We start from the raw sequence: 72,089 nt of genomic DNA, 5'->3' as shown, positions 1-72,089 counted from the left end.
ATTACATCACCAGAAGTCCTAATTTAAGGGGTCATTTCTCCCAAAAACAGGAGGGTAAGGTACGGCTTGGGGGGAAAGTGTCGGGGCTGCGGGGGCCGTGTGGTGGTGGGGAGGGAAGGGCAGCTGCTCCCGGAAACCTCCTACTCGGGGCTGGGACGGGTCGGCCCGCTGAAACGGCTGGTGGTCGGGGCTCCTCTTTCATGCTCCGCCGGGGAAGCGAGAGGTGGTCCTCCGCGAGGACGACGGCTGCTTCCAGGTTGGCGGGGCGATGGCACTGGACCCAATTCGCCGTCGAAGATGGCAGGCCGGCAATTAACTTCTCCAGCGCCACCTGCCCGACGACTTCCTCAGCGGAGCGCACCCCCGGCTGGAGCCAGCGGCTCGCTGCATCCAGGAGCCGCTGCGCGTAGGAGAAGGGCCGGTCAGCGTCCTCGAAGGGGAGGGCCCGGAACCGGCGGCGATGTCCCTCTGGCGTGCTGCCAAGCCGGTCCAGTATGGCCTTCCTCAGATGCCGGTACACATGCCGAGAGGCTGCTGGCAGGCTGTGGGCGGCTAGCTGCGCACCCCCAGATAGCAGAGGCAATAGCCGCGCTGCCCACTCCTCCTCCGGCCACCTGCACGCCACCGCTGTGCCCTCAAAGATGTCCAGGTATGCCTCCGGATCATCCTCTGCCGTCAACTTCTGGAGGGCAATTGACGGCGGTCGGGCCGGGTTGGTCGCGGGATCGGCCTCCCGAGCGGTCGGACGCTGCAGCAGCTCCCGTAGGAGAGCCCGGTCCTCGCGCTGGCTCGAGGCGATCCCGAGCAGAGCCTCGCTCTGCTGTCGCTGTAATGCTGTGGTGGTCTCCTGCATGTGAGCGAGACGTTGGAGGGCCTGCCCCAGCGGGGTTTCTCCTTCCGCCATGATGTCCCTGTTCAGGCGCCACTGTGAGCCTCTCCGCTCACACAGGGTTCAAATATGGACGGAAAGAGCAGGTTTGTGTAACACAGGCGTTTATTAGCTCCAAACAAAAGTATCCACGGGTCTCCAACGTTGCCCACGTGGCAACCTTCACAGGTCCTTTTGCCACCTTCCAAGATCCCGCCTACTGCAAAACAGACCAGAACCAGGTTACGACATGCTTTTATTCCGGCACTGATTACCTGATTCCGATCAGCTGTCTGGCCTCCGGCCGAGCCACTCCCTTCACTCCAGCAGCCGGCGCCCTAACCCCACCCCGCTGCCACATGTGCACTGTCCTTTAAATACATAAACAAACAAAAAAACGAGACAGAAGTTTTCAAAACCATTTATGGTCTCCGGTACTTCCAGTCCAACGCCTAATGAATGCGTTAGAAAATCGGGCCTTCAAAATAAAAAATATTTCCAACTTTTTTTTTTCTTCACTTACACATCTGCGACCCACTTTTGGGTCACAACCCACCAGTTGAGAACCACTCGTCTAGATCCTTTAATATTGCTTGGCAAATCTCATCCATACCTGGCGCTGTGATATTGGGATATGGTTAAAGCTTCCCTAGGAAAAAGTGGCCGCCATAATCAAATAAGATGATGTCAATGCCGGGAATTACGAAAACAACAAGTTGCATGGAAGTGATGAAGACTGAGATGAAGATGACTGCAGAAAACAATGTAGAGCTTAGGGATTTCAGTCTTAGCTAGAGAGAAAGTAATAGTAGGGGCAGGACAGATGAGAAGAGATATATCAGCTGCATAACGGAGAGCTTTGCCAGAACACAGCAGCTTCTCAACACGTCTCTCTGCAGATGGAGACTTCCCAAATGGATGAACTCTGCTTTCCACAACTCTTCAACAGATCCTGCAGGAAGCCTACGCCAGCTCAGGCAGATGTCCTGCTCGCTTACATCCTGCTGTCCTTCACCGCTCTGATCACTGCAGCTCTCAACCTGCTGGTCATCATCTCTATCTCCCACTTCAGGCACAGACAAACTTTCAGCTTAAGCTTGTATATGTTCATGACTTTTAGTGCTGTTTGTTGTTACAAGCTATCATTGATAATTGTATTTATGGTGAAATTCTTCCTTTCCAGGCAGCTCCACACCCCCACTAACCTCCTCATCCTCTCCCTGGCTGTCTCAGACTTCCTTGTGGGCCTCATTTTGATGCCTGTTGATATCCTTTTAACAGAGGCTTGCTGGTACTTGGGTGACCTGATCTGTGCTCTGTATTGTATTATTAATTTTATCATTACCTCTTCTACGGTTGGAAACATGGTGCTCATATCCATTGATCGTTATTTTGCTATTTGTGACCCTCTACATTACACCACCAGAGTAACTCTGAACAGAACACAAATCTGCATCTGTCTGTGTTGGATTTGCTCTGTTATCTATAATTGTCTAATTTTAAAGGACTTTCTGAGACAACCTGATTCACATAATTCTTGCCATGGACAGTGTGTAGTTGTCCTTAACAATATCACAGGAGCTGTTGACTTAGTTGTTACCTTTATTTCCCCCATTACTGTTATCATAGTTCTGTATATGAGAGTGTTTGTGGTGGCTGTGTCTCAGGCTCGAGCCGTGAGATCTCATGTTATCGCTGTCACTATGCAACGTTCAGTTGGTGCAACTGTTAAGAAATCTGAGATGAAAGCAGCCAGGACTCTTGGTGTTGTTGTCCTTGTGTTTCTAATATGTTTTTTTCCATATTACACTCCATCCCTTATAGGTGAGGATATTGAAACTAATAGTTCAAACTCAATTGTAATCTGGTTGCTGTATTTTAACTCCTGTCTGAACCCATTGATTTATGCCTCGTTATACCCCTGGTTTAGAAAATCTATCAAGCTCATTGTTACCCTTAAGATACTTAAGTCTTACTCGTGTGATTCTAAAATACTGTAATGATGGGCTGGGGTTGAGATATATTCTAAAAACCTCTGTTCAGATGGACATATTGTTGCTATTGTTGCTGAGTCAGAATGCAATGTGTAATGGCTGAAGAAAGATTAGACATTATTTAATGTAGTAAAACATATGTAACTAAAAGATATTAAATAATTGAATACAAAATAAAACTTGAAAATATTACATTGTGTGGAAGAAGTAGTATTTGTTGAACTGTTTTGACTTCAGTTTGACCAGTATTCTGGTAATGATATGTTCAATTGTTAATTTAGTAGACAACATGCAGAACAGACTGATTGAGTATGTCGTTGGCAGAAGGTGAGTGTGCAACTTCAAACTAAAAGACAGAGCTGTCGCGTGTGTGTGTGTGTGTGTGTGCGTGTGTGTGTGTGTGTGTGTGTGTGTGTGTGTGTGTGTGTGTGTGTGTGTGTGTGTGTGTGTGTGTGTGTGTGTGTGTGTGTGAGAAAAAGGAGAGAAGGTTTTACTGACACATAACAGATTTGGTTCTCCAACATACTGACGATACAATATAACAAGAACAAAAATAAATCTTGTTGAGTGCTCACACATGTTTATTTTACCATTGCTCATGAAAATGTACATGTACTGTCTGTTGCAATAATGAGGGATTCAAATGTAGAAAAACATTCATAATATTTAGGCTGACAATAAGAATTAAAGCTTCAAGCAGCGATGATCGGGACCTCGCTAGGGCTGCTCGATTAAGGCAAAAATCATTATCACGATTATTTTGGTCAATATTGATATCACGATTATTAAATACGATTATTCATTGACTTTGAAAACATCCTTTTATTGAACTTTTAAAAATAAATTAATAGTAATTTGAACAGTATCTTGTTAACAGTTGATTACCCTGAACTTTAAGTATAATTCAACTGAAAAACCAATACAAATATAAATAAAATAAATTATACATTTATATCTACATTTAAATCAATAATATCAAATGAATAAATACCAATAAAGAAAATCAACAAATATTTTGGGGGGCACTTCCACAACCTACTGAACATAATAAATATAATAAATACAAATGTATTAGATTATTTGCAAAGTATTCATCTGAAGCCACATCTTTTTCAACTTCTCCACGGCCTTTGTCATAAAGGGCAGGCCAGGGTTCAAGCGGGAGCCAATGGGAGCTGAGCTCCCGTGAGGAGGGTCTGAGCTCCCATGAACGCAGGGAAATCATACATCTGTTGGGGTCGCTAATACATTACCAACAACCATTAGTTTAATCACAAATAATGCATGTGTCAATGTAACGAGTATTATTTACGCTAACGAGGTAAATAGGCTAAAATAAAAACATGTTTTTCAAAAGAACTACAAATCGTATTCTCTCTTGAATGACAATATGCTGCACTTCACCTCCAAGGAGCACAATCAATTACTGGCAATCTATGCCTGAGCGTGCTGCGCGAGCAGAGATGATGTGTTATGGGGTGTGCGTATAGTTGAACCTTTCCATATTTAAGTTTGTAGCAAGTAGAGGACTGCTGCTGCTGTGTGTGTGTGTGTGTGTGTGTGTGTGTATGTGTATGTGTGTGTGTGTGTGTGTGTGTGTGTGTGTGTGTGTGTGTGTGTGTGTGTGTGTGTGTGTGTGTGTGTGTGTGTGTGTGTGTGTGTGTTAGTTAGTTTTAAAGACCCCCATGAAGCTCAGATTATAACTCGAACCCTGGGGCAAGCAGTGCAGATCTGGTGAAATGAGGCCGAGATGGCATCGCGTAACGCTTGTCCATAGTGTTTTCTTTTTTTACATTTATATTTTATTAGACATTTTCAAAGACAAAAACATACGGACAAGGACATGGCTCACAAACATCCCAAACAGAACAGGACAATAACATGAAGGGTGGGGGGTAGGGGGATTACAGTGTCAGTTACATTTGGCTTTGTATTTATACATGATTTGCTTCATAATATAGATATACTTCATTGTTTCCTCATTATTATTATTATTATTATTATTATTATAAAACAAAAACATTTATAATAGATAAATAAATAAATAGATAAATAGTCAAATAAATAAATATATATATATATATGCACACACAAATACACATTTTTTCCTTTTCTGATTAATTCACCTATTCATTCATTAAGCATTTAATTTCACTTCCTTCATTATTATTACCATTATGTATCTGTTTCTCCATAGCTTATTTCTCTTTATTTATATTTGTTTATTAATATTACTATAATTATTATATGTATTATTGCCAGCCGAGACGGTTTGAGTCCAGGAAAGCCCTTATCTCATCCCAGAGCCTGTTTTCTGGCTTAACCAAATATAACAGGGAGAAAGCAGCTTCTTCCATACTGAAGATGTTTAGGAAGTCCTCCAGCCATCTATTTAAATTGAAACAGTTGGGCTTTCTGACTTTCCAGTTCATAAGAACGAGGCGTTTAGTTGAAAGGCATGCTAGGGCTATACTGTACGTTTACTTGAAAATGTTGATGTTATGCCATTGAGCGGGATCCCAGCAGGCATGTAGTTGGAGTTAAGAGTATCTCTATGTTCAGGATCTCAGCAAGTGTATCTCCAACTACGTCCCAAAGAGATTTTACAGCCGGACAGGACCAAAGACAATGTAAAAGGGTACCCACTTCCGCACAACCATGCATGCTAGCATAGGCCCAAGAGTGTTTGATCCATATTTTTGAGTCTACAGGGTGTGATGTATGCTCTGTGAAGGATTTGTATCTGTATTACTCTAAACCGGACACACTTGGAGATTGATGTTGAGTTCGACCAGATTCTGTCCCACTCAACTGGGGTAAGGGTGATGCCTATGTCCTGCTCCCATCTTTTCTGTGTCTGCAGATTAGTATTGGCGGTGGATGTGAGGAGAAGTTTATATACCTGAAATCATTCCTTTCTCATTTGCAAGTCTTTTTAGGTTCATATCAAGGTGTTCATGAAAACCTATCTTTATACTTTTTGATGTTACATTTTTAATATTTGATTGTAATTGCATAAAGGAGAGGAAGAGGGATTGATTAAAATTAAAATTGTCCAACAACACTAAACGGTAATATGATATTCTTTTTTTACTATTTGCCCAATGTGTTGTATGTCATGTGCTGCATATGTATATTTTAGTGTTATTTCTGTTATGCTACGCACAAAATTCTTTATTATTCCGCCGGGTTATTTTGCACCTCTTCTTCTCCCACATTCCACATTGAAGAAACTCAGTTCAAACATCAAAACATTCAGCTCGGTCGGGAATCGATGGCTATTACTTTTCTCATTCATAACTTTCATAATTCCAGAGATACATCCCATCATTCTTCACATTTTTTACATGGAAGTCAATGGAGAAACTCTTCAGACGTGAACAATCTTCATGAAACTTCAACTGCTCCTTCATACTTTCACTCAGAAACCTCATTCCAACTTTAAAATGTTACACATCTTTCTGACATTATTCATGTAACACAGCTTTTAAATCTGATTCGTACTTTTAGAGATATTAAACATTGTTCAGACCTTGGTAAAGATGCCTTCTTCAGATTTTAGAATGCGTGATGTCACAGCTAGAGTGGAGGACAGATTTCATTTTGCCTTCATATTTTCTTTTAAACCTGCTATAATTCCCAAACCCTACATTCCTGAGACATAATTTTTCATGAGAAACGTAGGAAAACATCTCGTAGCTTGAAAAATAAAAAAAATTAAGCAAAAAAATTAAACAAAATGCCTCTTGAGGGCATGAAGTGATAAAAACTTTCAACATGTCTCAATTAAACCCCATTGTAAGTTCAGCCTCATCTTTCCCCACCACAGCAGCCGCACACCTTTAGGCCAAAAAGGCCACATTATTAACCCGAAAGTACACAAAGTGCACTTCAGATGCTCAAGTTCCTTGACATGCTTCACGTTTTGAAATGTCACCGATATCTAGTACGGTTCTTCAACAAAACGTTCACATGTAAGAGGTTTATCTCTCATTCAGAACAATGAAAATGCTTTCCTCTCACTAATCACCATGGAAACCTTCGATCTCTGGACAGGTCGTTAGCTCAAATATAAACACCTGTGTCATGGAACACGATGATGTCATAACTCCAACTGACATGCTCAGAGCAGCAGATTTCAGATAATGGTTAACAAAGCTCCACGTCAATGATGGGGTGTCACCAGGGCCGCCGTAATGCACGGGCTGACCTGGGCTGAAGCCCAGGGGCTAACGGAGATCGGGGGCCTATCATGAGCCAATACAAAAAAAAAATAATTCAAATTTTTATTTTTTTATTTCGGATGTTTTTTTAAAATATTAAATAAACAAAGTCTTGGCTTTCAGAATATGAAACTTTTATTTCCAAAATCACACGATAAATACATTGTTGAAGCTTGTAAAGGGAAGAAGACAGCTCTCCCTCGCCACTCTGCTGTTCTGCTGTTCCCCTCCCTCCGCTGAAATTATGAATGTAAGGCATATAGTAATCATAGATAACACGGCAGGGTCCGTTACAGTTTGTTTTCATCTGGTTTCAAATAAACAAAGTCTTGGCTTTCAGAATATTAAACTTGTTTCGGCAAATTCAGATGATAAATACAACTTTGAAGCTTGTCAAGGCATAATTACAAGCGGAGAACGGAGTAACTTGACGTCACAGCAGGCATAACAACAGCCGGTGTTTCTCGTGAGTGTTTTCCCCGGGAAACAAACACAATACACACAAACGCAAAAATACGCACGCACGCACGCACGCATGCACGCACACACACACACACACACACACACACAGGGGCGGACCTAGCACATTTGGTGCCCTAGGCGAGCTTCACCACTGTGCCCCCCCCCCCCAAAAAAATATCAAAACATCTTAACAGTTATACAGTAAAGTACTGCACCTTTATTTATTACAAGCAAGAACAAGAGCTAAGAATAAATGTAAAGTGCACACTAAAGAATTAAAATAAATAAACAACTTAGCTAACAAACAATAATAACAATAACAAACAATAAAATAACGTGCAAATTTGCTTTAAAAGAAAATTATTATATCAAAGTTTGTTAATACTCTTATCAACATATGAGTGGACAAATATGCTTTATGCTAATGTTTATTATCATTTGAACAATGGCAAATATTCTCATGAATATTAAACACAACAACCTCTGAACATTACAAATATTCGCCTAAATTCAACCTGGAACCTCTCTCATTCAATAATACAATACAAAGTGTGTGTGTGTGTGTGTGTGTGTGTGTGTGTGTGTGTGTGTGTGTGTGTGTGTGTGTGTGTGTGTGTGTGTGTGTGTGTGTGTGATGGATCGTTGGTGTTGTGGAATATTTTCCAAGGCCCATAACTTTGACCCAGTGTATCAGTTCAAACTGTCCTGACTGAGCACAGGCACCTGTAACCTTGGCTGCTGTGCTCTCAGTGTTTTGTCTCCCTGTTCCTGCCTGTTGGCGTCAGCTGATAGAGTTGTTATCATTCTATCTTGTTATGCAGCATGTTGATGATGCTCTCTGAACTAGCTAAATACATGGGTCTGGGGTAGAGTTCTTCAGAATTGACGTGGCAACTCTACCGTGAAGTCAGAACCTCTGACTCTTGGACTTGTGATGTGAATCCTCCGGCCGTTAACTCCAAATAAACCATCATGTGTTTGACATCAAAGCTACTGCTCTTCCCGTGTCTCCTTCCTGAGTCGGTTACTCCCACTGCATAGCTACACAGAAGTTTCCTCTACAGTTGGAGCTATGTGCAATCGTTGGAGCTATGTGCAACTCATATGCTCGAACGGGAGCTGCCTGGACGCTGCAATCATGTTGTGCACTATCCGTGCTGAGTGTGCTGACTTCTGACTTTTCGTGCAATGTCCCACTGTCTGGCTTCCTGCATAAAGTCAAGTGCTCGGCGCAGTTGTGGCGAAATGTCGCTTCTCTGTTTTCATTTAAACAGCTCCTTATATCCGTTAGCGCAGCTAGCTAGCACCAGATGCTAACAACAACAATGCACGTAAGGTCTCTCGCTCGCTCGGGCCACACATACACACACCCTCCCGGTCCTCCCAATAGCCAGTCGCTGCCTGCCGGTGAGCGTGGAAGTGTGGTCTGCCACAAGCGGGCGGCAGGAGCGGGGCTGTCAGCATCAGCTTGTAGACGGTATTTTAAACTCGATGCGCTCTGAAACTACGGGGCGGCCGAGGAAAAAAAATACACATGCGTTAATCGTGTTAAAATAATTAGTGGCGTTAATTACAAATTAACTTTGTCTCAATAACTATTTACATTCCACTCCCTATCATCACACAAGGTTAGCCTATTAGCTCATACTGGTTTCCATTTACAGTGCAATCCACCAACCTCATGGTTAATACTGATTACAGCCAGACCACTGAGGCGTTCTTGAGCCATGGTTGACCTCAGGTATGTTTTCAAGAGTTTTAATTTGGAAAAACTCCTCTCGGCTGAAGCTACTGTTACTGGTAGCGTTGCATTGATCCGCAGAGCAATACACAAGTTGGGATATATTTCGGTGAGCTGCTTTGTGTGTATGAATTTCAACAACTCAAGAGTTGTCATGCTCTTTGATGGCAAGTCAGGTACATTTTCCAACTCCTGAGCCAGCTCCTTCCCATCCAAATCAGATTGCGCTCCATGGCTTAAGGTGTGTGCAAGTGCCTCTGCTTGCTTCATCAGCTCTTGGTGTGGCAGGTCTGGGAAGTTGTACAGAATGCCAAACTTGTCTTGCACATGTTTAAGAGTGGTAAACCTCTCCTTTTGTGGTGACAATGCAGCATCCACCACCACGTTAAAGAAGGTTACCTCCAGATTTTGCAAGGCATCCCTCAATGGCTCATCAGGAGACTCATATAAGAAGTGCCTCTTTGTTGACTTCAGCCGCTTTTGCACAAGGACTGCGTCCACATTCATGTCTTCACACATGTCCTTGGCTGATGTTTTTGCAGCCACAAAGCCTGTGGCTCTGTTGGATTCGAGAGTTTTTTCAGTCTTTTTCAGTAGACTTACTGCTACATTCAGTTGCATTGTTTGGGACTGCAGGAGTTTGCTCACCTGCTGAATTTGACTTAACACATCATACCAGACCACTGTGCACAGTGAAAAGCGGAATGATCCCACTTCTTCTGCCAGAGACTGGGCTTCAATCCTGATGATTGGGTCTTTGGCCTGGTTTCTCACCTCAAGCAGTGCCTCTCTCACAGCTGCGGCTTCATATCGCAGAGGCTCCACAGCTTTCACTCTGCTCTCCCATCTGGTTTCTGACCACATTTTGAGTGAAAGGTTGACGTGTTTCTTGAGGATGGCCCATCTCTGTGTAGAGGCAGAAAACAGGCAGTATAGCTTCTGCACAATGCCAACAAATGATATGGCATCTTTGGAGCTTTTGGCAGCATCAGCAATGACCAAATTGAGTGTATGTGCCCCACAAGGCACAAACAAAGCTCTGGGTTCAACTGCAGTAGCCTGGCCTGTACTCCCTTGTTCTTCCCTCTCATATTCGCGCCGTTGTCATATGACTGTCCTCTGCAGTCATCAAAGGCAATCTGCAACTCCTCCAGCCTCTTCAAAATCAGGGCGGACAAACTTTTACCAGTGGACTGCTCTGCTACTAGGAATCCCATTAAGTGCTCTTTAATCTGGGGGTCTTCTTCCAGTGTCACAATTCTGATGACTACTGAGGTGTGGCTAACATCCGGGGTGCAATCTAAACTGAGGGAAAAGTACTTGCATTTCTTTATTTCTTGCACTATTGTAGATATAATCTTTCCACTGATGCATTCAATCAACTCATTCTGAATGGTTTTGCCCAAGTAGCTGTGGTGGGATGTTTGACTTTTAATCTTGTTAGTGTGGTCTTTCATCACTGGGTCAAACTGCGCCAAAAGCTCAACCTCTTTCAAAAAGTTTCCATTTGAAGGAGAGTGGAGTATTTCTGTCTTTACTCTCAATGCCATATTTCGCCCTGCCAGAGACTACAATAGCAACCAGTCGTGTCAACACTGCTCTCCACCGACTCTTCTCTGCCTCAAGGAGGGCCTGCTCTTGTTTGTCTATTGTTGTACTTTGTTTTAATCGAACTGCCAATTATTTCCATGACGCCAAATTGTTCAGGTGTTCCGGACTATTTTCATGGCTGGTCAAAGCAGCACTTGCATTTTTCCAATCCGACAGTCCTGCATTTGTTAAATGAATTTGTTTTGGAGAGAAAAGTTGACAACAAAAACAAAAAAGACTGTTCTTCTTTTTTGAATATGTCACCCAACTTCTTTTGATCCTTTCTCCATTTACTAAGGTCCTGCTGAAGTACTGGTGGTGGCAACTTCTCCCATCATCTCTCCTTGGGAAAATGAAATCAGGTGTTATCTGATATGGTCCTCTCTGAACAAACTCTGTCCTCATTGTGTCTGTGAGATGTGAAGGGCAGTCAGCAGGATCGGTTGGTAGTGGATCGTCTGTCTTTGCTGCATCTGGAGGGCATGTGAAGCACATTATCTCACCTCATATTCACACACACACACACACACACACACACACACACACACACACACACACACACACACACACACACACACACACACACACACACACACACACACACACACACACACACACACACACACACACACACACACACACACACACACACACACACACACACACACACACACACACACACACACACACACACACACACACACACACACACACACACACACACACACACACACACACACACACACACACACACACACACACACACACACACACTTCCAAAAAAGTTGGGACAGTGTGTAAAATATAAATAAAAACAGAAAGCAATTATTTGAAAGCATGAGGACAATTAGGTTTATAGCTAAACATCTTTACATTCATCAGGCACACACCTGAGAAGAGTGTATGGGTTGAATCTGTGGTGCAATCAGGATGAGATGCAGCAGGCTGGTCTGACGTTCCTTGCAGTGGTTCTGGGCCTATACATATATAGAGAACACACAAGAGCAAATATATTGGCTGGATTAGAAATGGCACAACAGTCATTTTTACATTCAATTATTTATCATCACATCAGGAACATCTATTGACATATTGTACTCACCAGAACAAACAGGCACAGTGGTCAGTGGCAGGGTGGAATCAGTGGTCATCTCATCAGGATGAGCAGCTTGCTGTTCTGACATTCCTTCATGTGGTTCTAGGTCTATAAATATAGAAAGAACACACAAGAGCAAATATATTGACTGGATTTCACATTAAATTATTTATCATCAGGAACATCTATTGACACATTGCACTCACCTGAGGAAGCCGGCACAGCTGAGCTGCATGGCTGTTCCTTGTCAACTGATGCAGCAGGTGGTCCCAGATATTTTAAAAGTGAATCTAAAATGATATAACAAAATGTGTATTATCAACATTGAATAATTTCCATTTGTTAAATGTAGCTATTATTTAGTTAGTAAGCATTTGGACAGCCTGACAGGTCTGATTCAACTAATCAAGAGCTATGCCTATCTTATTAGAACAGTTGAATCAGGTGTGTTAGTTCTGGGTTGGAACGAAAACATTCAACAGGACTGGAGTTGAGAACCACTGAGCTAGTTAGCTAACGATAGCGCACATTATGACAGGGTTGAATTTGGCAAATGTTTGACTCGGATAGTCAATGTGCTTTTTGAGGTAAACTTAACGTTAGCTAACGTTACCAACTAACTAACATTCCACCACACTGGCTAGCTCGCTACACCAAAACTAACATTGTTATTATTACTAATATTTCTATTTCATGACACAACGAAAATATACTTATGACAGTTCAGGGCTCGACATTATAAATGGCCCGGAAGCACTATTTAGACACCCCGGGCCAGCATAACGTACTTTCCACTTGCCCGCTCCGGCCACTAAAAATATTGCTTTAAAAAAAATGTGTCCTGTGGTATTGGTATTTTGACAAGCAATTTTGTTAAATTGTTTCGTTTATTAACGCTACAACATAGCGTTTCGTGAGTCGGTTGTCGTTGTTGGGTGAAAAGCAAACAGCTGTTTGCTGCGGAGCGCAGCGCGAGCAGACTCCTATGAGGGGGAACGCGCTCGTTCACTACAGACTATCGCGCCACCTAACCATTCGCCAAAATGTTTTTAATACCACCGGTAACTGGCCAAGCGCCGTGCAAAAAACTATCTTCAAATAAAAGAAAGTTACCGGAGGAGTTCAAGGAGAGTGACAGGGAGCATGAGAATAAGAGGGAGAGAACGTTTCAGCCAGCTTGATCGATGGAGTTGGCTTCTAGTGGTGCAGTGACGCATCCTAAAACCCTTTTATAATCTAATCAATAGATTTATGATTCGAAAATTATAAAAGTAGGGTAGACATGTGGAGATTATCCGGCTGAACAAAACGTGCATTTATCAAACAGGTTTGTTTTCTACAGGCCTTATTTACAGCTATTTTCCAAAACCCTGTGGAGAAATCCCATTGCTTTTTTGTCGAGGAAACCATCAGCTTACTTCCTGGTTTTAGGACGCGTCACTGCACCGCTCTATATGATGTCAATATAAACAAGGTCTATTGTCGGCTCTGTACATCAATGCCGACCTATGCTGACAAGTAAGTGAAGAGTAGAGAATATAAAGGTATTGGCTATAGGGAAATGTCCCAGCGGATAATGAAGGTTCTAATCTATTACATTACATTACTAACTCCTAATGACAGGAAGGCAGAAAGCGCATTATACAAATAATAATACTCATAATAGCAGACATTTTTTAACAATGACTACAATATCATTATTTTAATAAACCAAATATGAACAATTGAGGAAAATGAGGAAGAACTGATGATTCAAATGTTGTAGTACAAGTAGTAATGTAGTTTGTGCATACATTACTATTGCAACAAATGTGTTCATTTTCTTCATTATTAGTCGATTTTTTTTGGACGAATGCTCCGGGCCAGTGGTTACAATGGTGGGGCCAGTGATAATACAATTCCACCGGCCGGGAGGGCCAGTGTAATTTGACCCTTAATGTCTACCCTTGCAGTTTAGACTGAATGGCAATAACAAACGCTGGCTAGCTAACGTTGGCTTGGCTAACTAGCAAGATTACATGATCCATTCGCCAATATTGATAATACAATCAAAATTGCATACCTTTCACCTTGGCACGTTTCTCTTCTTCTTCATTTCTTCAGTTTTTATACTGCGCCCCGGATGGCTTTTGCCTCGTCATAGTTCTCTAACGTTAGTCTTTCTTTCCTCAACGCTCAATTTTATAAACACTTGACCGATAGCCATCAATGCACAAAGCTCTAGCATGTTCTGACTGTGAACACCTAAAGCCGAGGCTCTTACGGCCCGTCCACACAGCGGCGTGCGTTGACGCTTGCCGGCGGGCGTGTCTGACACTCGACCAACAACCAATCACATGAATCTCCCGCCCCTGACACACAAGCAGCGGTTTGATTAGCTAGAGCTTGTACTGGCATATGATTCGATTGGCTGACGCTTCTGCCGAGGCGTCAAAAGTTGAACATTGCTCAACTTTTGCAGCGAGCCACGCCAGCAACGCTCCGCGTCGCTTCCCACGATGCAGTTCGGCTAAAAGTGACGTCACCCCATTCAAAGTGAATGGGCAGAAGCGTTGGAAGGTTTGTTTTTTTGTTGCAATTTTTGGCGCCCCCCTCTGGGTGGCGCTCTAGGCAACCGCCTATATCGCCTGTAGGAAGCTCCGCCCCTGCATACAGTAACCTAAATACCAAACTAACTATCTAACGTACAAGGATTACCTTATTTTAGCAACCTCGCACAGAAGCCTTTTGGTATACAGTAGCATCCCACTGAATGTTTTACACTCTTGGATGCTACGCATAGCATCGTTAGCACAGATGGAGCTACGATTGCTCAAATGCTAACCCAACTCTAAACATTCATTAACGTTAGCTTAATAAAAACACCAGTAACATAACATAAAGTACGCAGGGTTGACTTACCGAAGAAACTGCATTCATGGACGGTCTGTTTCAACCGCAGATAAATCCTATATTTGCAGGACGAATAGTCCACCAGGAACCAACACAACAAACACTGCCGAGTTCAAGTAGTGTTCTCCTCATGAGCTGAGCCGCTGTAGCATCACGGAGCTAACGGAGCTAGGAGCAGCAGTCCCGTTGTCATGAAGGGGGAATCTAACTATATACAGAATATGTTTTTGTAGATCCAGGCTAGAAACATGTTCATTTTCTTATGTTAAGTTGGACATTTTAACAAAGGGTCTACGGGAATTGCTCCCATCTGCATCCATCGCCTACAGTTTGCAGCATTGGGCTTCACCGCACTGTCCCGGGGTTTGCCGCTTGGCTCTAATAGGCCAGAAGTCGGTTTGATTGCATTAGGGCTCGATTGCTTATCCTGTCTGAGTAGCCCGGATGAGGCTGCATCGCAATTTTTGACGTCGAATTTTACACACCGAATTTTACACACCGAATTTTTTGACATCGAATTTTAAACACCGAAATATTTGACGTCGAATTTTCTTCACTTGAATTTTTGGGATCTGAATTTGAACATTCGAATTTTTTTAACTTGAATTTTTACATTTTTATTTCACATAGATAAATTCGGAGCAAAAAAATTCAGATTCATGATTTTCAAAGTAATTATTTTCAATGCTATAAATTCAGTGTCAAATACAATTAGAATACTTCTGTCTCTTGTTTGCTTCCATATTCAGTGGTTCTCAGGTTACAGTTACATAGCAGTGAATATAAACAGACTGATTAATGTGAATATTACTGTAAACTAACCTGTGTAAAAGTTTCTCGAATAAATGTAATTTTTTTGGTGGAAGAAGCATGTATAATTTTTTTACCCTGCCCCTCAAATAATCGGAATTGAGAACCGTTAAGAACCGGAATCGAAAAGTAGAATCGGAATCGGAATCAGAATCGTGGAAATTCAAACGATACCCAACCCTACTTCTGGCAGAGCATTGTGCTTGTGCCTGTTCTGAGAGAGGTTAAAGGAATATATATTTTTTACCATTATAGGAGATTTTATCCCTTTTCCACCACAATTAAAAGATGAGAAGACCAAACCAGGCCAAGAAAGGTTCATGACCTCCATCAAAATAAAACTTAAAAATAGATTTGAAGAGTTAAAGGTAGGGTAAGAATGGAGAAACCAGCTCGAGTGCGCTAGAATTTGAAAGTATGCAACCGAAAAAAATCTGCCCCTTCCTTCAGACTTCCTTACAGAGCCCCTCCTCCAATACACATGAACGTGCACATGACCAAGTGCACGAGATAAGTTTGTGCATAGATGGAAGGCTGACAGGCAGGTAGGCGATCCAGTTATTTTAGCCGGGCCGGCAAAAATGATTGGTCATGCTTTTTACAGCGCTACCGCTTCCACAGATGCGACCCTTCCTGACCCAGAAAGCGACACAACTTCTGGTCCAGGCTCTCGTCATCTCACGCCGAGACTACTGTAACTGCCTTCTGGCTGGTCTACCTGCATGTGCCATCTGCAGCTCATCCAGAATGCAGCTGCTCATCTGGTCTTCAACCTTCCAAAGTGTTCACACACCACTCCGCTCCTCCGCTGGCTTCTGGTAACTGCTAGAATCCACTTCAAGACACTGGTACTTGCGTACCATGCTGCGAATGGATCTGGCCCTTCCTACATCCAGGACATGGTTAAACCATACACCCCAGCACGTGCACTCCGCTCTGCATCAGCCAAACAGCTCGCTGCACCCTAACTGCGAGGGGGACCCAAGTTCCCATTAGCAAAAACAAGTTGGTTTGCTATCCTGGCTCCAGGATGGTGGAATGAGCTCCCCATTGACATCAGGACAGCAGATAGCTTGCACACCTTCCGGCGCCGACTGAAAACTCATCTCTTTCAACTCCACTTCGAGAAATTGAATTACTAACAAAGCACTTATATACTAATAAAGGACTCGCTTACCTAAAGCCAGTTGAGTAGCACTTGAAATGTTTTTGCTCTATGAAACCTGATGTACTTATATGATTCTGTTTTCTTCAAGTTTGTATCTTCTTGGTCGAATGCACTTATTGTAAGTCGCTTTGAATAAAAGCGTCAGCTAAATGTAATGTAATGTAACAGATGCATTTTTTAAATGTATTTATTGTCAAAGCATTTAATATATTCATCGCTATCGGGATACTAAGAGCATTCCATGGAATATAACCCTATATTACCTACCCCACCTTTAGGTAGAGAGTAAGCTAATGGAGGTCCATGTTATATGTACATATATTTAGTTATTAAGAGTAAAAAAGGGGGTAAATTGGCAGACATTTGTAATTATTAACTGAATGTGTATCAAATAGTTTGAATTGATTGTGTAACTTGAATAATTGCATAAAACGGCTGAATAGCATCATTTGAATGCAGTTAGTTTGGAACTGACATTTTATAAACAAATGTAAACTACTAATATTAAATAAACAAATAAAATAATAACTAATTAAAAAAGCAATGAGTATGAACTAAAGGATTGTATTTGGAAACTAGAGAATGCAATTCCTGAAGAAATTGCTAGTGGGAATGTTTTATGCTGGAAAGCTGAAATGTAATGTGTAAGAAGAAAGTGAAGAATTTAGATTGAAATGATACATGAACACTGGGGGCTTGAATGTAAACAAAAATGAAGAAGAAAAGAAAGTAAAAAGGCTTGGAAAAGCAGCAGAATATTTGAACTGCAAACTTTTGAACTAACTTGATGGCGAATGATCTGTCGCCATGCCAACGGCATTTGATGACATCCCATAATACGCTTAGATGCTTTGATGGCTGCATCGTTACCAAACCTGTGAAGTTTTGGGCCGTTTGGAGCATTTTCACTGAAGTTAGTGAAGTAGGGAGGCGTGTGGTGCAGTGGGTTGTGCGTTGGTGTTCGGGTCAGGGGGTCACAGGTTCAAACCCCACTGCAGTCAGCATGTCGTTGTGTCCCTGGGCAAGAAACTTCACCCCAAATTGCTCCTGTGGGGATTGTCCACAGTATTGAGTATGTAAGTCGCTTTGGATAAAAGCGTCTAACAAGTGACATGTAATGTAATGTTATGAGGAAACCGTGTCTCATGGCGAGCATTGTGTTGCCATGGCATTTGAAGAAATCTCAAAACTGTCCCGTAGATGTCTTCACGGCTGGACTGTTAGCAAACATGTGAAGTTTGAGCACTTTTTGAACATTTTCACAAGAGTTATAGCGAGCCCAGGGGTTCCATGGAAACGGCATATGATGAAACCCCATAATGGACATAGAGCTGTTGAGGGCTGGACCATTAACCATTATCTGAAGTGTGGTGCTGTTTGACTCTTTTCATAGGCGTTACGACAACATCGTGTTTTATGGCGAGGGATGCGTTTCCATGGAAACGGCATATGGTGAGATGTCAGATTTGTCGTAGAGCTGTTGAGGCATGGAGAGGTGCTATACAGGTGAAGATTGTGGGACGACGGGACCGTGTCCATTGGAGCTACAGCGACATCGTGTTTTATGGCGAGGGATGCGTTTCCATGGAAACTGCATATGATGACACCCCATAATTGACGTAGAGCTGTTGAGGGCAGGACCATTAACCATTATCTGAAGTCTGCTGCTCTGAGCATGTCAGTTGGAGTGATGACATCATCGTGTTCCATGACACAGGTGTTTCTATTTGAGCTAACGACGTGTCCCACTCTAGCTGTGACATCACGCACTCTAAATATGAAGAAGGCCTCTTTACCAAGGTCTGAACAATGTTTAATATCTCTAAAAGTAATGCTGTGTCAGCATTCCCACTAAATAACTGGTGCATTTATATAGTGTGATGGAGAACATGTAATGTTTTGCAGCAGATAAGTATGAGTGTAATAATAAAAGCGACATGGAGTTTGAACCTTTACATTTTAATTGACATAACTTAGTAAAACAAGCTGGGCCTGAGACAAGAGTATCGAATGATTTCCAGTTACTTTAATGTTTATTTCAGGGTACATTTTTTATTTAGCTTGTTTTTTTAGCTTCATTGTTTGTTTCATGTGCGTAGTTTTTAACCATAATTTCATCATGATGATAATGGGTATCGTTAAGACTTATATGGCCCTTTTGAATCCTTAAAAAAAAATCTTAGAATGCAGGTTGGCGCTTGTTCCTCTTGCCCTCTCTGGTCTTTTCTTTCTCGTTGTTTTGTTTTCGCCTTGCCTAGACCACCTGTTTTTGTGTTTAACTGCTTAGCTTTATTTCACTCAAAGCTCACTTTGTGCTAACTGTGACAGTACGAACAGACCTCTATCACAGTTTGTCAAGGCGATAAAACACAAAGACAGAAAGTAAAGCAAGACAAGACAGAAGAAAATACATTTAACCTGTTAAGCCCTGAGCCTGTTTTTCAGGTCAAATGACATGCCCAGAACAAATTACTATATCTTCCCTTCTAAAAGGGGTAAATTAATAATCTTTTTTCTCAAAGCAATGATAAACCTGTGAGTTGGATGTAGACGAGTCAAAATCAATATAAATGTTTTTATTTTAAAGTAAATTCAGATTAAACATAGTAAAAAATTGTACATTTTGGTTTCCGTCCAAAACAAAAACCATTACTATTACATTATTAGTGAAAACCACCCTTGGATGATGGGATAGTACACTTAAATCTTTAGGAATCCAAACTGTAACATATAATAAGTACCCTGTATCAAGATTGATGCAAAACAAGTGACATTTGCCCTTTTTTAGAGAGGTTTAGAAAAGTAAACCCACCTCTGGGGTCATTTGGGTGTATTTGCCATTTCTCTGGAACCCATCTGTCGATTTTGGTGATTGACACCTCTTTTTAACCGTTAGAGCCAATAGAATCGATGGGAAGTTCCTAAATCCATCTAAATATTACCATTGGTGAATGAGAATGATGCGCAGCCAGCATGCAACCAGCATGCAGCCAGCATGCAGCCAGCATGCCCAAAACCGGAAGCTCTCTTACCATAACATTTATGTCAATAAACAGAGTTTTCATATAGAATATATGAAAACTCTGTTTATTTACATAAATATGATGATGGATTATCAGTAATCATTTCAAAGTGACACAGAGACATTGGATTAACCTTCAGCAGCGTTTATCTGCGTTTTGATGCCCTGGAACACAACTTTTGATCAGAAAACAGCAAAGGTACGAGGTATTTGCCGTTTTGGCCCCGTAAAGTGAAGATGTGTGTAGTCTTTCCTGGCTTCACAGCCATGAGTTTTGGTCGCGCAGTGATGAAACTTATACCCATGGAATCTGTGGAATCTCAGCTTTCATATGATATCTAGTTCTTACAGATTGCATGAAGTATAAAATATCTCTACCGTGAGTTCTGTGCTAAGTGCGTTAGCATTTTTCCGCTTAGTGCTAATTCAGAGGCTTGGTATTACCCCTGTGTTTCGTTCTTCACACATTCTAGATTGTCATAAAAAAATATTTGAATTGTATTAATTCTATAAATTTTTTTTAATGAACAAGGTACATATTATATAGTTGGTGTCAGTTAAATGTATAATCTACGATAAAATATTGATAAAAATGGTTTTAAGATGTCTAAAGTTACTGATAAGTCACGTGTTTCCTGCTTGGGAAACTAAATAATAAAAACAAAGTGCCTAGTATGAACACTTGTATAGCCCTTATTAGATTCATAAGGTCCTTAACCTGTTAAGCCCGATTTTCCCCGCCGGCAATTGGGCAGAACGACCGAACCAAATATGGACCCAGCTGTTTTTTCTTTTGAACTAGAGCTGTACGAGCTAAAGTGTATTCATTGTGAGTGGAGGAGAGCCTCGGCTGGAGAGGGGCCAAAGAGGCTGCCCTCAAAAAGGCACAAATGGAGGTGGCCAACAAGCCATGGTTGAGGAGCTCGTTGCCTGAATGGCTAGGACTGTTTTCGGGCAATCCCGATTGCCAGCCTCCAGCCTCGGACCCTTTCTTGGGGTCCACATGGATGATGCTATGCAACTAGCCATGTTTAGGAAAGTAAACACAGCTGTCCAATGAGGGCTACAGGATGGGATCAGTAAGCATAATAAGGAGGTTGATAAAAACAGGTACTAAAATAATACACTGTATCAAGTGCTGTGTGCTCTCTCTCGAGAGACGAGAGGAGAGGAGCAGAAGAGAGGAGAGAGAAGGAGAGAGAGAGAAGAGAGCAAGAGAGAGAGCGAGATCGACGAAGAGATCCGAGTAAGAGCTATCTAGATATCTCTCTACTCAGTCTATCTCGCTCTCTCCTATCTCTCTCTCTCTCTCTCTCTCTCTCTCTCTCTCTCTCTCTCTCTCTCTCTCTCTGTCTATCCTTCGAGCGACAGAACTATTAACAAAGCACTTATATACTAATAAAGGACTGGCTTATCTAAAGCCAGTTGAGTAGCACTTGAAATGTTTTTGCTCTCTGAAGCCTGATGTACTTATATGATTCTTTTTTCTTCAAGTTTGTATTTTGTTGGTCGAACGCACTTATTGTAAGTCGCTTTGGATAAAAGCGTCAGCTAAATGTAATGTAATGTAATGTAACATTCAACCAGCTTGCAAAGACACAAAGATATGACAGATGCCATCACATTCTACATAGCTAAAGACATGTGCCCAGTTAGCATGGTTAGCAACCAGGGGTTTAAGCAACTGGTTAACACTAAGCGTTACACGATGCCATCTCGGCTTCATTTCACCAGATCTGCACTGCTTGCCCCAGGGTTCGAGTTATAATCTGAGCTTCTTGGGGGTCTTTAAAACACACACACGCGCACACACGCGCACACACACACACACACACACACACACACACACACACACACACACACACACACACACACACACACACACACACACACAGCAGGTTCAACTACGCACACCCCATAACACATCATCTCTGCTCGCGCAGCACGCTCACAGGCATAGATTGCCAGTAATTGATTGCGCTCCTTGGAGGTGAAGTGCAGGCATATTGTCATTCAAGAGAGAATACGATTTGTAGTTCTTTTGGAAAACATGTTTTTCTTTTAGCCTATTTACCTCGTTAGCGTAAATAATACTCGTTACATTGACACATGCATTTTTTGTGATTAAACTAATGGTTGTTGGTAATGTATTAGCGACCCCAACAGATGTATGATTTCCCTGCGTTCATGGGAGCTCAGACCCTCCTCACGGGAGCTCAGCTCCCATTGGCTCCCGCTTGAACCCTGGCCTGCCCTTTATGACAAAGGCCGTGGAGAAGTTGAAAAATATGTGTTTTCAGATGAATACTTTGACAATAATCTAATACAGTTTTATTTATTATTTTCAGTAGGTTGTGGAAGTGCGATATCAATATTGACCAAAATAATCGTGATAATGATTTTTGCCTTAATCGAGCAGCCCTAGCGAGTTCCCGATCATCGCTGCTTGAAGCTTTAATTCTTATTGTCAGCCTAAATATTATGAATTTTTTTCTACATTTTAATCCCTCATTATTGCAACAGACAGTTCATGTACATTTTCATGAGCAATGGTAAAATAAACATGTGTGAGCACTCAACAAGATTTATTTTTGTTCTTGTTAAATTGTATCGTCAGTATGTTGGAGAACCAAATCTGTTATGTGTCAGTAAAACCTTCTCTCCTTTTTCTCTCTCTCTCTCTCTCTCTCTCTCTCTCTCTCTCTCACACACACAAACACGCGACAGCTCTGTCTTTTTGTTTGAAGTTGCACACTCACCTTCTGCCAACGACATACTCAATCAGTCTGTACTGCATATTGTCTACAACATTAACAATTGAACATATCATTACCAGAATACTGGTCAAACTGAAGTCAACACAGTTCAAAAAAATTCTACTTCTTCCACACAATGTAATATTTTTCAGTTTTATTTTGTATTAAATTATTTAATATCTTTTAGTTACATATGTTTTACTGCATTAAATAATGTTGAATCGTTCTTCAGCCATTACACATTGCATTCTGACTCAGCAACAATAGCAACAATATGTCCATCTGAACAGAAGTTTTTTAGAATATATCTCAACCCCAGCCCGTCATTACAGTATTTTAGAATCACACGAGTAAGACTGAAGTATCTTAAGGGTAACAATGAGCTTGATAGATTTTCTAAACCAGGGGTATAACAAGGCATAAATCAATGGGTTCAGACAGGAGTTAAAATACAGCAACCACATTACAATGGGTGAGGTTGAACTACTACTTTCAATATCCTCACCTATAAGGGATGGAGTGTAATATGGAAAAAAACATATTAGAAACACAAGGACAACAACACCAAGAGTCCTGGCTGCTTTCATCTCAGATTTCTTAACAGTTGCACCAACTGAACGTTGCATAGTGACAGCTATAACATGAGATCGCATGGCTCGAGCCTGAGACACAGCCACCATAAACACTCTCATATACAGAACTATGATAACAGTAATGGGGGAAAACAAGGTAACAACTAAGTCAACAGCTCCTGTGATATTGTTAATGACAACTACACACTCTCCATGGCAAGAATTCTGTGAATCAGGTTGTCTCAGAAAGTCCTTTAAAATGAGACAATTATAGATAACAGAGCAAATCCAACACAGACAGATGCAGATTTGTGTTCTGTTCAGAGTTACTCTGGTGGTGTAATGTAGAGGGTCACAAATAGCAAAATAACGATCAATGGATATGAGCACCATGTTTCCAACCGTAGAAGAGATAATGATAAAATTAATAATACAATACAGAGCACAGATCAGGTCACCCAAGTACCAGCAAGCCTCTGTTGAAATGATGTGGACAGGCATCAAAATGAGGCCCACAAGGAAGTCTGAGACAGCCAGGGAGAGGATGAGGAGGTTAGTGGGGGTGTGGAGCTGCCTGGAAAGGAAGAATATCACCATAAATACAATTATCAATGATAGCTTGTAACAACAAACAGCACTAAAACACAAAAAAAGACATAGACATGCATTTGTTGAGCAGTGCTTGCTTGAACTATTTTGTCACAAAACGTCAGGTTTGAATATGTTATAATTTAAAAGAGAACAACTATTATCTGAAACATTAATTAAAAGGAATGCATGGCTAAATCCTGTTACTTTTCAATTATGAACATATACAAGCTTAAGCTGAAAGTTTGTCTGTGCCTGAAGTGGGAGATAGAGATGATGACCAGCAGGTTGAGAGCTGCAGTGATCAGAGTGATGAAGGACTGCAGGAAGTAAGCGAGCAGGATATCTGACTGAGCTGGCGTAGGCTTCCTGCAGGATTTGTTGAAGAGTTGTGGAAAGCAGAGTTCATCCATTTGGGAAGTCTCCATCTGCAGAGAGACGTGTTGAGAAGCTGCTGTGTTCTGGCAAAGCTCTCCGTTATGCAGCTGATATATCTCTTCTCATCTTTCCTGCCCCTACTATTACTTTCTCTCTAGCTAAGACTGAAATCCCTAAGCTCTACTTTGTTTTCTGCAGTCATCTTCATCTCAGTCTTCATCACTTCCATGCAACTTGTTTTTATCGTAATTCCCGGACATCATCTTATTTGATTATGGCGGCCACTTTTTCCTTCTCATCAAGAGTGGTTTTACGGTGTAAAGAATCTTAAAAGATTAACATTTTTCGTGAAGTATTGAAACCAAGTGGGCCATGCTGATAAGTTACATTGTGGGAGTGGCTCCTCAGAGTTATGGTCAAAGGATCAATGAAGCCAACTTGCTTCTAGACAATGGATTAGGTTATTTAACCTTTTGGGCCTGGTTGTTCCAGGGTTATCTTGAAACAAAAATGACATAAAGGCAAGAGATTGGGAAGGCCAATGATATTGACTGTTTGTACGCCTCAAGAAAGTTCTGGCAGCCCCCAGATGACTCAGGAAAGGGACACAGTGTTTCAGAGTGTTCAGCTCAGGAGGAGAGCTGCTGATATCCTTATGCTGTCAGGCACTTTGAAGGGCTCCCAAACACATCCAAAATGTTGTCGATGGATAAGGAAAAGTTGGAAGATTATAGGGAAGCTTTAACCATATCCCAATATCACAGCACCAGGTATGGATGAGATTTGCCCAGCAATATTAAAGGCTCTAGACATTGTTCAGGTTTCTGGCAGACATGTCTCTTCAATCTTGAGTGATGGTCAAAGGCTAACTCCTCTTTATATCAAGGTATCATGTTGCTCAACATCGAGTCAACACACTGCCCCTGGCCGGCTTTTGGTTAACCTCTTAAGCCGAGGGTCCCCCCAGTGGACCCCTCCCACCGTTTTTTTTACGAGACTATGTCTCAGGGCTTCTTAACATTTATGAAACTATTAATGTTCCATACCCTTTTAACGGTGAGAAACTCAGCTAACTGAAAATGTGAACCATTTTTAGCTAAAAGAAACACAAGAGTAATACCAAGCCTTTAAATTAGCATGGAGCGAAAAAATGCTAACTAATGCTAACGGACTTTTGCACAGCACTCACGGTAGAAATGCCCTTATTACTTATCGTAACTACATAAACAAGATATCCGATTAAAGCTGAGACTCCACAGATTCCACACATGTAATATCATCACTGTACGACCCCGGATACCTGGAGCTATCAGCCAGAAAAGAGAAAGTAAACAACATCCGGTTTCAAAAATATTACAATAATTACGTCTTACCTTTTTTGATTTGTGATCAAAAGTTGTGTTCAACGGAATAAAAATGCCGCTCAAGGTTAATCCAATGTCTTTGTGTCACGTAGAAATGTTTACTGATAATCCATCATCATATTTATGGCAATATAAAGTATAAGACGTATAAAGTTTTGCCGTCCAGGCTTGTACTTTCAGATATGCTTCGTTTGCTTCTCTATTACGTCCGCAATGGTAATGTTTACGTGGATTTGGGAACTGCCCATCGATTCTATTGGTTCTGATGGTTAAGAAAAAGGTGTAAATCACCCAAATCGACCAATGGGTTCCAGAGATATGGTCCTGCCTAAAGTATAAAGAATGCCAGCCAGCGTAAGTACATTACGCAGCAGACTTTACTTATGATTTACTACGGAAGGAAGCAGGAATTGCAGGACCCAGAGCACGGAGCACAGAGCGGACAGCAGATAACGGAATTGCAGTTTTATTGCTTATAGATTATCAGAACATTTCAAAGGGGACACAGCCCCATTGGATATTAACCTATGGATTAACTACATCATTGTTTTTATCGTTTTAATGCCATTGAAGACCAGTTTAGAGTAGACCAGACAAAGAGGAAGGTAAGCTATATTAGCCTAGCGCATGTTAGTACCTAGCGCCACTTGTTTTGATGTACGTTTTTGTTGATAACCTTGCGAGTTTGCATCTTTCAGTGTTGAGGTGGGCACCGTTAGATTCTGTGTCTTTACGATCATAAACAATGTGTTGGATGTGGAGCTAGGATAAGTAATAAGGGAGCTAGGAGTGATTTTCTCGGTGCAGTAATAGGTTAGCATTTTTCGCTCAGTGCTAATTCAGAGGCTCACTGTTAGCATTGTGTGTTTTTAAAAAAAAAAATAATGAAAAAGATCAGTTAAATGAGTTTTTTCCCATTATATGGATATAAAATATTCATAGTTTATTAAATATTAAGGTTCCTTAGACGTTGTTTCTTGCAAATGACGCGATGTTGGGTCCGTGGGGCGTAAGAGGATAACAGAGTATGTTTTTTTTGTTGTTTTTTTTTTCACAACAGTTGTATTTGGATGGAATGAATACCTATAGTTATAATTCAAAGTAATAAATGATTTTTACAGTGAAAAAGTTCAAATGGAAACTGATGGTTCCCAAATTACCCAGAGGTGAGTCCGCCTGGACTTTATTTTTCACTTGTTTTGCATCAATCTTGATACAGGGTACTTATTATATGTTATAGTTTGGATTCCTAAAGCTTTTAGTCTACTAACCCATCATTCAAGGGTGGTTTTCACTATAAGTAATGTTTTTTTTTTAGGCGGACATTAGAATTTACATGTTTTTACTATGTTCCATCTGAATTTACTTTAAAATAAAAACATCTATATTGATTTTGACACTTCTACATCCAACTCACAGATGTAACCTTGCTTTGAGAGAAAAGATTATTAATTTACCCCTTTTAGAAGTGAAGATATAGTCTTTGTTGTGTTAGTGGCATTTTCGAGCCTGAAACCTGAAAAACAGGCTCAGGGCTTAAGAGGTTAACAGCCACTGCACCGCAACCTCCTCTCCTCCGGTTGTGACCGGGGAGAAGTGGGGGCCGCAGTTTACCTGGCTGGTAGGGCACACTCAGACACGCTTACCTCGTGAATAGTGTGCCTGGAAAACAGTGAGGAGGGCTCTCCCTGCCTGCCTATGGGCAGTCCCCCAGCCCTGTATGGCGCTCACTGTGCACCATGTTTCCAGGGTCCCTAAGGAGCATTGGAACACATAAGTGCACTTTGTCCAGGGGGGGGGGGGGGTCAGATACCTGCTGAACCACAGCCCCTCCCCCCTCACCAGTCCTGTGTTGCCTCAGAAAGCACAAATGATGAGAAGGAGCCAGACATGTCCAAGAGATAAAAGGGGCCTGGCGTGGACCAAGACGCCGCCGTACATATGTCCTCCACACTCACTCCGTTAAATAAGGCTGTTGACAGAGCCATACCCCGTGTAGAGTTTGCACGGACCCCCGTGGGGAAAGCTCTCCCCACCTGTCCGTAGTCATGTGAGATGCACTCGTAGAGCCATCCTGCCAGGCGTTTCTTGGACAGAGCGTTACCGGCCATGCCGCCCCCAAAGCACACAAACAGTTGTTCAGTGCGCCTAGTGGCAGCCGTGCGCTCCACATAAAAAGCTAGCGCACGCACCTGGCTGAGGAGGTGGAATTTAGCCTCCCTGCCCCCACCATGGGGTGGAAGATTAAAGCCCCCTAACTGAATAACCCTTGACCTGAACGAGCTCCTTAGACTCTTGGGAAAAAAGGAGGGGTTCGGTCTGATTGTCGCCCCGCTACGGTCACCCTGGATCAATAAGCAACTTGGGTGCACGGACAGAGCGGTCAGCTCTGACTCTCTCTTGGCCAAAGTTAAGGCAAGTAGTAACGCTGTCTTCCATGACAGCGCTTTCGGGGAGGAGAGCTCCAGAGGCTCAAATGGTTCTGTGACCAGAGCCTCGAGCACCAACGGCAGGTCCCACTGCGGGTGGAGGCGTGCACTTCTGGGCGCTGCCTCCTGACCCCCTGCGAAAACCTCGACATAAGCGGCTGACTGAAGGCTGACCTGCCGCCAAATCCCTCATGGCATGACAAGATGGCTGCTGCATAAACTGTAATTGTGGAATGAGCAAGCCCCCTGTCCACCAGTAACTGTAAGTAGGACAGAATAGAGCCCAACGTACAAGATAGGCGCTCTATTCTCCCCTCCTCACACCATCGCTGGAATCCCAGCCACTTTGGCCTGTAACAGGCTGTGGTGGATCCCGCTCTAGCTGCATGGATAGTCTGAATAACCTTGTCAGACAGTGCCCCTTGCCTCAGCCTGTCCCTCTCAGGAGCCAAGCCTGGAGAGGTTGGCCCAGAGTGGGTAACGCCCCCATTGCACCTGCCTCCTGAGACATCGCCCCCCAGAACTGAGGATTCGCCCACGGCTGGCCCACCATCATCTGTGTCACCTCTGCAAACCACGGCGCCAAGCGGCAATCTGGGGCCACTAGGATGACTGACAGACGCTCTCGTTTCACCCTCTCCAGGAGGGGGAGAATAAGGCGTACCGGTGGAAAGGCGTAGAGAAGCTTTCTTGGCCATGGCTCGTGTGCAAACAAGTCCACCCGCCGAGCCATGGAAAACCACAGGGCTGTTGCGCCGGCTGGCAAACAGGTCCACCTCCGCTCTCCCGAACTGGGCCCAGATTTGCTTCACCACCTCCGGGTGAAGCACTCACTCGCCTGGCAGGGGCCCGCCTCTTGACATGAGGTCGGCCCCCCTGTTCTCCAGTCCCGGGATGTGGAGGGCCATCAGAGATAACATAATCCCTAAGCCCATAACCACAGGTTCCCCGCTGTGGTCAACAAGGCGGCGGAGCAGACTCCGCCCTGCCTGTTGATGTACGCCACTGTGGGGCTGTTGTCGCTCCTCACTAGCACATATTTGCCCTGTATTAAGCGTTTGAAATGCTGGAGGACTAACACCACTGCCCGCAGCTCTAGAAGGTTGCTGTGCCGTGTCTCCGTTATGGACCAGCGACCCCCTATAGCTCTCCCTAGGCAGTTCCCCCCCAACCTGTCACGGATGCGTCCGTGAACACCGTGACGTAGGAGGTTACCCGCCCCAGTGGAGTTCCCCTCCGTAGGTGCTCTGGGGACCCCCAGTAACGGAGGTTGCTCACCACTGAGGGAGGGATGGTCACCAGGCGTCATTTGTGCCTCTTGGGATCTAAACGAAGGCCGACAAACCACCTCTGCAGGTGGCGCATATGCAGCAAGCCCAGTGGTACCACAAAGTTAGCAGCTGCCATGAGACCCAGAGTCTGCATAATTGTCAGCGCTGTCACCGGTACCCCCTGTCGCAGTCTGCAAACTGTACGAAGCAAGGATGCCTGTCGGCTCTCTGACAGGGTAGCGCGTAGGCTGTTTGAATCGAGCAACATCCCCAGATACCAGTGGCGAACCGTGTCTATCACAACTGGACCTTTTGTAGACACACCCGCCCCCAGCCGCCGCCGCCCCGCCCCCCCCCCCCCCCCCTCCCCCTCCGCGGCATTATAATATCCGTCTTTTCACTGAATTGTCATCTTGAAAAGGGTACTCACAACAATTCCGCAACAACTTCATCTTCACCTGTTGCACTTGTCATTTCAACGTTAAAAACAATAAAACGGCATGAATTGCTTCGTTGCATTCGTTCTAGATCCTCTGTCTCAAGCCAGTTAACTAGCGGGCCTTCTAGAATACCCTGGAACCGAGGGAAACTCTGAAAGAACACGCCCATTGGCTTCAAATCAATATATGATTGGTTGATCAAACTGTCAGTCCAAACGTATGCTCTCATTCAGTGCAACGACCAGGGTATTCTATCAAGGATGTAGAATACCTTGGTTGAAGGAGATTCTACCCAGATACCCAGAACAAGATCTGATTGGTTGCTTTCTTTTCTAACACAAAACCACTGAAATGCGTAGTGCATGGTCCGAGAAGGACAAACAAATCAACGTAACACTGTAATATTACAGATCAACAACACAGATACGATTCTCATTTATTCATTTTATATACATTTTATTACATCTTATTTATATAATTAAATCGATTTTTTTGTATGTTTTATCTGAGTGTTCCTGGGTATTCTCTGAATACCTTGAAGGCCCTGACGGTTCGCCACTGCCAGATACTGCACCTGCTGGTGAGGTATGGGGGAGCTCTTCTTCCAATTGACCGCAAAACCTAACTTGTTTAGGTGTAGGGTCAATTGGGCTGTGTGAAACATTGCACATTCCCTGGACCTGTCCTTGACTATGAGGTTGTCTAGATAAAAGAACACCCTCATGCCACGCTCGCGCATCGGCTGAAGCGTTGTGGCCACACATTTGCTGAACGTGCGTTGGGATAGGGAGTAGCCGAACGGTAGTCTGTTGTACTCGTAGGCTACACCCTGGAAAGCAAAACGTGAATACTTTCTGTGCTTTGGAGCAATGCTGACATGAAAGTAAGCGTCCTTCAGGTCGATGGTTGTGAACCAATCGCCTGGCTGCACCAGTCCCATCAAGTGTTTTACAGTTAACATATGGAATGTTCTGTGTGCAATGTGGAGATTCAGGCTGTGAAGATCCAGAATGGGCCTGAACTCTCCTGTCTTCTTGCGAACCAGGAAGTACAGGGAATAGTGCCCTTCCTCTCTGTCTTGAGAGCGCACAACAGACACTGCCTGTTTTTGCAACAGGTCCTGAATCTCTGCCGAGAGGGAACGTATCTCCCCTCGGTATGATAGATTCACCTCTTTTATGCCTGTGAACGGAGGAGGGATGCTGCAAAACTGGAGTGAATAACCCAGTCTCAGCATCCTGTCCATCCACTCCGTTAATACACAGCTGTGCTTCCATTCCCCATAACATTGCGTTAGGGGATGTGCAATCAGCTGCGGCGCCCCAGCTATAAAGCTGTGGTACTCTCTGGTGACCCGTTCCGTCGCAAAACGCCCCGTAAAGGGAAGCTCTGCCCATGGAGGGTCGACACAGAAAGGGCCGATTCTCTACAGAGGTCTTTGAAGCGCGCTCTCTGCCATGATGCATTCACCCAAACGGTGAAATGCATCAAGCGGAATTTTTACACTCGGCGTTGTGTGTGTCCTAACCCTGCTACGCCGGCCATAATGTCCCTGTACCATAGCGCGGTTTATCACTCTCACATGCGCAAGCCCACTAGCTGCTTCCTTTACTGGAGTTACAACTGGGGCAGCGAGTGGGGAATCTGTACGGTTAACATTATGTGGAAGTGTGGATTTGTGGAGAGAAATTACACTTAGACTGGGATACATGCAATCATTTTTATTTTTAAAAGATGATCGTGTCACAACAGCAGCATCATACAGGGAGGAGGCGGGATTCGCCCACGCGTCCTGGGTGGAGAAAGTGACTCTCTCCGCCGGGACGCTATCTCCCATGGCCAGTCAGCTTCTGGTGGACGGTGCACCCCACCCTGAAGCCCTTTCCCAAGCGGAGCCAGAGCGGGAGCCTGTCGGGGTCGGTCAGCCCGTCCCTGCGAGTGCCGGTATTGAGCCGGTTCTCCGGGACGAACCGCGGAGGCAGAGGGAGCAACGGGAGCCCCGGGGGCTCTATACCGGCGCCTCTCTCTCCTTCTGACCACCGCCGAGCGCTCTCCCCCCCGAGGAAGAGCCTGAGGACGAGCCAGTGGCAGCAATGCGGCTGAGCTGTGCCCTCTCTTCCTCCAAGCGACTGAAGCGATGGGTGACCGAGGTGATCGACCTGAAGAGCCCTTCTGTGGATACGGGGGCTCCAAGGAGATTATCCCGGTCTTTCTTGGACACTGCGGTCAGACCCAGCCACACGTGACGCGACGCCACTGTGGCCAGGGACATCACACGTCAAGCTGCGGTAGCCATACCGTCTGGCCCATCTACCGTCTGGCCCGAGCAGCAGTCCAAAGGCGGGTAGGCGGGGATGTCCTGCTGAGGGGTGATCAGTGAGACACCCAACACGCCAAGATTATTGGCCGCTGCTGCCATCTGCGTCCCGAGCCTGAACATCTTATCCAGATATTTCAGGATTTCACAAATTTGCACGCTCCGCCGCCATAGTCATCACCGCTGGGAAGTCCTGCCGCACAGACCTGTGCTGTGGACCCTCCTGGAGGCCGGCCACGGAAGCATCAGACAACGAGGTGGCGTCGTCGTCTTCCTCCTCGACGAACTGGGCCGCCCGGCCCGCTGGCATGGCGAACACGAAAGGCACATCGACATCCTGCTCCTGCATCTCCACCACCTCGAGGTCCCGGTCCTCCGCCTCTTCCGGCGAGACATACTGCGCCACATAGTATGGTTGAGAGGTAATACCCATAGAGTCCAGTAGAGGGCGGAGCCTGTGTGAGATATAACTTGGAGTTTCAGGCTCTGCACTTTACCTCCTCATACCTCAAAGACCGCATCTACGGGGTAACTTGGAGAAGGTCCGAGTCTGACCCTTGTCAATTAACTACAGGGGTCCCTCAGGGCTCTGTCCTTGGTCCCCTCCTCTTCTCTCTGTGCACAAACTCGCTCGGATCAGTCATTAGCCCGCATGGTTTTTCATACCACTGCTACGCGGACGACACCCAATTAATTCTGTCTTTCCCCCATTCAGAAACCCAGGTCGTCGCACGCATCTCTGCTTGTCTAGCAGACATCTCTCAGTGGATGTCTGCTCACCACCTCAAGCTCAACCTTGACAAGACTGAACTGTTTTTTCTTCCCACTCTTGACCTAACAATCAACATCGGCCCCTCTGTTGTTTCCCCGACTCAGACTGCAAGGAATCTGGGTGTGACCCTAAATAACAACCTGTCCTTCACTGCAAACATCGCTGCTACAACCCGCTATTGCAGTTACACTCTTTACAACATCAGGAGGATACGTCCCCTCTTGACCCAGAAAGCGACGCAACTTCTGGTCCAGGATCTCGCTCTCACGCCTTGACTACTGCAACTCCCTCCTGGCTGGTCTAACTGCATGTGCCATCCGCCCTCTGCAGCTCATCCAGAATGCAGCGGCTCGTCTGGTCTTCAACCTTCCTACATTTTCCCACACCACACCGCTCCTCCGCTCCCTTCACTGGCTTCCAGTAACTGCTAGAATCCACTTCAAGACACTGGTACTTGCGTGCCATGCTGTGAATGGATCTGGCCCTTCCTACATCCAGGACATGGTTAAGCCCTACACCTCAGCACGTGCACTCCGCTCTGCATTAGAGGTGCTGGAACGATCTCTCTGGGTCACATCCTGCTGCTGCTGCTGCTGCTGCTCCTCCTCCCTCCCTGTATTCACAGCACTTTTACCCAGCTTTCACACACTAATTCCTGGGTAAGAAAGCCATGTGCATCACCCTGGATTTCTGCCTGTGAGTGTGGGACCCTGCTTACAGCAGTGAGCCTGTTGCCAGCATTACAAACATATTAATCAGGCATTTTAACACTTTTTTCCCATGAAAATGATTTTTATTCACTATCATGGGGCTATATAAATCACATTGCGGGTAATTAGGAGCACAATTGTACCTTTTACTATTTAAATGTATTTGTATTATATATTTTTTGGCTATTAAAGTGACATTTCTGGGTGACTTTGTCAGTTTATTGAGCTTAGCCCACAATTCCCGGAGGTTCTTGGCCGAATTTGGGAGCTCATAGACGGCCTGCCATGCCTCCACCCGTGGAAAGCAAAAAAAAGTAAAGAAAACGGTCAATTATATCTTAAAATAATCAAAAATGAAATTAAAAAAAATTCTCGAAAAAACGGCTAAGTGCCAACGGAGGAGGGGCTGCAAAGAGCTCAAGTCTTCGGCGCTTCCGGCGGAAGCCCCGGAGACATTTGCACTACCCCGTTGTATTTTACAACGGAAAGGGGAATCGAGACCTCCCTTCCTCCGTCCAAAAAATACATTCATCTTTTCCAAGCTACCATCTGCACGAAATCGGAAACCCGGTTTTTGAGAGCACTTAGAAAAAAACGGGCTATTTCACATGATGGGGAAATCATGGAGGAATGCATCCGCTACATGAGCATTTTGGATCGGATACAATTGTTGCCTGGAGGACCCCCAATCATGGTTCTTACCAAACTTTAAGTTTTCGAACTGGTCTCTGGAGGAATTCAAGGGGAGTTGTCACGGAATAATGAGACACACACATTTTATCCATTTTCACCCCTTTCTCTGGTTCTTCCTAAAGTTAACTTAGACTTTTTCTGACTCTGGAGGAATGTAAGGGGAGTTGTCAGGGGACTCTACCCGCCTTAAGAGACACTATTTTCGGATACAATTTATCCATTTTCACCCTTTTCTCTGGTTCTTCCAAAAGTTAACTTAGACTTTTTCTGACTCTGGAGGAATGTAAGGGGAGTTGTCAGGGGACTCTACCCGCCTTAAGAGACACTATTTTTGGATACAATTTATCCATTTTCACCCTTTTCTATGGTTCTTCCAAAAGTTAACTTAGACTTTTTCTGATTCTGGAGGAATGTAAGGAGAGTTGTCAGGGGACTCTACCCGCCTTATGGAACACTATTTTGGGGTACTTTTTTCCATTTTCACCCCTTTTCTCTGGTTCTCCAAAAAGTTAAGTCAGACTTTTTTCCTGATTTCTCACTGATCGAATGGCAAACGAATGGCCATCGGAGGGCCTCCACCGGCCCGGCCTTGTGGCGGTGCTCTGGCGGTCGGTTCCTCCGAACTGCGGGTTCGACTCTGATGGCCGGGAGGGTGTGCTGCGTGGGGGTAACCCTGCGTGTCTCTTCCCTCCCGGGCCGCCCGATATGAAGCGTGACCGAGACGAACCGTCTGACTCAGGGGTCCCACCATGGGTCCCGCAGCGGGACGGAGGTTCCGGGCCGGAACGAATGGCTCATTAAATCAGTTATGGTTCCTTTGATCGCTCTAACGTTACTTGGATAACTGTGGCAATTCTAGAGCTAATGAATGCCAACGAACGCTGACCTTCGGGGTTTCCTATCTCGCATCGCATGTTTGTGGAGAACCTGGTGCTAAATCACTTGCAGACGACCTGATTCTGGGTCAGGGTTTCGTACTTAGCAGAGCAGCTCCTTGCCCTTGATCCAAGCTTTTGTCGGCTCCGACCCCGCACACACCTCAGGGTGCCCAGGGGTAGCCACGCACAGAGAGTCACCAGCAGAAGCACAGGTGTGCAGCAGCAGGAGCAGGGAGAAAAGAGAGGTGGGAAAAAGAGAGTAAAAGTGTTCCACCTTGCAGCAGCAGCGGGGAGGCGCTCTCCGTGGTGCTGAACCCCGGCCTGTCTATGTGGAATACAAAAAAAACAAAGATAAATCCCCCACCCCTTTAAGCTCTTTAAAGATCAAATGCAAAGATTTTTTTATAATTGCCAGTAAAATCGAAATCATATAGCTACAACACTATCTAAGATATTGCATTATTAAAATCGGAGATAATATGCGTCTGGCAATGCGCAATATTTATTTTGTTCAACCCCCAACACCAAGTCCGACGATTTATTTCTCAGCCGCTCGTCTCCGCAAGATGGCGTCGCGTGACGTCAGAGTGGCCAAACATATTTCCACCTGGCTTATCGCTCACAGCTGCTTCCGCCGATAGTACAACTTAGTTTCGTTATCATGTCTGATTCTGAGTAGACGATAGACTAAAAGCTTTAGGAATCCAAACTATAACATATAATAAGTACCCTCTATCAAGATTGATGCAAAACAAGTGAAATGTGACCTTTTTAGAGAGGTTTAGAAAAATAAAGTCCAGGCGACCTCTGGGTAATTTGGGAACCATCAGTTCCATTTGAACTTTTTCACTGTAAAAATCATTGTATCACTTTGAATTATCACTATAGGTATTCATTCCATCCAAAAACAACTGTTGTGAAAAAAAAATAAAACATACTCTGTTATCCTCTTAGCCCCACGGACCCGAAATCGCGTCATTTGCAGGAAACGACGTCTAAGGAACCTTAATATTTAATAAACTATGAATATTTTATATCCATATAACGGGAAAAAACTCATTGAACTGATCTTTTTCATTTATTAAAAAAAAAAAAACACAATGCTAACAGTGAGCCTTTGAATTAGCCCCGAGCGAAAAATGCTAACCTATTACTGCACCGAAAATCACTCCTAGCTCCCTTATTACTTATCCTAGCTCCACATCCAACACATTGTTTATGATCGTAAAGACACAGAATCTAACGGTGCCCACCTCAACACTGAAAGATACAAACTCGCGAGGTTATCAACAAAAACGTACATCAAAACAAGTGGCGCTAGGTACTAACATGAGCTAGGCTTACCTTCCTCTTTGTCTGGTCTACTCTAAACTGGTCTAAAATGGCATTAAAACGATAAAAACGATGATGTAGTTAATCCATAGGTTAATATCCAATGGGGCTGTGTCCCCTTTGAAATGTTCTGATAATCTATAAGCAATAAAACTGCAATTCCGTTATCTGCTGTCCGCTCTGTGCTCCGTGCGCTTTGAAATCAAATCAAAATGTCTTTACCTCAATTATTTGGCGTTTCTGCATTGCCCGGCTCTTTCGTTCTTTCGGTTGTTTTTTGTGCTCAAATATGGAGGGGACGGCTCCGGGTTTCAGCCTCCGATGTACTTTAAATGCTTCTCCACCAACAGACTTGACGATGGCAGGATCAACATCGTATGCATCAGACGCGAAGTGGTCAGAGCACAACTTGCTCCATTTTGTCGGCTGCCAGCTAACACGATTCACTAAAAAAATCCATTTTCGGCGGATGATTTTGTCTTGGGGAAATGAATGAAAAATTCTCCCAGATCCCACACCGTTCGTACATCCGAAAGTACAACTATAACCCATGTTTTGCGTGATTTCGCGGATATAATTCAGAGTTTTCTGCACCAGTCATGAGCGAAAAACACCGCTGACATGTGAACAGCGCACAAGACTGCCGAGTCGGGATATTTGGCCCAGAGACTGTTTGGCAACAATGATGTCACGCGCACGGAGTCTGCTGGGAATGACATGTCAGAAATTGAGACGGCTTTGGGTCGAGTTTTGTATCAATAAAAAGCTTTTTTTCGGGTGTATTATCTCGATTTAAATTAAATAAAAAATACAGGCAGTCTTAAAAACAACATTTCTATAAAAATGTAGCATATTTGGAAGCTTCGCATTTGACCTTTAAGCCAAACGGCACCCCAACACTTCCGTTTTTAACGTAAACTCCCCCCACTTTAACTTTCACGTAAATGAACGAAACTCGCTACGCATATATAGGGTGCGGAGACGAACAAAAAAGCCTCTTGGAGGGGTATAAAATAACGTACAGGGAGTCGGCCATTTTGAATTTGGCGTTGGAAAAACGCGATTTGATAGGCGGTCCCTCGCCATGGAACACGATGATGTCATAACTCAAACTGACATACTCAGAACGCCACCAAACTTCACATGATGGTTAACACTACAGCCCTGAACAGCTCTAGGTCAAATCTGATGTTACTTAATTTGGCGTTACTTAATTTGGCGTTACTTAATTTGGCATTACCATGGCGACGGATCCTTCGCCATAAACAACGGTGTCGCTGTAACTCCAATGGACACGGTCCCATCGTCCCCCAATCTTCACTTTTATATCACCGGTCCATGCCTCAACAGCTCTACGTGAAATCTGAAATCTCACCATATGCCATTTCGATGGAAATATGCCATCCCTCGCCAAAAAATACGATGTTGTTGTAAGTCAATGGAAAATCGTCCAAACAGCACCAGACTTCAGACTATCATTGATGGTCCGGCCCTCAACAGCTCTATGCCAATTATGGGATGTCATCATATGCCGTTGCCATGGTAACCCATCCCTCGCCAAAAAAAACCTGGTGTTGTCGTAATTCAATGGAAAATCGTTCAAACGGCACCAGACTTCAGATGATGACTAATGGTCTGGCCCTCAACAGCTCTACGCCATTTGTGGGATGTCATCATATGCCGTTGCCATGGCGACAGATCCCTCGCCATGAAACTTGGTGTTGTTGTAATTCAATGGGAAATCGTCCAAACGGCACCAGACTTCAGACTATCATTAATGGTCCGGCCCTCAACAGCTCTATGTCAATTATGGGACGTCCTCATATGCCGTTGCCATGGCAACACGTCCCTCGCCATGAAACACGGTGTTGTCCTAATTCAATGGGAAATCGTCCAAACGGCACCAGACTTCAGACTATCATTAATGGTCCGTCCCTCAACAGCTCTATGTCAATTATGGGATGTCCTCATATGCCGTTGCCATGGCAACACGTCCCTCGCCATAAAACACAATGTTGTCTTAAGTCAATGGAAAATGGTCCAAACTGCACCAGACTTCAGACTATCATTAATGGTCGGGCCCTCAAAAGCTCTACGCCAATCATGGGATGTCATCATATGTCGTTGCCATGGCGACAGATCCCTCGCCATGAAACAGGGTGTTGTCGTAATTCAATGGAAAATCGTCCAAACGGCACCAGAGTTCAGACTATCATTAATGGTCCGGCCCTGAACAGCTCTATGTCAATTAGGGTATGTCCTCATATGCCGTTGCCATGGCGACAGATCCCTCGCCATGAAACACGGTGTTGTCCTAATTCAATGGAAAATCGTCCAAACGGCACCAGACTTCAGATGATGGCTAATGGTCCGGCCCTCAACACCTCAATATGACAATAGTGAGTTTTCCTCAAAAGCTGTTGCCATGGCAACGCTTCTCTCGCCGTTAAGCACCATATTGCTATAAGTCCTGTGTGAATGGTAAAAAACTGTTCAAGCTTTACATGTGTGCTAACCATCAAGCCCTCGAGACATATATGTGTCAGTTTTGAAATTTCGTCAAATGTCGTTGCTATGGTAACAAAATGGTCGCCGTGAAACACGGTTTTCTCATAACTCCAGTTAACATGCTCCAAACGGCCCAAAACTTCACAGGTTTGATAACGATGCAGCCCTCAACACAACTAAGCATATTATGGGGTGTCATCAAATGCCGTTGCCATGGCGACATATCACCCGCCATCAAACACAACGTTTGTGTTACTGCTGTAACTCAAAGACATTGTCCGATCGGCCTGAAACTTCCCACGTTTGCCAACGGCCGAGTCCTCGAGACACCTAGACACATCGACTTATGGACAACAGCCTGCGGAGCGTCGAAGACTCGCTCAACGCTGCTTGCAGCTTTAATTATCCTCCGGGTCGGAGCAGCTCATAGTAGTTGCTTTAGATCATTTTACACCCGGAAGTAAGTATTCTTTCCGCTTCGCTTGACAAACCCCGTGATAGTCCTCAAGCTCTGTGATTGGACGTTTGAGTGTGCGCCGAGGGTTACGCCGAGCGTCGAACAACACTTTGAAATGCTAGGTAAGCAAGTGTTCGGATTCTTCATGACATGGTTGGTATAGTCATCCAGTGCTAAAAGCACCGCCTCTGGCGGTCAGTAGGGACGAAATAGTTCGATAGTTACGGCTGTAACTACGGTTCTATGAGTCCCGGATGACCGCCAGAGTTTCCGGTCACTCAGAATTCTTGTGTGCTCGCGAGAAGATTCTGGGAACCGACCCACTAGTGATGCCGGCCTATGTAGCCGTAGTCACGTGGGTCACAGGTGACTTTGTTGTTATTGGTACTCGAACTGCGCATGCGTGCGATGGACATATCCAGTGCTAAAAGCACCGCCACTGGCGGTCATCCGGGACTCATAGAACCGTAGTTACAGCCGTAACTATCGGTCTACTGTAATAGCCTCACTTTTTATAGTTTGCAAAACATTAGCTAGCACTAGTGTTTTGCAGTTGCTAGCAGTTTATTGGGATTTTATGCTAGATTAGGGTGACCAGACGTCCCCGTTTTCCGGGGACAGTCCCCGTTTGTATTGGCCTGTCCCCGGTTGAAACTGTCCCCGGAAATGTCCCCGTTTCTTAATATACGTTAAAAACACATAGCAAGGTGAAATAAAACGTTTCATGTCAGGAAACACTGGGTAAACAGACTGTGGTCAAGCCAGCCCCCACTTCGGAAAACACAGTCAAGCCAGCCCGCACGTTGTATTGCGGTGCACGAATATCCTATGCATTACGGTAGAGGCCTGTAAAAACTGCCTTGAAAATAAAAGCGTTTACTCGGTCAATAACAGATATACCTAAAAAACACACCAAACATATTCATATATACTGGAGCTTAAATTAAGAAATATGTACTATATAATGTGATCAATAATAATTTAAAACAAACTACGTATAACTACCACATTATAACTGAGTGAATGTAAAATGTAAGTATACAGTTATGAAGACATATCTGAAATTTCCACTGGGTGACTTTAAAATATATGCTGTTTAAAATCTCAAATTAGATCTATTGTCCATCTATATTTTGATTATTATTTAATGGAAACTGTCCATAATCAAAGAGTCATTCGAAGTCAATCAAAGACTTATTTCACTCCAGGGTGATAGCAGCAGGAGACCCCATCTAGTCAATCAGAGAAAATCTGGACAATCTGATGTAGAATTTGAAAATAAAATACTTTTGAAGTCTCATATATGAGCTATCGTCCTTCTGTTTGTATCCAACAGTTCAAATGTTTGAATTACATTGAACCAGAATTGTCCCCCTTTTTTCTTTAACAGTGAAGAAAATTGGATATGTTAATGATATATTGACCGCAAAACTCAAAATGTCCCCGGTTTTAATTGAAAAAATCTGGTCACCTTACGCTAGATAGATAGGCATTGTTTTGATATAATCAATTAAGCATTATTGTTAGTTAAGCATGTCAGCCTGCATCCCCACTTCTTGTCTCTCTCTAACTCATTGCAGATGGCTGCACTAAAAAAAGGGCAGAGAGGAAACCAGTTGTAAGATGTTTAAAAGTTCATTAAACATAATATATGCTTAAATGCATTTCAAAGAAGTTGTGTTGAGTTGTGTTGGAGTTTGTGTTATTCTACATTTTGACACCAAGATTTTCTGATTTGACTGCAAATGTATATCGGTTCCAAATATCGTTTATCGGTCTCCTTGATTACTAATAATCGGTATCGGTGTCGGCCTTGAAAAAGCCATATCGATCGATCCCTAGTGTGTATACCTCCACCATTAAACTGTCATATTCTGCACATTTCTTATACTATCTACATACATCTTATAAGAGAATAATATGTATAATATCAGTTAAAATAAGTGCTTAAACATACAGTAGTTAACATTGCAGGAAAGCAATATATTAGTAGCCTACTTTGTCAGGCTTAATATGTATACCCCCAAAGCTTTTTTCTTATTCAAAATAAGACCTTAACCCAAATATTTGACGGTGCTGTTTGGCTGAAGTTATGTTTCGGCGGCACAGTTTACTATTGAGACTTTTGCAACGTGCTGGTTGCTGCTGTTTGGCTCGGGGGCTCCTTGCACGGCGCCTGTGCACCGTTATGGTGTACAATACATATACCAATATACCGATTGGATCAAATTTAAAAGTCAGCCGAATTAGTGTTGATACTGCAAGGAGACGTATTGTGTTAAGAGAAATTGAAGATTGTGTTTAATTGCTGATATATTTATGATCCACGTCACATATTCAGTTTTAGCGACAGTTATTCCTGTTTGTCTAGAAGTCCTCTCATCAGGGCTCTATAAATAGAGAACTACGGGAGATATGTAATATTTAATGTAGCCGAACCGTGTTTTACAATGCCGTTATGTGATGACCTCCAAAGAGAAAAGCAAGCACACTCGGAATAAAGTATTTTATGTTTACATTTTTTTTTTCGGATTTCACATCAACAGGAAGTCCGGTTAACTATAATATCCGTGCGCAACAATACCCCAACCCATAGATCCGCGGGTGAATAATAATCACCACATTACACACATCCCTTCACATTTCAATTTAAATGTACATTAAAGTATTTCGTGAGGCCTTCTAAAATGTTTTAAAATATAATTAGGGTTGTAGTGAAGAGTTTGTAAATTATTGCGTTGCGCAATCGCACAACGGCACGTCCATTAATTCCAGAACCACACACATGGATTAACATTGATGTAATACATTAATGTAGCCTTTGTTTCTGCTAAAAGAGGTGTCGACCAGCTGGGGCAACAAGAAAATCGGCCAAATCGAGTGTGACTATTAAAAAATAAATAATTATTATATTAATAATGACAATAACAACCGACCGTCGGGGTAGCATTTGCCGGGGAGCGTTCTCATGGCGTCTATTATCAACGCTATGGGAGGTCTATGAAGGTCTATGGCCCTGCCCGTTGAAAATTGACTTCCAAGGGGTACCCTGTACGTAATAGAGTGACGGGGAGGGGCCCTGACCGTCCGTCAATATGTGACGGGTTGGGAGTGAGAACGTGTTGTCCACCTGCACTGCGAGGGGGACCCAAGTTCCCATCAGCAAAAACACGTGGGTTTGCTATCCTGGCTGGAATGAGCTCCCCATTGACATCAGGACAGAAGATAGCTTACACACCTTCCGGGGGAGACTGAAAACTCATCTCTTTCGACTCCACTTCGAGAAATAAAATTACTATCGAAGCACTTATATACTAATAAAGGATTGGCTTATCTAAAGCCAGTTGAGTAGCACTTGAAATGTTTTTGCTCTATGAAACCTGATGTACTTATATGATTCTGTTTTCTTCAAGTTTGTATCTTCTTGGTCGAAAGCACTTATTGTAAGTCGCTTTGGATTAAAGCATCAGCTAAATGTAATGTAATGCAATGTAATGCAATGTAATGATTAATGAAAGGGTGTCAGAGGCCTCGGTGTGGTGAGACAAGGAATTCCTAACTTTTCACATGGAATTCACAAATTATGGTCAATTTGTGCATCTCACAATATGTTTTTTTTCCATTCCTTTAGCTTTTACATTAACACACACACACACACACACACACACACACACACACACACACACACACACACACACACACACACACACACACACACACACACACACACACACACACACACACACACACACACACACCTTTCTACCTGACTAATGAAGCCCATTAGACTGGATTTTTGTCAGGAACTTTACACAACAAACATCAGCACATAGTTATTGCTCTCGTTAAGAATTCACACCTTCTTGTGTTCATGTCAGATGATCTCAAACTCTCATCTCAGAGGGATCCTCCCAATCAGAGGTGTAAAGGACATCCTCCATGCTCCAAAGCAAACATATGATGTAAGATCCAAACATCAACACATGATGCAAACTCTGTCAGTAGATGAAAATAGTGAACCTATCATCCCATGATGGAAGTTGCATCTTCCACTGAAAAGACAAACTTATGAATTATGCTTTTTATGCAGTTGCAATTCATTAAAAAAGTTTAAAGTGCATTAGCCCAGAGCAAATATGTAGATAACACCCCCTCTGTGTTTGTTCAAATCTGAGCTTCTTTGTGATTTGTTTTGCACCTGCGCCGGCCTCTCGTGCATGTTGGTGCGAGTCCCTTGCTGTGTCTCAATTCAAATACTTCCCTTTGAACGCTGTCTTGTTGAATAATGTAAACACTTGCGCATTGCATGAATTTCAACCAGGTAGCGTTGTCTCAAATCGCACATGGATGCTGAGCCCTACACATGATTGATGCTAGATAGCTAGCTAGGGAGCAACATTTGCTGTACCAAGTCATTACATTATATTGACTGCTCAATAAACCCAATACAATTAAAAGTGGCTTCTTTTTGACAACAGTTTAAAGGTAGTAAATAGTGAAAGAACCTGTGATATGCAGGTCAATCACAATGTTTTAAATTCTGTACATCGGAATCAATGCATAATGTAATGTGTTTGAACACTGTAACAAATCCAAATATCCAACACACAACATTGTTTACACCTCTATGAGCTTATGTCATACTTTATACATACAAATATATATATATATATATACATACAAATATATATATATATATTTAAGTAAGAATTCATCACAACTTCTGTGATTAATGCTCTATCAAGTTCGGAGTCACGAGTCACTCACAGTTGACATGAATGTAAAATACATTTTAGAGATGCACATGATAGTCAAGATGTATGTTATGGATGTAGGTATGACCTTGAGTTGTTTATGTCAAAGTGCTTCAGATGATAGAGTACTTTAGAAAAGACGGAGAAAACTGAGCACAAACAAGTAGACTAAGGAACAGTCATGCAGACAGTGAGGGGAAAACTCATTACCAGATTTCTATAAGAATAATTGTGTTAGAGGATTTGCAGTAGGCCCATTATACCTTTTAGAATACATAACAGGACTTCTATAAACCCTAATTTTTGATTTTATTGTTATAAATCTTCACTTTTTTCAAAATAGGGACTAGAAATATACTGTACATGCATGTATTTTCTGTATAGCATAGTTCTGTATCAATACACTTACTTTTATATCATGTCTAAATATAAAATATGTTTAGTTTGTAAGAAAATGTTGCAAGTTTAAAATTCATAATAAATTACAATATATATATATATATATATATATATCCAATCAAATCTATAACATCATGGTGCAACATTGCATACATAATACAGGCATAGACAGTCTCTGTCTCACCCTGCTGTTTATCTGCAGTTGTTGCAGGACTCATTTACAATAGAAATATTTGCAATTATAATAACAGCAGCATTAAAAACTCCCCTCATTACATGATGAGGCTGAAGATGAAGAACGATGGCTACCCACAGTAGCTGTCCACAGGTGAACACGGCCGAGGAGCTTTCCTCGTATACGTATGTGGTGTTCTCAGGATCTGTGTCGCTGCACTGAAACTTATAGTTTGATAGACCATTCCTTATTTTGCCAACATTTGAGAGGCATTAGTATTGATAATAGGGCTGCACGATATTGAAAAAAAAAAATCGCATTTTTCCCCCCCCCTGCGGTATATATTGTGTTTTTTTTAACCTGTTAAGCCCTAAAGTCCCGGCGGGTACTTTACTTTTTTTTCACGACACTGTGTCTCAGGGGATCTTAATATTTAAGAACCTATTAATCAGTGGCGGCTGGTGGAAAATATTTTTGGTGGGGCTGTTGATATAGTGAGTAAAAACATTTTTTTGGGGAGAAAGGACCCCTTAAATTAGGACTTCTGGTGATGTAATGGCGCGTTTCCAGTGCAGCGCGGAGCTCGCTTTAATGCTGCGTTCAGACCGGACACGATGCGAATATTCGCTTCGCTCTAAACGCTCCTATCGCATCGCTCTAGTCGCTCGAGTTTCACCGCGGCTGCCAGCTGTGTTTACTCGCATCATTCAAACAAGACGCGCTCGGGAGCTACAACTACAACAAAATGAACATATTTTACCGTGATTAAATTGTAATACACGTTTCTAAATGATGCCGACATAACAACATACTGATACCGGTTAGTAAAAACCATGAATTAATGCTTTGACAAGTCTGAAGACAGACGGCAGGCGAAAAACCTTTTAGAATGCTTGTTTTCTGAATGGAGCTTGGCTAAGCTAAAGTTTTTATGCTCCGACCGTCCACAATCACAATAACGGCCTATACAGACATAAATAAACCAGCGACTGTACTCTCCATGACACAGACAGTCTGTGGTTTGTACTTGTTTAACTTTTGTCTAGTTTCTGAACAGATCGTATCTGTCCCCGGCTGTTTGAAGAGCAAGCATGGGAAACAAAAGACAGCATTTACCTGTTTGCATCCAGCTAGCCATGCCTTTCTGGTGTACGTGAGAAGCCTCGTTGATACGTTTTGTCTTTTTCACGAGCTTGCTGCGATATATACAAATCGGGTTGGTCCGGTCCAAGGTCTTTAAGCAACAGTTTATCTCCCAAACTTCTCCTTTAGAAAGGATTGGAGATTAGCTCTTGAACGGAATTGGGCAGGGACCGAGGTCCGGCGACTCCACCTGCACACGAAGCCATTCTCATCCAACTCATCCAACACATTGGTCACTCACGAGTCTAAAAAACAACTCACGTCAACGCACGTAAGCAACGTGGGCGCCAACGTGAGCGCCCTCGTGACCAAAATATTTGACGGTGCTGTTTGGCTGAAGTTATGTTTCGGCGGCACAGTTTACTATTGAGACTTTTGCAACGTGCTGGTTGCTGCTGTTTGGCTCGGGGGCTCCTTGCACGGCGCCTGGTAATGATAAACTAATGCCACGGGCAAGGCCAGGCAGGAAACATGTGACTTATCAGTAACTTTAGACATCGTAACACAATTTTAAACGAGATTTTATTGTAGACTATACATTTTACTGATACCAATTGTATGATATTTACCTTGTTCATTAAAAATAAAAATATAAATATATATATTTTTTAAATATTTTATTTTTAAATATTTCTTTTTTAATTAAATATTTTTTTTAATATTTTTTTTTGTATGTGGGAAGAGGTGGGGCGGCGCCTCTAGCGCCCCTATGGGCCGGCTGCCACTGCTATTAATGTGTTATATCAGATTAACGGAAATAATCTCAGCTAACTGACGATACAAACCATTTTTACCAAAACAAAACACAAGTCTCATAAAAAGCATCTAAATGACCCCTGAGCGAAAAATGCTAACGCACTTTGGCACAGAACTCAAGATAAAAGTACCTTTATCACTTATCGTAGCTGCACATACAAGATATCCGATTAAAACTGAGGTTCCACAGATTATTTAGGTATATAGTATCATCACTGAGTGATCCGAACTCCGACAGGGGAAGCAAACACAGACATAACAACACGTACCTTTATGTAGCTTCTAGGGGAGATGTATCACCGTAGCTGTCAATCTGATCAAAAGACGTGTTCAATGGCATTAAAACGAGAAAAAACGCGGCTGAATCGGTTAATCCATAGGTTTTTAACTTCTCTGTATACAAAAATGATTTCATTTATAATCCATAATTTCATTTTAATGTAAAAATCGCAGAGCAAAAGTTAGCTGCTAATGGTAGCTACCAGAGTGGCTGCTGCTTCCGGTCTTGGCAATGCGGCAGTCCAGCGTAGTCTAACACACACACATTACCAAATAAGGAGTGAGAGTGACGCGTAGCCAAAACCGGAAGCTGCATACACTCTGGTGTCTACCATTAGCAGCTAACTGTTGTGCTCCGATTTTTACATAAAAATGGAATTATGGATTATAAACAATTGCTTGAAAGCCACAGATACATTATCAACCTATGGATCAACCGATTCAGGCGCGTTTTTTCTCGTTTTAATGCCATTGAACACGTCTTTTGATCAGATTGACAGCTACGGTGAGACGATCTCCCGTAAAAGCTCCGTAAAAGGTACGTGTTGTGATGTCTGTGTTTGCTTCCCCTGTTGCGAGATTGGATCGCTTACTATACTTAAATAATCTGTGGAGTCTCAGCTTTAATCGAATATATTGTATGTGCAGTTTCGGTAAGTAATAAGGGTATCTTTATTTTGAATTCTGTGCTTAAGTGCGTGAGCATTTTCTTTTTTAAATGAATAAAACCGCACGTCCCTGCGGTGTGAATATCGCGCATGTGCATATCACGGTTATCGCCATGACACGGTATATCGTTCAGCCCTAATTGATAATGTGGATCCTAGTAAATCATTTATTGCCCTGTGTTTTCCCGCCTGTCTGATTGTCTGATTATTTTCACCTGCTACTCTTGTGTTTCTGCCTGTCCTCCCCAGCTGTCATGGCCTCTGGCCCGATGTTTTGTAGGTTGAAAAGCAACTTGGTATTCTGTGGAACCATGATGACATCTTTACAGACTTTCATTCCCTTCTGGCAGAGCATTGTGCTTGTGCCTGTTCTGAGAGAGGTTAAAGGAATATTTTTGTTTTACCATTATAGGAGATTTTATCCCTTTTCCACCACAATTGAATGATGAGAAGACCAAACCAGGCCAAGAAAGGTTCATGACCTCCATCAAAATAAAACTTAAAAATAGATTTGAAGAGTTAAAGGTAGGGTAGGTAAGAATGGAGAAACCAGCTCGAGTGCGCTAGAACTTGAAAGTATGCAACCGAAAAAATCTGCCCCTTCCTTCAGACTTCCTCACAGAGCCCCTCCTCCAATACACACGAACGTGCACATGACCAATGAGGGCACGAGATAAGTTTGTGCACAGATGGAAGGCTGACAGGCAGGTAGGCCATCCAGTTACTTTAGCCGGGCCGGCAAAAATGATTGGTCGTGCTTTTTACAGCGCTACCGCTTCCACAGATGCGTCCCCTCCTGACCCAGAAAGCGACACAACTTCTGGTCCAGGCTCTCGTAATCTCACGCCTAGACTACTGCAACTCCCTCCTGGCTGGTCTTACTGCATGTGCCATCCAACCTCTGCAGCTCATCCAGAATGCAGCGGCTCGTCTGGTCTTCAACCTTCCAAAATGTTCCCACACCACTCCGCTACTCCGCTCCCTTCACTGGCTTCCAGTAACTGCTAGAATCCATTTCAAGACACGGTACTTGCGTACCATGCTGCGAATGGATCCGGCCCCTCCTACATCCAGGACATGGTTAAACTGTACACTCGCTGCACCCTCACTGCGAGGGGGACCCAAGTTCCCATCAGCAAAAACACGTTGGTTTGCTATCCTGGCTCCAAAATGGTGGAATGAGCTCCCCATTGACATCAGGACAGCAGAGAGCTTACACACCTTCCGGCGCAGACTGAAAACTCATCTCTTTTGAATTCACTTCGAGAAATAAAATGACTAACAAAGCACTTATATACTAATAAAGGACTGGCTTATCTAAAGCTAGTTGAGTAGCACTTGAAATGTTTGGCTCTATGAAACCTGATGTACTTATATGATTCTGTTTCCTTCAAGTTTGTATCTTCTTGGTCGAATGCACTTATTGTAAGTCGCTTTGGATAAAAGCGTCAGCTAAATGTAATGTAATGTAACAGATGACATTTTTTTATGTATTTATTGTCAAAGCATTTCATATATTCATTGCTATCGGGATACTAAGAGCATTCCATGGAATATAACAAAAAGAGTTTCTGAAGTGAATTACCTACCCCACCTTTAGGTAGAGAGTAAGCTAATGGAGGTCCATGTTATATGTACATATATTTAGTTATTAAGAGTAAAAAAGGGGGTAAATTGGCAGACATTTGTAATTATTAACTGAATGTGTATCAAATAGTTTGAATTGATTGTGTAACTTGAATAATTGCATAAAACAGCTGAATAGCATCATTTGAATGCAGTTAGTTTGGAACTGACATTTTATAAACAAATGTAAACTACTAATAATAAATAAACAAATAAAATAATAACTAATTAAAAAAGCAATGAGTATGAACTAAAGGATTGTATTTGGAAACTAGAGAATGCAATTCCTGAAGAAATTGCTAGTGGGAATGCTTTATGCTGGAAAGCTGAAATGTAATGTGTAAGAAGAAAGTGAAGAATTTAGATTGAAATGATACATGAACACTGGGGGCTTGAATGTAAAAATAAATGAAGAAGAAAATAAAGTAAAAAGGCTTGGAAAAGCAGCAGAATATTTTAATTGCAAACTTTTGAACTAACTTGATGGCGAATGATCTGTCGCCATGCCAACGGCATTTGATGACATCCCATCATACGCTTAGATGCTTTGATGGCTGCATCGTTACCAAACCTGTGAAGTTCTGGGCTGTTTGGAGTATTTTCACTGAAGTTAGTGAAGTAGGGAGGCGTGTGGTGCAGTGGGTTGTGCGTTGGTTTTGGGACCAGGGGGGCACAGGTTCAAACCCCACTGCAGTCAGCATGTCATTGTGTCCCTGGGCAAGACACTTCACCCCAAATTGCTCCTGTGGGGATTGTCCACAGTATTGAGTATGTAAGTCGCTTTGGATAAAAGCGTCTAACAAGTGACATGTAATGTAATGTTATGAGGAAACCGTGTCTCATGGCGAGCATTGTGTTGCCATGGCATTTGAAGAAATCTCATAACTGTCCCGTAGATGCCTTCACGGCTGGACTGTTAGCAAACATGTGAAGTTTGAGCACTTTTTGAAAATGTTCACAAGAGTTATAGCGACCCCAGGGGTTCCATGGAAACGGCATATGATGAAACCCCATAATGGACATAGAGCTGTTGAGGGCTGGACCATTAACCATTATCTGAAGTGTGGTGCTGTTTTGACCCTTTTTATAGGCGTTACGACAACATCGTGTTTTATGGCGAGGGATGCGTTTCCATGGAAACTGCATATGATGACACTTTTGACGTAGAGCTGTTGAGGGCAGGACCATTAACCATTATCTGAAGTCTGCTGCTCTGAGCATGTCAGTTGGAGTGATGACATCATCGTGTTCCATGACACAGGTGTTTCTATTTGAGCTAACGACATGTCCCACTCTAGCTGTGACATCACGCACTCTAAATATGAAGAAGGCCTCTTTACCAAGGTCTGAACAATGTTTAATATCTCTAAAAGTAATGCTGTGTCAGCATTCCCACTAAATAACTGGTGCATTTATATAGTGTGATGGAGAACATGTAATGTTTTGCAGCAGATAAGTATGAGTGTAATAATAAAAGCGACATGGAGTTTGAACCTTTACATTTTAATTGACATAACTTAGTAAAACAAGCTGGGCCTGAGACAAGAGTATCGAATGATTTCCAGTTACTTTAATGTTTATTTCAGGGTACATTTTTTTTATTTAGCTTGTTTTTTTAGCTTCATTGTTTGTTTCATGTGTGTAGTTTTTAACCATAATTTCATCATGATGATAATGGGTATCGTTAAGACTTATATGGCCCTTTTGAATCCTTAAACAAAAAAATCTTATAATGCAGGTTGGCCCTTGTTCCTCTTTCCCTCTCTGGTCTTTTCTTTCTCGTTGTTTTGTTTTCGCCTTGCCTAGACCACCTGTTTTTGTGTTTAACTGCTTAGCTTTATTTCACTAAAAGCTCACTTTGTGCTAACTGTGACAGTACGGACAGACCTCTATCACAGTTTGTCAGTTTTATATATTATGTTCAGTAGGTTGTGGAAGTGCACCCCAAAATATTTGTTGATTTTCTTTATTGGTATTTATTAATTTTATATTATTTATTTAAATGGGGATATAAATGTATAATTTATTTTATTTATATTTGTATTGGTTTTTCAGTTGAATTATACTTAAGGTTCAGGGTAATCAACTGTTAACAAGATACTGTTCAAATTACTATTTATTTTTTAAAAGTTCAATAAAAGGATGTTTTCTAAGTCAATGAATAATCGTATTTAATTATCGTGATATCAATATTGACCAAAATAATCATGATAATGACTTTTGCCTTAATCGAGCAGCCCTAGCGAGGTCCCGATCATCGCTGCTTGAAGCTTTAATTCTTATTGTCAGCCTAAATATTATGAATGTTTTTCTACATTTGAATCCCTCATTATTGCAACAGACAGTTCATGTACATTTTCATGAGCAATGGTAAAATAAACATGTGTGAGCACTCAACAAGATTTATTTTTGTTCTTGTTATATTGTATCGTCAGTATGTTGGAGAAACAAATCTGTTATGTGTCAGTAAAACCTTCTCTCCTTTTTCTCTCTCTCTCTCTCTCTCTCTCTCACACACACACACACACACACACACACACACACACACACACACACACACACACACACACACACACACACACACACACACACACACACACACGCACACACACACACGACAGCTCTGTCTTTTCGTTTGAAGTTGCACACTCACCTTCTGCCAACGACATACTCAATCAGTCTGTTCTGCATATTGTCTACTAAATTAACAATTGAACATATCATTACCAGAATACTGGTCAAACTGAAGTCAACACAGTTCAACAAATACTACTTCTTCCACACAATGTAACATTTTCAAGTTTTATTTTGTATTCAATTATTTAATATCTTTTAGTTACATATGTTTTACTGCATTAAATAATGTCTAATCGTTCTTCAGCCATTACACATTGCATTCTGACTGAGCAACAATAGCAACAATATGTCCATCTGAACAGAGGTTTTTAGAATATATCTCAACCCCAGCCCGTCATTACAGTATTTTAGAATCACAAGAGCAAGACTTAAGTATCTTAAGGGTAACAATGAGCTTGATAGATTTTCTAAACCAGGGGTATAACGAGGCATAAATCAATGGGTTCAGACAGGAGTTAAAACACAGCAACCACATTACAATGGGTGAGGTTGAACTACCAGTTTCAATATCCTCACCTATAAGGGATGGAGCATAATATGGAAAAAAACATATTAGAAACACAAGGACAACAACACCAAGAGTCCTGGCTGCTTTCATCTCAGATTTCTTAACAGTTGCACCAGCTGAACTTTGCATAGTGACAGCTATCACATGAGAACGCATGGCTCGAGCCTGAGACACAGCCACCACAAACACTCTCATATACAGAACTATGATAACAGTAATGGGGGAAAACAAGGTAACAACTAAGTCAACAGCTCCTGTGATATTGTTAAGGACAACTACACACTCTCCATGGCAAGAATTCTGTGAATCAGGTTGTCTCAGAAAGTCCTTTAAAATGAGACAATTATAGATAACAGAGCAAATCCAACACAGACAGATGCAGATTTGTGTTCTGTTCAGAGTTACTCTGGTGGTGTAATGTAGAGGGTCACAAATAGCAAAATAACGATCAATGGATATGAGCACCATGTTTCCAACCGTAGAAGAGATAATGATACAAGGAACTATATGATACAGAGCACACATCAGGTCACCCAAGTACCAGCAAGCCTCTGTTGAAATGATGTTGACAGGCATCAAAATGAGGCCCACAAGGAAGTCTGAGACAGCCAGGGAGAGGATGAGGAGGTTAGTGGGGGTGTGGAGCTGCCTGGAAAGGAAGAATATCACCATAAATACAATTATCAATGATAGCTTGTAACAACAAACAGCACTAAAACACAAAGAAGACATGGACATGCATTTGTTGAGCAGTGTTTGAATGTGTTATAATTTAAAACAGAACAACTATTATCTGAAACATTAATTAAAAGGAATGCATGGCTAAATCATGTTACTTTCCAATCATGAACATATACAAGCTTAAGCTGAAAGTTTGTCTGTGCCTGAAGTGGGAAATAGAGATGATGACCAGCAGGTTGAGAGTTGCAGTGATCAGAGTGATGAAGGACAGCAGGATGTAAGCGAGCAGGATATCTGACTGAGCTGGCATAGGCTTCCTGCAGGATCTGTTGAAGAGTTCTGGAAAGCAGAGTTCATCCATTTGGGAAGTCTCCATCTGTAGAGAGACGTGTTGAGAAGCTGCTAGGTTCTGGCAAAGCTCTCTGTTATGCAGCTGATATATCTCTTCTCATCTGTCCTGCCCCTACTATTACTTTCTCTCTAGCTAAGACTGCAATCCCTAAGCTCTACTTTGTTTTCTGCAGTCATCTTCATCTCAGTCTTCATCACTTCCATGCAACTTGTTTTTTTCGTAATTCCCAGCATTGACATCATCTTATTTGATTATGGCGGCCACTTTTTCCTTCTCATCAAGAGTGGTTTTACGGTGTAAAGAAACTTAAAAGATTAACATTTTTCGTGAAGTATTGAAACCAAGTGGGCCATGCTGATAAGTTACATTGTGGGAGTGGCTCCTCAGAGTTATGGTCAAAGGATCAATGAAGCCAACTTGCTTCTAGACAATGCTTTAGGTTATTTAGCCTTTTGGGCCTGGTTGTTCCAGGGTTATCTTGAAACAAAAACGACATAAAGGCAAGAGATTGGGAAGGCCAATGAGATTGACTGTTTGTTAGCCTCAAGAAAGTTCTGGCAGCCCCCAGATAACTCAGGAAAGGGACACAGGGTTTCAGAGTGTTCAGCTCAGGAGGAGAGCTGCTGATATCCTTATACTGTCAGGCACTTTGAAGGGCTCCCAAACACATCCAAAATGTTGTCGATGGATAATGAAAAGTTGGAAGATTATAGGGAAGCTTTAACCATATCCCAATATCACAGCGCCAGGTATGGATGAGATTTGCCCAGCAATATTAAAGGCTCTAGACCAGTGGTTCTCAACTGGTGGGTCGCGACCCAAAAGTGGGTCGTGGACCCGTTTCGAGTGGGTCGCAGACGTGTAAGTGAAGAAAAAAAAAAGTTTGACATTTATTTTTTATTTTGAAGGCCCGATTTTCTAACGCTGTGCATGCATTAGGCGTTGGACTAGAAGTACCGGAGACCATAAACGGCTTTGAAAACTTCTGTCACGTAGTGATCATCTTCTCAATAAAACATCTTTGCTGATGTTTTTTCGAGTCTTCTGGCCAATCAGAATCAAGATTGAGCTATCTACCCCTACACACAATTTAAAGTAATTCACACAGACAAGCTCAGCTGTCAGAATAAAGTGAAAAAGAAACAATGGCATAAAATATTATTAACATGTCGGGTAGTAATAGATTTATTTATTTTCTTCTCAGAGTGTACCAGAATGCGTAGTTTATATGTTAGTATTTCTAAAAATCTCCTGGGGGACAATCCCCCCAGACCCCCCTTCTGCGGTTGGGTTTTCAGCATGTGTGCCTTTTTATGTTATACAGTTCAGCTTTGATTCCATCATCTCATTAAACCTTACAGTATGTAAAAGCATTCTTTAGTTCTGTGAAGGGTTATAAGGGATATATGCACTGTACTTCACTTTAATTAATAATATACAGTATGCTGAAAAGCGTATATTACAGCACGATTTTTTGTTGAATAGATTTGAGTGGTTCAAATTTCGGGTCGCGATTTATTGACAAAGGAAAAAGTGGGTCCCGAGGCCTGACCAGTTGAGAACCACTGCTTTAGACATTGTTCAGGTTTCTGGCAGACATGTCTCTTCAATCTTGAGTAATGGTCAAGGGCTAACTCCTCTTTTATATCAAGGTATCATGTTGCTCAACCACCCAGGAAAAGCTTCTGCCAAGGTACTCAAAGGAAGATCTGATCAATTGTATTGAACATCTTGCTGTCGTGCTTAGCTGTCCCCCTTTGTTAGAAGCATCCTTATACTTCCTGTACAGAGTAAAACCATTTACTGAAAGGATTAATAAAAGGGTGTCAGAGACCTCAGTGTGGTGGGACAAGGAATTCCTAACTTTTCACATGGAATTCACAAATTATGGTAAATATGTGCATCTTATAGGGGTGTAACGGTTCGGTACGTACCTCGGTTTGGGGGTCACGGTTCGGAACAACAAGAAAAAGGCAAAAAAAAGTCCCAAATGTATAATTCCATGTTTGTTGTTATTTATTTTGAACAGCAAGTTTCAGTTTAAAAATAAGGAACTCTAACATTTTGAATGATTAACTTTATTACACAGTTAAAAACAAACCACAAACAGTACCAGACACACTCAGATGGCCATATTATCTATGATGGTTGATGTCAAACAAAAAGGTTCAATAAGCTGTGAAACTAAAAATAATATCTTGAAGATATTATAAAATAAATAATAAGAAAGTGTTTCAATCACTTTCAATCCCAATCACTAAAAGCCGGGGTCCTCTACTATTGCATAAGGGCGCAGCATAGCCGTTGAAATATATATGCCAAAAGCTTCCGTTATTTATTTTGGTCTCTCGGCTTTCATGTCTATTGGCTTCTTAAAAACAGCGGGGATAAGCTGTTGAACTGCTGCTGTATTTTGCCGGGCTCCGGTGATTGGCAAATCTGGGTGATGCCTTCTGATATGATTTAGCATGTTGGACGTGTTACCAGATTAGCATACCGCACCGCTGTCGAACAACGCCGACACACCGTCCTCGTCCGATCTTCCACTAGCACTCCATCGTTATTGTGTTCTGTAACGCACGAGTCAACAAGTTCCATGCTCTTTGGAGAAATCGAATGTACAAATTCATCTGTCGATTGAATGTTTCTCATAACTCTGTCATTATGCTGCTGTCAAATCCGTGTTTCAGTGCTGTACGATACCAGTCACCGCTGTAGAAACATTGGTATAACTGCCTTTTTTAATTTATATTTGAGTGTTGTATGTTTTTGTAATAATGGACCAAGAGTCTCTTTAAATAAAGATGATTGTAGTCCACAGGGAACACGAAATGTTCCCACACAGCTGATTTAAAAGAAGCAGGTGGGTTCTAGCTCCTGTGTGTTATCTGAACTCGCAATAATAACTTTTGTTCTTCTTGTATTTTGTTCGTTATGTTGTGTTTTCTTCTTGTTCTTCATTTGTCCTTTAAGGGCGGCTAAAAACTCCCCGTGAAGGGAAGTTCTGCCCATGGAGGGTCGACACAGAAAGGGCCGATTCTCTACTGAGGTCTTTGAAGCGCGCTCTCCGCCATGATGCATTCACCCAAACGGTGAAATGCATCAAGCGGAATTTTTACACTCGGCGTTGTGTGTCTCCTAAACCTGCTACGCTGGCCATAATGTCCCTGTACCCACATAGCTCGGTTTATCACTCTTGCATGTGCATGCCCACTAGCTGCTTCCTTTACTGGAGTTACAACTGGGGCAGCGAGTGGGGAATCTGTACGGTTAACATTATGTGGAAGTGTGGATATCTGGAGAGAAATTACACTTAGACTGGGATACATGCAATCATTTTTATTTGTAAAAGAATATCGTGTCACAACAGTAGCATCATACAGGGAGAAGGCGGGATTCGCCTTCGCGTCCTGGGTGGAGAAAGTGACTCTCTCCGCCAGGACGCAACCTCCCAATGCCAGGTCGGTCAGCCCGTCCCCACGAGTGCCGGTATTGAGCCGGTTCTCCGGGACGAACCGTGGAGGCAGAGGGAGCAACTGGAGCCCCGGGGGCTCTATACCGGCGCCTCTCTCTCCGTCTTACCACCGCCGTGCGCTCACCCCCCCCGAGGAAGAGCCTGAGGACGAGCCAGTGGCAGCAATGCGGCTGAGCTGCGCCCTCTCTTCCTCTAAGCGACTGAAGCGCTGGGTGACCGAGGTGATCGACCCGAAGAGCCCTTCCGTGGATACGGGGGCCCCAAGGAGATCATCCCGGTCTTTCTTGGACAGTGCGGTCAGACCCAGCCACACGTGACGTGACGACACTGTGGCCAGGGACATCACACGTCCAGCTGTGGTAGCCATACCGTCTGGCCCATCTATCGTCTTGCCCGAGTAGCAGTCCTAATAATCACTCCCGTCCGGAAGCGGGGAGGCGGGGATGTCCTGCTGAGGGGTGATCAGTGAGACACCCAACACGCCAAGATTATTGGCCGCTGCTGCCATCTGCGTCCCGAGCCTGAACATCTTATCCAGATATTCCAGGATTTCACGGATTTGCACGCTCCGCCGCCATAGTCATTACCGCCGGGAAGTCCTGCCTCACAGACCTGTGCTGTGGACCCTCCTGGAGGCCGGCCACGGAAGCATCAGACAACGAGGTGTAGTCGTCGTCTTCCTCCTCGACGAATGGGGCCACCCGGCCCGCTGGCATGGCGAACACGAAGGGCACACCGACATCCTGCTCCTCCATCTCCACCACCTGGAGGTCCTCCGCCTCTTCCGGCTAGATGTACTGCTCCTGGAAGTGCTCGGCGAGAGCGGGATCAGGCGGCAGGCGTTGAAGGCCAGGGACTGGATCAGGCCGGCCACCGCGTGGTCAGGCCCCAGGCACTTGAAGCAGCGGCGGTGGAGATCGGCAGCGGCGGTGGAGATCGTCACCTGCGATCAAGCCCGGGCACGAAGGGAAGGGTCATTGCTCTAAAAGTGGGGAGTCTATGATTCAAACTTTCTTGTCTTTTGTCTTAGCGCTCAGTTGTTTCCTTGCTCGCTGAAGAGAAAAGGATGACAGTTAGGAGGCGAGGCCGCCTTATATACGGTAGGCTTGCGCGCGCATTCAGGTAGGCCCACCCCAGGAGGCCGGCTACGGTTATAGATATCTCAGTTGATGAATGCTCACATAGTATGGTTGAGAGGTAGTACCCATAGAGTCCAGTAGAGGGCGGAGCCAGTGTTAGATATAACTTGGAGTTTCAGGTTCTGCACTTTCCCTCCTCACCTCATACCTCAAAGACCGCACCTACAGGGTAACTTGGAGAGGGTCCGAGTCTGACCCTTGTCAATTAACTACAGGGGTCCCTCAGGGCTCTGTTCTCGGTCCCCTCCTCTTCTCTCTGTGCACAAACTCGCTCGGATCAGTCATTAGCCCGCATGGTTTTTCAAACCACTGCTACGCTGACGACACCCAATTAATTCTGTCCTTTCCCCGTTCAGAGACCCAGGTCGTCGCACGCATCTCTGCTTCTCTAGCAGACATCTCTCAGTGGATGTCTGCTCACCACCTCAAGCTCAACCTTGACAAAACTGCTTTTTCCCACTCTTGACCGAACAATCAACATCGGCCCCTCTGTTGTTTCCCGACTCAGAATGCAAGGAATCTGGGTGTGACCCTAAATAACAACCTGTCCTTCACCTCAAACATCGCTGCTACAACCCGCTGCTGCAGATACACGCTTTACAACATCAGGAGGATACGTCCCCTTCTGACACAGAAAGCGACGCAACTTCTGGTCCAGGCTCTTGTCATCTCACGCCTTGAATACTGCAGCTCCCTGCTGGCTAGTCTAACTGCATGTGCCATCCGACCTCTGCAGCTCATCCAGAATGCAGCGACTCGTCTGGTCTTCAACCTTCCTACATTTTCCCACACCACACCGCTCCTCCGCTCCCTTCACTGGCTTCCAGTAACTGCTAGAATCGACTTCAAGACACTGGTACTTGCATACCATGCTGTGAATGGATCTGGCCCTTCCTACATCCAGGACACGGTTAAACCATACACCCCAGCACGTGCACTCCGCTCTGCATCAGCCAAACGGTTCGCTGCACCCGCACTGCGAAGGGGACCCAAGTTCCCATCAGCAAAAACACGTCGGTTTGCTATCCTGGCTCCAAAATGGTGGAATGAGCTCCCCATTGAAATCAGGACAGCAGAAAGCCTACACATCTTCCGGCGCAGACTGAAAACTCATCTCTTTTGACTCCACTTTGAGAAATAAAATTACTAACAAAGCACTTATATACTAACAAAGGACTGGCTTAACTAAAGCCAGTTGAGTAGCACTTGAAATGTTTTGGCTCTATGAAACCTGATGTACTTATATGATTCTGTTTTCTTCAAGTTTGTATCTTCTTGGTCGAATGTACTTATTGTAAGTCGCTTTGGATAAAAGCATCAGCTAAATGCAATGTAATGTAATGATCAATGAAAGGGTGTCAGACAAGGAATTCCTAACTTTTCACATGGAATTCACAAATTATGGTAAATATGTGCATCTTACAATATGTTTTTTCTCCATTCCTTTAGCTTTTACATTAACAAACACACACACACACATACACACACACACACACACACACACACACACACACACACACCTTTCTACCTGACTAATGAAGCCCATTAGACTGGATGTGTGTCAGGAACTTTACACAACAAACATCAGCACATAGTTATTGCTCTCATTAAGAATTCCCACCTTCTTGTGTTCATGTCAGATGATCTCAAATCTCAGAGGGATCCTCCCAATCAGAGGTGTAAAGGACATCATCCCATGATGGAAGTTGCATCTTCCACTGAAAAGACAAACTTATGAATTATACTTTTTATGCAGTTGCAATTCATTAAAAAAGTTTAAAGTGCATTAGCCCGCAGAAAATATGTAGATAACACCCCCTCTGTGTTTGTTAACATCTGAGCTTCTTTGTGATTTGTTTTGTACCTGCGACGGCCACTCGTGCATAGGGTTGGGTATCGTTTGAATTTCCACGATTCTGATTCCGATTCTCCTTTTCGATTCCGATTCTTTGAGGGGCAGGGTAACAATTTTTATTAAGTTCTTGTTGAGAAAAACAAGCATATCTGCCTTCTCAGGCATACCAGGAAGAAATGTTTGAACATTTTAAAGCAAAATGCTTCAATCTGGTGCACTTTAAGCAGAATTACTAGAGACTAGATCTAGGGGGTACAACTCTAAACACCCATATGAAAAAAATCGGTTTATATTTAAATAATTAAATAATTATGTAACCCATAGCCAATAACAAATGTAACATATTTTATTTGTGTTGTTCATTCATATCTTATTTTACTATTTTATTTACGCATATTTTTTTATCTCTCCAGTTTAAAACGATATGTCTGGTTTACTGTCCTATAGTAGGCCTATACATTGGAATGATTTCAAACCTGTTTTATCCCAATAATTATAAAGGAGTGCCTTGGAAATATGTGTCTACATAAATTGTGATCAAAACGTTTGAGACCCACTGAGATAACTTAGACTAAAGTGAACTATCTAAACACTCAAGAGTCCTTTACCTCACTGAGCTGAAGTTATCAGCCTCAGTCTGACTGGAAATGACTCTCCCTCCACATCATTGTAGAAACATCTTCTTCTTCCGTTAGAGCAGCTAGCACCAGATGCTAATAACAACAGCGCCGGTTCCAGTGCACCCTCCCTTTCTCCCTCGCTCACTCGCACTTTGGCTGTGAGCTGCGGGTGCCAGATAAGCCAACATCCCCCATTTTCATCACTTGCAGCGCCCATCGTACAGGGCGAATGAAAAGTGTAACCGGGATGAAAAGGGTGTTACATTTACTTAATTATGAATGTTGTTACATCAAGGCCGAAAATTAGGATGAGCACCAATGGTCAAAACATTTGTTTTCCCTCCCAGAGCTGTCAGCGCAGCGCCTCACAGATCTGGCGCCCTAGGCGAACAACTATAACGCCAGTGCAACGGGCCGGCCCTGGTCTCAGGTTACACTGTAGGAAGTGTAGGTACAACGCTACATTTCCCGCCCCGCCGCAGTCATACAGTAGGCTATGGAGAGCGGCGAGAAACATTTCCTCAGGCATCGAAAAGCGGAACCGAAATTCACATTTCTAAATGATGTCGTTGGAATCGAAATGTTGGAACCGGTTCCGAACCGGAACCGGTTCTCGGTACCCAACCCTACCCGTGCATGTTGGTGCGAGTCCCTTGCTGTGTCTCAATTAGGGTTGGGTACCGAGAACCGGTTCCGGTTCGGAACCGGTTCCAACATTTCGATTCCAACGGCATCATTTAGAAATGTGAATTTCGGTTCCGCTTTTCGATGCCGGAGGAAATGGCTGCAGGTCTCCGCCTCCGCCTCCTGTCCTCACAACTTTTATTAATCCCGGTACCGGACAATTGTTATTTGTTCTTACTCGGAACCAGTGGTGGCTGGTGCATTTTTTTCCAGGGGGGGCTCTACCAAAATGTAAGCAAACATATACACAAACTCAAAACATATGTCATTTTACAACACAAGGCTAGCTCAAAGGCACACAGCACTTGATACAGTGTATTATTTGAGTACCTGTTTTTGTCAACCTCCTTATTATGCTTACTGATCCCATCCTGTAGCCCTCATTGGACAGCTGTGTTTACTTTCCTAAACATGGCTAGTTGCATAGCATCATCCATGGACTCCAAAAAAGGGTCCGAGGCTGGAGGCTGGCAATCGGGGCTACCCGAAAACAGTCCTAGCCATTCAGGCAACGAGCTCCTCAACCATGGCTTGTTGGCCACCTCCATCTGTGCCTTTTTGAGGGCAGCCTCTTTGGCCCCTCTAGCCGAGGCTCTCCTCCACTCACAATGAATACACTGAAGAGTGTAGTTTAGCTCGTACAGCTCTAGGTCAAAGGAAAAAACAGCTGGGTCCATATTTGGTTCGGTCGTTCTTAACAGGTTAAGGACCTTATGAATCTAATAAGGGCTATAAAAGTGTTCATACTAGGCAGTTTATTTTTATTATTTAGTTTCCCAAGCAGGAAACACGTGACTTATCAGTAACTTTAGACATCGTAAAACCATTTTTATCAATATTTTATCGTAGATTATACATTTAACTGACACCAACTATATAATATGTACCTTGTTCATTAAAAAAAATGTTTAAACAATTAATACAATAAAAATATTTTAGAATGTGTGAAGAACGAAATACAGGGGTAATACCAAGCCTCTGAATTAGCACTAAGCGGGAAAATGCTAACGCACTTAGCACAGAACACACGGTAGAGATATTTTATACTTCATGCAATCTGCACAAACTAGATATCATATGAAAGCTGAGATTCCACAGATTCCATGGGTATAAGTTTCATCACTGCGCGATCAAAACTCACGGCTGTGAAGCCAGGAAAGACTACACACATCTTCACTTTACGGGGCCAAAACGGCAAATACCTCGTACCTTTGCTGTTTTCTGATCAAAAGTTGTGTTCCAGGGCATCAAAACGCAGATAAACGCTGCTGAAGGTTAATACAATGTCTCTGGCCCTTTCTCATTTCATCAAATCCCCCTCCTCGACTCCTAGACTCCTCGACTCCTCGGTCCTCCGGTAGTGACCCGGAAATGAATTTCAGCGCCCCATGTTGAAGGACATCTCATTTCTCTAAATGCACTTCGAGGACCAAGCATCGAGCGTCGAGGAGGCTCTCTGGAGGAGCTATAACTGAGGATACACTGATGGGTCCTCCACGGTCCTCCACGGCTCCTTCGTGGATGCATTTCCGGCAATAGAGATGTGAGGCACAGCCGGACTTATCTCAGCCAATGACAGCTCTGCATGCATCCCCTCGATATTATTTTAGTAACTGCTTTCATCGCGACGCGATGTTTACAGTGAGAACAGCTGTGAGGTCCGTGCAGAAAGCAGAGCAGTGTGTATAATATATCACTCAGTATAACAGGCCTACATTACTCTCTTTATTTGCTTTAGTTTAGTAGATATCTACAAACAAAGACTCTATTTTTCTAAAACCACTTAGTGTTATGTTTTAGGAACTGTATGTGCGTGTGTGTGGTGTAGGTGTGTGTGGTACAGTGTGTAGGTGTGTGTGTTGTACAGTGCGTAGATGCAGCGGACAGACAGGTCTCAGTTGGTTTGGTGTCCTCTGCTTACTTTTAATACTTGTAAATAAAACTTTTGGCCCGTAATTTATTTCCCTCATTGTAGCGACCAGAGAGGGGTGGGGGGATATATCCAGTCTCTGATAGTGTTACGTTATTATGAGAGTGCTCTGTTTGATTCTGAAATTCTATATATTTATATAAATATATACATATATATATATGTGTGTGTGTGTGTGTGTATGTCCGCATCTGTAGCCTGTTATTGTCTCATTATACCGCACTGTGAATGAATCAAAGTAAATATATAAGTCATCATGAACACATCTGTCCATCAGCTGCTGTGCCTCCTGTCATCATTAATGGATGTCTCTTTAAAATGACCGCTCAGAGGAGAGGAGTTCTCATTTCTCTAACTGCCTGCTGCTTCCCCTCCTCTCTCCTCGGTTCCCCTCCTCGGCTCCTCCGCTCGCATCTCCTGTGGGCGGGACTAAGTATCGAGGATAGGAGTCGAGGAGGGGAGTCGAGGAGGGGAGTCGAGAAGGGGAGTTAGAGAAATGAGAAAGGGCCTCTGTGTCACTTTGAAATGATTACTGATAATCCATCATAACATTTATGTCAATAAACAGAGTTTTCATATAGAGTGTAAGAGAGGGCATGCTGGCTGCGCATCATTCTCATTCACCAATGGTAATATTTAGATGGATTTAGGAACTTCCCATCGATTCTATTGGCTCTAACGGTTCAAAAGAGGTGTCAATCACCAAAATCGACAGATGGGTTCCAGAGATATGGCAAATACACCCAAATGACCCCAGAGGTGGGTTTACTTTTCTAAACCTCTCTAAAAAGGTCAAATGTCATTTGTTTTGTATCAATCTTGATACAGGGTACTTATTATATGTTACAGTTTGGATTCCTAAAGCTTTTAGTCTACTATCCCTATTGGGTTTTTTTTTGCACGGAAACAAAAATGTACAATTTTTTACTATGTTTAATCTGAATTGACTTTAAAATAAAAACATTTATATTGATTTTGACTCGTCTACATTGCTTTGAGAAAAAAGATTATTAATTTACCCCTTTTAGAAGTGAAGTTATAGTCATTTGTTCTGGGACTGTCATTTGACCTGAAAAACAGGCTCAGGGCTTAACAGGTTAAATGTATTTTCTTCTGTCTTGTCTTGCTTTACTTTCTGTCTTTGTGTTTTATCGCCTTGACAAACTGTGATAGTGGTCTGTTCGTACTGTCACAGTTAGCACAAAGTGAGCTTTTAGTGAAATAAAGCTAAGCAGTTAAACACAAAAACAGGTGGTCTAGGCAAGGCGAAAACAAAACAACGAGAAAGAAAAGACCAGAGAGGGCAAGAGGAACAAGCGCCAACCTGCATTCTAAGATTTGTTTCTTTTCACAAGGGCCATATAAGTCTTAAAGGGCCCATGTCATGCTTTTCCGGTTATTACCCGTCCCCTTGTGTTATGAAGGTTTTTCTGCATGTAAACGGTCTGCAGAGTCAAAAACCCTCAACGTACACCCTGTAGTGAGTAAAACTCTAACACTGTCTATGCTGCCCCAAAACGCCTCGTTGGAGATTTCTCATTTTCCATTGTTTACTTCCTGGGTATAGTGACGTATGAAAACCCAGAGGCCACTCCCTCTGCCAGCTTTTCACGAAATAAAGCTTTCCAAACCTTTCAGCGATTCATGCCGGATATGTACAGCGTAGGGCACTGAAGAACGATGCTGTTCCTACTTTGTTTGGACCAACGGGAGATTCGGGTACACAACCTGTAAGTATTCATTGTTTTGTGTATTTATGATGTTTAAAACAAACAAGGTATCTACCACGACTGTTTAAATGGGTAAACGTTTTTCGAGCTGCTAAGTTGGGATCGCGGAGAAATGCTCTCCGCAGACCCATTCTCACAGCGTTATAAACCTTACTCAATATCAAGCCACACTTATTGTTTTTACTTCGGCTGTGAGTGTTTGTGTGTGCTCAGGATGAGTTTAGCTTGTTCTCGCTGTATCGCCGACCCGGAAGCCTGTCCGCTCCTCGCAGCAGCTCGCAGAAACGAGCCTCGCAATGTCCCGACCAATTAGAGCACACTGGGCTCACAGGGAGGGGGGGCAGGAGCTCCAACAAGCCGTTTAGGACAGAGAGTGAATACACATACTTTACAGATGCTGTATGAGAAACCAATGTGAGTTTGGAAAATTGCACAATATAAATCTATTCTAGTAGACCTCAACAATGGAATTATGATCAGTAGAGTTGGCCATGACATCACGATACCTATTATCATCATGATGAAATTATGGTTAAAAACTATACACTTGAAACAAACAATGAAGCTAAAAAAATAAGCTAAATAAACATTTTGTAGCCAGAAATAAATATTAAAGTAACTGGAAATCATTCGATACTCTTGTCTCAGGCCCAGCTTGTTTTACTAAGTTATGTCAATTAAAATGTAAAGGTTCAAACTCCATGTCGCTTTTATTATTACACTCATACTTATCTGCTGCAAAACATTACATGTTCTCCATCACACTATATAAATGCATCAGTTATTTCCAAATACAATCCTTTGGTTCATACTCATTGCTTTTTTAATTAGTTATTATTTTATTTGTTTATTTATTATTAGTAGTTTACATTTGTTTATAAAATGTCAGTTCCAAACTAACTGCATTCAAATTATGCTATTCAGCTGTTTTATGCAATTATTCAAGTTACACAATCAATTCAAACTATTTGATACAAATTCAGTTAATAATTACAAATGTCTGCCAATTTACCCCCTTTTTTACTCTTAATAACTAAATATATGTACATATAACATGGACCTCCATTAGCTTACTCTCTACCTAAAGGTGGGGTAGGTAATTCACTTCAGAAACTCTTTTGGTTATATTCCATGGAATGCTCTTAGTATCCCGATAGCAATGAATATATGAAATGCTTTGACAATAAATACATTAAAAAATGTCATCTGTTACATTACATTACATTTAGCTGACGCTTTTATCCAAAGCGACTTACAATAAGTGCATTCGACCAAGAAGATACAAACTTGAAGAAAAAAGAATCATATAAGTACATCAGGTTTCATAGAGCCAAAACATTTCAAGTGCTACTCAACTAGCTTTAGATAAGCCAGTCCTTTATTAGTATATAAGTGCTTTGTTAGTAATTCTATTGCTCGAAGTGGAGTCGAAAGAGATGAGTTTTCAGTATGCGCCGGAAGGTGTGCAAGCTTTCTGCTGTCCTGATTTCAATGGGGAGCTCATTCCACCATCTTGGAGCCAGGATAGCAAACCCACGTGTTTTTGCTGATGGGAACTTGGGTCCCCCTCGCAGTGCGGGTGCAGCGAGCCGTTTGGCTGATGCAGAGCGGAGTGCACGTGCTGGGGTGTACGGTTTAACCATGTCCTGGATGTAGGAAGGGCCAGATCCATTCGCAGCTTGGTACGCAAGTACCAGTGTATTGAAGTCGATTCTAGCAGTTACCGGAAGCAAGTGAAGTGAGCGGAGGAGCGGAGTGGTGTGGGAACATTTTGGAAGGTTGAAGACCAGACGAGCCGCTGCATTCTGGATGAGCTGCAGAGGTCGGATGGCACATGCAGGTAGACCAGCCAGGAGGGAGTTGCAGTAGTCTAGGCGTGAGATGACGAGAGCCTGGACCAGAAGTTGTGTCGCTTTCTGGGTCAGGAGGGGACGTATCCTCCTGATGTTGTAAAGAGTGTATCTGCAGCAGCGGGTTGTAGCAGCGATGTTTGCGGTGAAGGACAGGTTGTTATTTAGGGTCACACACAGATTCCTTGCATTCTGAGTCGGGGAAACAACAGAGGGGCCGATGTTGATTGTTAATTCAAGAGTGGGACACTCTTTTCCAGGAAGAAAAAGCAGTTGAGCTTGAGGTGGTGAGCAGACATCCACTGAGAGATGTCTGCAAGACAAGCAGAGATGCGTGCGACGACCTGGGTCTCTGAACGGGGAAAAGACAGAATTAATTGGGTGTCGTCGGCGTAGCAGTGGTATGAAAAACCATACGGGCTAATAATAATAATACATTACATTTATAAAGCGCTTTTCCTAATGACTGATCCGATCAAGTTTGTGCACAGAGAGAAGAGGAGGTGACCAAGGACAGAGCCCTGAGGGACCCCTGTAGTTAATTGATAAGGGTCGGACTCGGACCCTCTCCAAGTTACCCTTTAGGTGCGGTCTTTGAGGTATGAGGTGAGGAGTGAAAGTGCAGAGCCTGAAACTACAAGTTATATCTCACACAGGCTCCGCCCTCTACTGGACTCTATGGGTACTACCTCTCAACCATACTATGTGAGCATTCATCAACTGAGACATCTATAACCGTAGCCGGCCTCCTGGGGTGGGCCTACCTGAAGGCGGCCTCGCCTCCTGACTGTCATCCTTTTCTCTTCAGCGAGCAAGGAAACAACTGAGTGCTAAGACAAAAGACAAGAAAGTTTGAATCATGGACTCACCACTTTTAGAGCAACGACCCTGCCCTTCGTGCCCGGGCTTGATTGCAGGTGATGATCTCCACCGCCGCTGCTTCGAGTGCCTGGGGCAAGACCACGCGGCGGTGAGCTGATCCAGTCCCCGGCCTGCAACGCCTGCCGCCTGCCGCCTGAACCCGCTCTCACTGAGCACTTCCAGATGCAGTATGTCACGACGGAAGAGGCGGAGGACCTCGAGGTGGTGGAGATGGAGGAGCAGGATGTTGGTGTGCCCTTCGCCATGCCAGCGGGCCGGGCGGCCCTGTTCGTCGAGGAGGAAGACAACGACGACGACACCTCGTTGTCTGATGCTTCCGTGGCCGGTTTCCAGGAGGGTCCACAGCACAGGTCTGTGCGGCAGGACTTCCCGGCGGTGATGCCTATGGTGGCGGAGATGGAGGCTTGCCGCTCCCCCCACCACTGCCACCGAGGCCGGTGAGCCGCCTCCGTAAGGGCTTCTACGGCCCGGATCCAGTGGCACATGAGCGGGAATTCTAAGGGTGCAAGGCCGCTCGGACACGGAGTGTCCCGGTGTGCCCCCCCTTGATGAGAGCCTGGCGGCCCATCTGCTTCCGCAGGCAGCCGGGTTGGCAGAGGGGAGGAATCCTCTGCCCCCGCTGCCGCGTGACCGTGAAGTCCTGGAATATCTGGATAAGTCCTGCGGTCCTCCGACAACGGGCTGCTCTCCATCCAGCGCTCCAAGCTGAAAACCTTTGGCAACAGCGCCTTCAGTGTCGCAGCCCCCACCCTCTGGAATGCTCTCCCCTCTGTTATCAGGAAAGCCGACTCTCTGGACACTTTAAAAAAACAACTCAAACACCATCTGTTCACTCTGGCCTCAGCTAAATGCAGTACCCAGCAACCTGTTATTTTTCTAAACCTGTGTATCTCTGTGACTATTATTATGTTGTTGTTTTGTTTCCCATTGTAAAGCGTCCTTGGGTCTCTTGAAAGAAGCTATAACAATTTAAAATATTATTATTATTATAAGATGTTCAGGCTCGGGACACAGATGGCAACAGCGGCCAATAATCTTGGCGTGTTGGGTGTCTCACTGATCACCCCTCAGCAGGACATCCCCGCCTCCCCGCCTCCGGACGGGAGCAATTATTTGGACTGCTACTTGCTGGGACAAACGGCCACCACCCCACTGTTCGAGGCATCGGTCTGCAACACAAAAGGGAGAGAGAAGTCAGGAGAATACAGAAGCGGCTTACCACAGAGGGCTTTTTTAACCCTCTCAAACGCCAGCTGACACCGCTCCGTCCACTGGACCGGATCTGAAGCACCCTTTCGGGTCAGGTCGGTCAGGGGACTGGTCAGCTCCGAAAAGGACGGGATGAACCGCCTGTAGTAACCGGCCAGCCCCATGAACCTCCTGACCTCTTTTTTCGTCTTGGGCGCCAGACAGGCGGAAATGGCGGTTGTTTTCTCTACCTGTGGCCGCACCTGTCCGCCGCCCAAGTGGTACCCCAGATACCGTACCTCCCTCCGTCCAACCGCACAGTTCTTCGGGTTGGCCGTGAGCCCCGCCTGCCTCAGGGACTCGAGCACTGCCCCCACCTGCTGCATATGCTGCTCCCATGTCTCACTGTGAATGATGACATCATCCAAGTAAGCAGCAGCATATGCAGAGTGGGGACGCAGCACCCGGTCCATGAGCCGCTGGAAGGTGGCTGGAGCTCCGAACAACCCGAAAGGAAGTGTGATGAATTGGTATAAACCATACGGAGTGGAGAAGGCCGTTTTTTCCTTAGACTCCAACTGCCAATAGCCCTTGGTTAAATCCAGCATCGTGTAAAAGCGAGCGGTGCCTAGCCGATCCAGGAGTTCGTCGACCCGGGGCATTGGATAAGCATCGAATTTGGACACCTCGTTCACCCTGCGGTAGTCCACACAGAACCGGATTGACCCGTCGGACTTACGTACCAGCACGACGGGGCAACACCAGTCACTGGTGGACTCTTTTATCACTCCCATTTCTAGCATAGCCTGAAGCTCCGCCTGAACAATTTTCCTCTTATGTTCAGGGAGCCGATAGGGCCGTGAACGAATGGCCACGCCCGGGGCCGTTTCTATGCGGTGGTGTATGACGGCCCGTCTACACTACAGGCATCAAAAAATGCTTTCAACGCTTCGCCCATTCATTTGAATGGGGTGACGTAGGATATTTTCAAACTTCGCCGAACTGCATTGTGGGTAGCATGGCAAGGCGTTGCAAGCATCGCGAGCATCTATCGGCGTCAAAAGTTGAACAATGTTCAACTTTTGAGGCTCGATGCTTGCTCGAAGCTGGCGTCAGCCAATCAAATCCCGTTTATGCAAATCTGCCAGTACAAGCGCTAGCCAATCAAACCGCTGCTGGGAGAGACTACGCAGGTCATTTCCTCATATTCCAAAAAATGGAGGGAAAATTCATTATAGCGGTAGTGAATCACCCGGTGCTGTATGATCAGTCTCTGTTCATCTACCGGGATACAAACCGGAGGAGCGAGGCATGGAGGGAGGTGGCAGAGACAGTGGGTGAAACTGGTAGGTTTTCGCCTGTTTGGGGATTTTATATCCAGTTTACTTCGTTTTAACATTGCTATTGCTTTGTATGTCGGGGGCGGGAGATTCATGTGATTGGTTGTTGGTCGCGTTGCTCGCAAAAAATCGCCAAGCCTCAGACACGCCCAGCTTCAAGATTTTTTGATGCCTGTAGTGTAGACGGGCCGTCACAGAGAGGTGCGCCCTGGCAGCGGAGAGAACACGTCGGCAAACTGCCTTTGCAACGAAGCAACGTCTGCTCTCTGGCTAATTTGTTGCTTTTAATGACCTCTGGTCCCAACTCATCTCTCTCAATCACCGTGGTGGCCAGAAAAACAGACGCCACCTCCCTCCAAACTTTCAGGAGGTTAAGGTGGTAAATCTGTGTTGCTGCCCCCCTGTCAGAACGCACCACCTCATAATCTACGTCCCCCACTCGTCGTGTGACCACGAAGGGTCCTTGCCACTTGGCGAGTAGTTTAGAGCTAGAGGATGGGAGTAATACAAGCACTTTATCTCCCGGTGAAAATTGTCTCAGTTTCGACCCTCTGTTGTACAGGCGCTGCTGACGTTCCTGAGCCTGGAGCAAATTCTCCCGTGATATCTGCCCCAGTGAGTGGAGTTTTGCTCGCAGGTCCATAACGTACTGTATTTCGTTTTTACTGGTGCTTGGACCCTCCTCCCAGTTTTCCTTAACTAGGTCCAAAACACCCCGGGGCTTCCTACCAAATAACAGCTCAAAGGGAGAAAATCCCGTGGAGGACTGGGGCACCTCCCGCACTGCAAACAACAGAGGATCTAGCCATTTATCCCAATTACGACTATCTTCGTGAACGAATTTACGAACCATGTTCTTTAGTGTTTTGTTAAACCGTTCCACTAGGCCGTCGGTCTGCGGATGGTAAACACTAGTCCGTATTGAATGGACGCCCAGTAGTTCATACAGCTCGCGTAGTGTGCGTGACATAAACTGTGTGCCCTGGTCAGTCAGGATCTCTTTCGGGATCCCGACTCGGGAGATAATGTGAAACAGTGCCTGCGCGACGCTCTTTGCAGAGATATTACGCAGCGGCACTGCTTCGGGATATCGCGTTGCATAATCCACTAGGACTAGTACAAAGCGATATCCCCGTGCACTCCGGTCTAATGGCCCGATGAGGTCCATACCAACTCTCTCAAAAGGCACCTCAATCAATGGTAAGGGGCGCAAAGGCGCTCTGGGGATGGCCGGTGTTGTGCCGTAGATTGAAGCCTTGCCGTAGATTGAGGCCCATTCCCAAACCGCCCCCTACACCCTACCCCTACACCCTACCCCTCCGTTTGCGCGTTCACGTGAAGGGTCCGCCATATTGAGGGCTGGTCCAAAGCAATCAGGGCGGAGGCGTAGTGGGTTATAAAAGCCTCCGACAGCGAGTTTACATGGATGCAGGCTTGATAATCTCACTCCACAGGTGTGCAACCGTTTTTCGGGCATGGAGGAAACAACGTCATACAAATGTGAGTTCCATGTGGTTATTTTTTTAAACGATAAATAATACGTTGCCTTAACTAAAACATGCCTTTGTGAACATGTATTTATAAATCTACACGTGTTAATTTGATTTGCCAAGATTACATTCGATTTTTATTTTGAAGATGTACAAATCTAAATCGGAATCAAACTAACAACACATGTGTCAATTCATGTATCCATTCACTTACGAAATCGGTTTAAACTTAAGTGTGATTTGTAATTTCAGGGACTGTGGTAAAAACCAAGGCACTTATTGCTTTAAGAATGGAAAAGGATGACCTGTTCTGCAAAAAACGCAATGCTGCCAAAGAAGCATGGGAGTGAGTTATGCACTCAATTCATATTTTGTGCAATGAAAGTAATGAATGTGCACTGTGAGTCATTGCCTTAACACCAATATATATTGTTTAAATATTCTATGATAACAGGTCAATCATTAAGGAATTGGACCTTGGGCAACATGTGTCTCACAAACAGGCCTCCAAGAAATGGGAGAACCTAAAAAAGAAATACAAGGTAAATGGTGTATTGTTATTGTAAAACATGTTTGTTTTAGAAAAAGCTGAACAAA

General features: G+C 43.6%; 3 protein-coding genes and 2 long non-coding RNA genes across 5 annotated transcripts; 2 read left to right on the top strand and 3 right to left on the bottom strand.

Moving 5' to 3' along the window:
- Positions 1 to 1,767: 1,767 nt before the first annotated feature.
- LOC117542897 (trace amine-associated receptor 8a-like) lies at positions 1,768 to 2,868 on the top strand. The gene is made up of 2 exons (XM_034210769.1): positions 1,768 to 1,940; positions 2,052 to 2,868. The coding sequence occupies exons 1-2, from the start codon at positions 1,768 to 1,770 to the stop codon at positions 2,866 to 2,868; spliced, it is 990 nt and encodes a 329-aa protein (XP_034066660.1).
- Positions 2,869 to 11,717: 8,849 nt separating this feature from the next.
- On the bottom strand, positions 11,718 to 12,657 carry LOC117542887. Its single transcript, XR_004568500.1, has 3 exons — positions 12,181 to 12,657; positions 11,981 to 12,082; positions 11,718 to 11,855 (listed from the first exon to the last, which is right to left on the bottom strand). It is a non-coding gene; the product is annotated as an uncharacterized LOC117542887 (long non-coding RNA).
- A 10,291-nt stretch (positions 12,658 to 22,948) lies between these two features.
- Positions 22,949 to 24,210, bottom strand: LOC117542893 (trace amine-associated receptor 8a-like). Its single transcript, XM_034210764.1, has 2 exons — positions 24,038 to 24,210; positions 22,949 to 23,768 (listed from the first exon to the last, which is right to left on the bottom strand). The coding sequence occupies exons 1-2, from the start codon at positions 24,208 to 24,210 to the stop codon at positions 22,949 to 22,951; spliced, it is 993 nt and encodes a 330-aa protein (XP_034066655.1).
- A 27,895-nt stretch (positions 24,211 to 52,105) lies between these two features.
- Positions 52,106 to 53,333, bottom strand: LOC117542894 (trace amine-associated receptor 8a-like). Its single transcript, XM_034210766.1, has 2 exons — positions 53,161 to 53,333; positions 52,106 to 52,925 (listed from the first exon to the last, which is right to left on the bottom strand). Exons 1-2 carry the CDS (start codon positions 53,331 to 53,333, stop codon positions 52,106 to 52,108), a joined length of 993 nt encoding a protein of 330 aa, XP_034066657.1.
- Positions 53,334 to 71,427: 18,094 nt separating this feature from the next.
- LOC117542889 lies at positions 71,428 to 72,024 on the top strand. The gene is made up of 3 exons (XR_004568502.1): positions 71,428 to 71,502; positions 71,745 to 71,838; positions 71,947 to 72,024. It is a non-coding gene; the product is annotated as an uncharacterized LOC117542889 (long non-coding RNA).
- The last annotated feature ends 65 nt before the right edge of the window (positions 72,025 to 72,089 follow it).

The sequence above is a fragment of the Gymnodraco acuticeps genome, unplaced genomic scaffold (genome assembly GCF_902827175.1).
Source record: "Gymnodraco acuticeps unplaced genomic scaffold, fGymAcu1.1, whole genome shotgun sequence".
Classification (NCBI taxonomy): domain Eukaryota; kingdom Metazoa; phylum Chordata; class Actinopteri; order Perciformes; family Bathydraconidae; genus Gymnodraco; species Gymnodraco acuticeps.
The sequence above is the reverse complement of the archived record's forward strand: the minus strand, read 5'-3'. Positions and strand labels throughout refer to the sequence as shown.

Bases quoted from the DNA above. Each gene is read 5' to 3' on its own strand.
- LOC117542897 (XM_034210769.1), top strand. From the start codon at position 1,768: ATGGAGACTTCCCAAATGGATGAACTCTGCTTTCCACAACTCTTCAAC. The intron at 1,941-2,051 runs GCACAGACAAAC...CTTCCTTTCCAG, and splicing joins ATCTCTATCTCCCACTTCAG to GCAGCTCCACACCCCCACTA.
- LOC117542893 (XM_034210764.1), bottom strand. From the start codon at position 24,210: ATGGAGACTTCCCAAATGGATGAACTCTGCTTTCCACAACTCTTCAAC. The intron at 23,769-24,037 runs GCACAGACAAAC...CTTCCTTTCCAG, and splicing joins ATCTCTATCTCCCACTTCAG to GCAGCTCCACACCCCCACTA.
- LOC117542894 (XM_034210766.1), bottom strand. From the start codon at position 53,333: ATGGAGACTTCCCAAATGGATGAACTCTGCTTTCCAGAACTCTTCAAC. The intron at 52,926-53,160 runs GCACAGACAAAC...CTTCCTTTCCAG, and splicing joins ATCTCTATTTCCCACTTCAG to GCAGCTCCACACCCCCACTA.